We start from the raw sequence: 71,087 nt of genomic DNA on the forward strand, positions 1-71,087 counted from the left end.
GACCAGCACCGACACCGACATCCCGCTGTCCTCCATCCACAGCATCCCCTCCGAGCACTCGGAGGCTGGATTCACCTCAGAGAAAACCATCAGCCCGGTAAGATGAACGAACCGCCGCTGAGTAAACAGAGGGGTGGAAATAAATGTATTCTCAGGGTGAGGTTGAAAGATGAATAAATTATTCACTGAATATGAATTGGATGTTAATTTGGCATCCTCTGTTCAGAGGTACACTGAAATGGAAATCAATATATTGCTAAGTCATTTACCAAATGAAACAAATGCAGGTGCATCGAGCAAACTCAGTAAGTTTCCAGGAAGCAGCAGGAGAACGAGTTAATGCAACACCGCTGGAGCTCCTGGTGTAGCTGGTCTGATGAGCGTGTTTTCTCCACCGGATCCAAACTGAACCACTGGTGGCAAACAAGCTCCACGAACACATCCATGAATTTTACACAGTGCTGCTTTGATGCATGAAATTTTGCCTGATCGATTGGGACAGTATCCAGTGTTGGGTTTGCAGTCACCGTCATGCTGCTTTGGAAGTTCCTTTGTTCTCACGCACTGCAGTAAATAATTTGTCCCTCTGCTTGCAGACCAGGAACAGATGGATGCGCTCGATGCGCGCTTCTATTGTTGCTAAGTTGTCGCCGGCTTTGCATTGAGGGTGTGTTTTCTTTGAGAGCGGAGGAAGGTAAATCAATAAATGGGAATAATGGAGCGCTTCAAAAAGCCACGGTGCTCGGCTCAGGACTTGGCTCTCATGGCAACAGATACAGCTGTTGGTGAATGCAGGCAGAGGAGCCTTGATGTCTTTGTGAAGACAAATTGAATCAAGCTGTTCAGAAGAGATAGAGCCGAACCCAGAATCACCCAAATTAATTAGCAGCTGGAAAACAAAAGACAAGATTGCATCAAAACGGTGGCTTCAAATTAATGTGGTATTTATTAAACGGCTGTAACACATTCAGGACAGTATTTTACTGCTGCCTGAATCTTTATTAATGGATGTTTGAAAGCACATTCACACAGACGTCATTCATGTGAAGCTTCATCTGAAGACAGTCTGTATTAGATGGATTTTATTGACTTCACTCTGTGACTTACTGTTCAAATTATCTGAACCTGCCTCATTACAGTCTGAGGCACAAATTATCCTGTTGAAATGTCTTCTATTGTAAAATATCTGCAGATCTAATCAATTCTAGTTAATTACACACTCATTTTTCTTTATTCTTTTTAATTGTATTTTCATAATGAATCCATCTGTCACTCTTCTATACCATTTTACAGCTTTATAGAATATAAATAAGTAGAAGTCTAAATCTCTCTTTTAAGTACAGCATAGTATTAATATATCATTGAACGAGTCACGCTTAATGAATAAACCTGCAATTTGAATAAAAGAACCTGAAAATTCAGCATATTCTGCCTCAGTTCACTGGGTGCTTTACATTAGTCCATATAGCTGGAAGTAGGTTGGTTCATTTGTGGTCAGGATAACTTGTAAAATCCAGAAATTACCTTAGACCTGTACACACATTCGCAATCACGTGATTTGATGCACCAGATCATGCAAACCAGCTGCTACAGCACTGTGCACTGGAGATTAATAGAAAAAACCCACCTCAAACTTGAAATTAAATAATCAAGTGGACACTTTTAGTTTGACTTTCAGGACATTCAAATCCAAATCAGGATTAGGAATTACATTGTTGTGGATAATGCAGGAACTTTATATTTTGTCTGATAACCAAATAAAGTAACTGTTCCAACCAAAAAGGCATTATCTCCACAAAACACTTGTTTTTTTTTAGGTGTGACTTTTGTTCCTCCAAAGCTTTGCTCTGCTTCTCTACAGTTCCAGATTTCTTTGAAGACACCCTCCCGCCTCCTGCTCAGGCCTACCTGAAGGTCTGCTCGGCCGTGTCTGAAGCCAGCCTCAACGACGTGAAACCCAGCAGCCCGCCCAAAATACTGGCCTCCCCGCCACTGGATGGCGGGCCGCCTTCGTCCGGGACCACGGTGCAGCGCAGGACGCGTCCTGCACACCGAGGAGATCGTAAGCCTCCATCAAATTACTCCCCAAAGCTCCCTCCCTTTTGATGGCTAATTAACTTTGGATCTTGGCAAAATTCCATTTGACCTTTTGTGCATTTTTGCACTTTCGAACAAACGCAACCATTATACTGACACTTCTTTATTGTTTATTCTTCATCCAATAACAGACCAAGTGGCAGGATAACCGCATGTCCACCAAGCAGGTGACCATCACGGTGACCCAGAGCATCCACCAGGTGGACAAGAACGGGAAGGTGAAGAAGTCTCTCACCACCTACGAGGTGATGAAGCCCGTGGAAGGCCCTCAAGCAGGTGGCCACTCAAACACGTGAGGTCAGGCGAGGCCGCAACGAGCCCAGAAACGTGCTTTTTGGTGAACACACACCGAAAGGTGGAAGCACAGGAGAGAGACTGGAGGTGGGATCATGTTTAACGTATTGTGTTTGACACTGTGTGAGTTTTACTGTACTTTGACACAGTGGGAGACAAAGACATGCAGCATCAGAGGGAAAAGAAAAATCATGTGGTAAACGCAGACAAATCGACTCGGTTCATATATATTTGTGTAAATCTCTTAATATAAAACTATATTCTAGTCTTAGTATTTGGCATCGATACACGACCTGTCGTATCTGCTGGAACAATCCATATGGCTCTCAGGAAAGCTGATTTGATGGCGATTGCACTTTTTGCAGTGAAGACCCGGACCGGAGCTTGTGATGATGACACTGTCCAACTGCTTTGTGTTGTTTTGTAGAATACAGTGTTCTCTTTTCTATCTGGTGACGTGTGTTTTCTAATGACATAAATTAAACCAAACGGTTGCGGTCCTCATTTTAAGTTCCTTCATATGAACGAACACGCAGGAAGTATACACAGCAGTCCCGTCCTTCAGCTGATCTGGAGTCAGCTCGGCGCCGTCAGTGTGTGGATGTGGTTTCGTTGGTCGTAGTGAATCTGTCCCGACCGAAACGACGGCTCTTCCTTCTGCATCCACTCCTCCACGCTGAAATCTGGGAGAAGAAGCTGATTTCTCTTTGGGCTGACTCGGGAGAATCTGCAGAGAGGAAGAGCACTTTGAAAACACACTGAGGGGACACCAGATGTTTCCTAAATACTTAAGATGCACTGCATTTGAACAGAATTATCTTAAAGTATTTCACAAGATCCGATCTTTCCCCCACTTTTATCAGTAGATCAAAATTATCACAGTAAAACTTCAGAAATAATTTAAAATTATTGCCTTTTGGATGACTTCATAAAAATGTGGCATTTATTTGTAATTGAAGGCTATATGAACTAGAAAAGAAAAGTTTTATTGTCAATAAGTGTCATTTCATGAAATTACAGGTGCTGCTGTCTTTTTGCATCAATACAAAAAAGTGGATCACAATGCGACCTTGTCTCATTTTCCCTGCTTCGATTCAACCTTGCTACTGTCGAGCTTAAGAATCAATTTCTTTTTCCGACAGATGAGTCGTGGATTGTAGCCCAGAGAATCTCTTGCTCACTAAAATCGCTGTGCTCTTTATTTCTTTGAAGGGTTTGAGTGTTTCTGTATGGAGTAATTCCTACCTGAGCCATGAGTTGTGTTCCTCGTGTCTGTGAGTCCAACTGGCCCCTGATGGAGTCTGGGGACGTGTATCTGGCTCTGAACACTTTGGTTGGCCCCATCAGTTCCCTCCAGTGTCGTATGGCGTCCTCCCTTGCTAAGATGTACGCCCGCATCGGCCCCACTGCGGAGGAAGTCATGAATTCGAGTTATATTTGGCTCTACAGACGAACGACGGTCGCTCTGCCTGACTGGTTGTTACACATGTTTGATTTCGAACATTGGATGCTTTCATTCAAATCTAATCTATCCGCTCCACAGCCGCCGTGGAGGAACGCTCCGGCTATTAATATGCATCCAGCAGATGCAGCTATCTGTCGGTTTATCAGATTTCAGCTCGACAATGCAAACTGAAGCGCCTTCAAGCTCGACTGGCTCCCGGTGCTTCCAGTTACAGAGCGTCGGCCAGAGATAAGGAGCTGGAGCAACAACCGAGTCCCTCGTGTTACCAGAGACAAATGACAATGTGAGTACAAACACCGTTTCCTGGCCTGTGGGGGCGTGAGGCACGAGAAGTGGCAACATGCCTGATTCTCAACGATTGCTCGGAGGATGTCGTGGTAAACAGGGCAGCGCGCTCATAATTGAAACCTCTGCTGTGAGGTTTGAGACACTGATTTATTGGGGACTTGCTGAGCATGAAAGAGCATCAGCGTCGACATTTCTGTGTCGGCCCAGCAGGTTATTTAGTCGGCATGCAGAATGGCATTCATCCAAACACATAACAGTTAATCACATGCAAATGAAGCAGGAGTGTCATGATTCCTGACGTCAGGGCGTCGGCTTACCTTGACATGAATTCAACAAGCCGTTGATAGAAGAATCGCTCTGAGGATTAAGAACATTAACACCTTTTAAACCTTAGCCTTTTCTTTTATTTTTGACAGGCTGATCTTCACTCTCCGACACAAGAGGGGAATTTAATTTCTTTATCTTTAATAGGAGATTAGGTTTCTTTATCGGTGTGTACACCCAGAGGTAACACCATCAAGGATGATTAAATTGTTTCATCCCACACATATTAAAGCAGTCTCTCCTAAAGACTCATTTGTTTGACCACATGAAGGTCAAAAAGGCCAAAAAGGGGCTTTGTTCATTTCACTATAGATGTGTACACACCTGAATGTTCGGCGTAAAACCTCTCCGAGTCACGTTTTCTCCAGACCAGATCTCTGCATCGAACAATCACAAAGTTGTTCTCCAGAATTTTTTGATGAAGAGCCTGAGAGGGAAAAGAAACACTATCAGGTTTGAGCATGTGTTATTTTACAATTATAGAAACATTTCTAAGCATGTCTGAATTGTTTGTATTTCTAAATCATGTATGGTGTTGTTAAAGTCTCCTCCAAAACAGGTAAATAAAAGATTGGGTAATTCAATGAAAACTAAGTATTGTACAAAGTTCCGGGTCACGGCAACAAAATGTGGCAAGTAACCCTTAAAAGTAGATGTCAAATGTGATTGGATCATTGTACTCTGCTGCAGAGCATTTCTGGAAGTAATGTTTTCTTGGTTTTATATGAAGGAACAGAAGCATTTCTTGCAGATGTGCCCCAAACTTTCACTGTAGCTATATTGAATATAAATTATGTTTACAAGATTTCACTGCATTGCTCTCTAGAATACGTGCATGGAAGAGATAACATTAAAAGACTGTTTTTTTCCCTCAAAACCTGTAAATAAGTGTAGCAAACCTCCATCATGAGAGGATGAGCCACAGCATCTGGCTTGATGACCGCCAGGGTGAGCTGCAGCACTTTGGACAGACGAGCAGCTGTCAGTAACATCTTCAATGTTCTGAATGAATGTAAATAACAGAAAAAACATCAAGTGAGTCAAACGAGCTGCTGTGTACATTAACACGGTCGCTTCAAACAGTTTAGCTACTAGAAGACACAGGCCGTGAACTTTTCTGGCATTAAATCTACTCGTATGTTTTATTTCCAAAATGAATATGTTTTCAAAGTATGATTAGTACGTGGCGGATGACACTAACCTCTGCCGTGGCTGGTTTCCAGAACACCTGTCAGTTTAAAACGGAAAGCGAAGCAACTGCCGCCGCCATTCTGGATCAAATCGAAAACCTTATTTTGCCTAAAATCAGCCTTCTTTATATGGTCTGCAGCTGCGACTACAATGTGGACCTTTTCAAATTATCTTAAACGAAATACTAGCAGAAATGTATTAAAATGTACGATAGAATGACATCTCGGTCCAGTCAGTCCGATGATTTAAATGATCCCCCTGAAACAGATCCACAACATCCGTTCCACCCGGCGACTCGAGTAAATAAATCTCAAAACTAAGTCTGTCCGATTCTTTCGTGGTGAATAAAATATTAGAAAATCTCTCCTGCTAGTTTTGCACCCTTTTGATTAATAATCCATTATTTATCCCACAATAGACACTAAAAAAAAGAAGCGAACAATAATCATAAATATTTGAAACAACAACAATAGTATAACAGCGACAGTATTTACTTAAATGTTGTTAGTGATTAAATTGAAAGTTATTGCTCACATGAAATACATGAAGAATGTATATTGCTCACAGAACAGTATTGGACATCAGGAAGTGCAATGTCTCAAACATGTTTTTTGTGGAGAAAATAAAGAATAGCTTGTCGTTGTTGACTTACTCTAATGGTACCAGGTAGTTTCTTTGTGTTTCTTTTAGAAATTTGATAACATTTTGAAATTAAACTTGTAAACAAGTACTTTTCCTCCAACATTAATACCTTGTATAAATTTCTTTTAAAATAATAAAAACCCTCCAAAACGTATAAAACACCATTATACAAGACAAATATACAATGATGATATGTCAATTTGTACGTTGTCAAATAATATTTGTAATTTTTCTGTAGAATGAGCTAACTGGATGTTTTCTTACTCAATACTCAGTTCCCATAGTATCTACATGTTGGGCTTTTTGTCTGTTTCTCAGTCTTTTAATCAGAAAATAACTTCAAGGGAAAATAACACAGAATAAAAACTCATCATTATTCAATCAACGAAGCAAACTAACAATTCATCCACTAACAAAACCAAGGGTTGAAGGGTCACAGAGAGATGAAGCCGATTTCAGCAGCACAGTCGGCGATGTGGAGAGATCGCCAGTCCACACCGTGAGACAATCACATTACTCCTCCTGCCAATCTATCATCAACAAATAACCTAACAAACCACACATGTCTCTGCATTGTGACAGGAAGCATTGTTCAAGACAAGTTAGCACATCTTTAGTAGTACATTTGAGTAATATTTGAAAAGTCACATGTAATATCTTTTAATCGTAGACTATTAAGAGGAGACATGATGTTGCGGTTAGCAGCTGACAGCCACACAGCAGCTTGAAGCAGGGAGCGGAGCGAGAGAGAGAGAGAGATTTTTGCCTGTGGAATTTCATCACTGCAGGAGATCAGACGTACAGTATGAGTTACAAACACTGAGCACATTCCGGCAATGCAAAATGACCACACCCTTGAAGTGTGTGTGTGTGTGTGTGTGTGTGTGTGTGTGTGTGTGTGTGTGGTGTGTGTGTGTGTGTGTGTGTGTGTGTGTGTGTGTGTGTGTGTAGTTTGACATTCAGACAGAATAGGAGGGAAGAAGGGGGGGTTGGGGTGGATTGCCCACATAGGTTTCTTCCACCTGCCGATGTCATGTGACTTGGGGTGACACCACAGCTGTTACCTCCCATGAGGCTCGGCGCAGAGAGGACAAGAGGAGGTGCTGGGCAGCCTTCGTGCCAACGTACACAGAAAACTTGTGACTTATAATTTTGCTTTGATTCTAACATAATCTCAGCCTGTCTTTAAAATTCAGTTTCTGACATTTCTGATATTTATTAACGGAATGATGCACTTCAGGTTTTTATTTTGTGCTTTCATCACTTGCTTCACTGTAAACAAACTGTAGCAACAGAGTGATGGGGATAAGCATATGTCAGAGGGACCGTTGGTGACCACAGTTGCTCATTGTGTGATTCAACAGTTTACCATTGTCTTTATACCCAGACAGCGGGTGGGGGTAAAAACTGCATGACTGAGGATCTCACTCATAGTTTCACAGATATCCTACATGGTTTAGTCATGCCAGGCAGAGAGCCGTGATAGCATTAAACAAAAAGGGCCAATAGCTGTTACTTTATGTCATACTCAGTAGTTATGGGCACACTATACTGTTTAAAGGACAGCAAGGAGAGAACATCAGGAAAAGATTTCAGAAATTTTATTCTCACATTAAGTGAAGTCAGAGGGTCCTTTCACAATTTACAGGCTAAGATATTTGTAAATGGAATGAAAAAAAATGTTACCACATCCTACACTGTGCAAAGTACTACTGTTACTGTAGGAATTTACCGTAAATAACCTGTCTAGTTCTGGTTTTGCAAATCAAATCATGAACTGGATGCAGTGACTGCAAAGCACCATCTTTATAACAAATACAAGTGTGCCTCATCATAATCTTATGTTTTCCAGGAATTGTACACATACATGACATCTCTCAACATATTAATCTGATTTAATTAATGCCAGCAACAGGATGAAGACTGAAAATGGCCAGAAATGAGATTTCATTTACTGTGATGGACCAGCAACCTGTCCAGAGAAAAACCTGCATTTACCCTTCATCATCGTCTTCATCAGCTGTGATTGGCTGCAGCACTTGTGAGCCAAAGTTGTAACTATGATGGGTGGATACTACTGCGTCTCCAGACCATTCATTTAGATTTTATTTCTTTATATTATGAGACTTGCAAACTTTCACCTGTTGCCTTTTCTTTTAACTGATCTCCAATGCCACATTGCTGCATGAAAATGAATTTAACTACCTTAACTTCTAAATACAACAAACGTTTGTTACTCCTGTATTTACAGCTGTTTCTTTTGGTGAGTTATAGGTGAGTGTTCTGTGGTGTAAAACAACATGTATGATTATGAAAGAATGTTTTCATGCATGAGGCTGGTCGTGGTAAGAAGCTCAACCAGCATAAACTCTACATGCTGTTATGAAACCTGAAAAATGGGAGTACACACACACACAAACACATACGCAAAGGTGAAAATAAACAAGAAAAGGACCTGTCAACTGCATATGAAATATTTTTGTTGATTTCTTTCATGACTGCAGACACATTGGGCTGAAGAGGATCACTGACTCCAACTGAAATCATCCGCAGCTGGCAGGCTGATTCAGCTCACCCTTTGCTCTCTGAAAACTGCATCTCTGTTTTATCTGTGCGTGACTGCTGCTGCTGCTGCTGCTGCTGTTGCTGCTGCTGCCGCTGCTTATGCCGCTCGCGCTCCTGCAGTTGTCGTTCCCCTTTTGGTGGCAGCTGACTGACTCACGACCCCCACAGGCGCTTGGGTGTCCAGAAACTGCTCATTCTTTAAACAGGAGCCACGGTAAAAGGATGAAGCCCAAACAGCAAAGACACGTCTGAATCTGAGTTTGTTAATATGATTGTCAAATTTTTACTAAAATGTCAGCACACAGTGTGAGACGCATGATAATGTGATTTATTCAAACATCAGGCAGCCATGAACTACTCAACATATTATATAGTATGGTATAGTACATATATATATAGTATATATTATGTTTGTTTTCTATGATGTGATTCCTCACAGTTCGTCACAGCTATTTCAGAGCTCACAGGCTCTGGTGTAACACCTGCAACTCTTTTGCATCCTAATTGTTTTACCGGGTGAGAAAAGTCATGGAAGTGTTTCCTCCTTTAACACTTTTAAGGAGAAGATTGTCACTGTGATCGCAGACTGTACTTCACTCCTAAATCCAATGGCCTCCGAGCATCCGTCCGAACCCTGCCGCCCTCTCGGTCAGTCGCACGCAGGCGTTCCCTTCACCTCTCCGTCACCTGTTCTCTCTTTTAGCCTAAATGCTGCTGACCCTTGGCCTTTCTGCTGCGCTGCCTCGCCACACGGGACTGGGCTCCCTCCAACAGCTGTGTCAACCTCAGTCCTGGCAACTGGCGTGCCCAGGGAAGGACGAAGAGGGGCATTAATATCAGCCCACATTATGAGTCAGCAGCGGGATACGGCCTTGTCTTTGTTCGGATTAAGCTGCTCACTTTTACTTCTTGTTTTATGCCTGCTTATGATGTGAGAGTCTCATTCATTTTTGAATTTTCTGTGAGATATTATCCATGAAAGCAATCCCAGTGTTTAGCTGCAACTGTCCTGACTTATAAAGCGATCTGAAAGGTTAACCGTTCACCTCCTGCGAGGAGTTTCCTGTGAGAAGAGGAGTTAATCTGGGAGGTTGTCCTATCCGGTGCCTGAGCAGGACCCGCTCTGCCGTCAGCTGGCCGTTTATTTATACCGACAGAGATCCCTGCTGTCCGCTGCCGGAGAAACCGCTCTGAGTTTACACCCTCTAAACCCTTACCTGTTGTCCCGAGGGAAATTATCTCCTCCTGCCAAGAGAAGTGTGTTGTGACCTCCCCAGAAGCAGTGGGACATTGGCAACAGGGCAGATGGGTATGACAGAGGGGAACAAAGTGATTAGCAAACGGGGGCCCCGGTATGTGAACGCTGGTTAAAAATAACTTCACTGGCCCAATTTTTTAGACGGCATGCTGCTCGGCCGCTTAACTCCTGTGCCGTGTCTCTCCGTTTTGGCTCCGATCTTATCTCGAATCGCGTTTTAAGATCGTTTTTGGAAGGGACTAATCCGAGTTTGTGAACGCTCATCAGACCGATCAGAGGAAGTCAAATTACTAAACGGGCCGACAGATAAAGAGAATCGCTGGGCTCTTCGTCATGACACATGATGAAGGAGAAACAGATGATTAGATGAGAGTCTTTAACCCATCTGTGTGTTGGCAAATCCTTGGCCCATGTGTGAGTATGTAACAGTGATCAGCTGTCCCGCCCGAGAGGAACAACGGGATTATGGCTTGGTCCCTGACCATTGTGTCCAGCGTGAGCGGTCGAGAATCCACTCAACGACAAAAGTCATCTGATACTCACATCACCCAGATATATTTGGCCAGGCCTTGACACATAGCTGACATTAGTGGAAATGTTGCATTTGTGATACACCCTGGCCCCGGGCCATGGGAAATATTGAACAACTGTCGAATTTAGACAACATCCTGTGGTGGATAAAAAAACAGGAGCCTACAAAGATGCAGCAGAGCTGCTATTTGTGGACAGTGAGTGTCTCGAAAATAGCGAGAGCGTTGGGTTTCAATATAAGCCCCCCTCACTGAGCTCGAGCTTTCTGTGAATGAGGCCCGGGTTCCTATCACACCCAACCCCGGCGCTGATTTTAGAACACAGGTGTTGACCTTAGTGGAGCGGCTTGTGCTTGCAGCAGAGGAAAATGAACCCCTGAGCTCGGACCGTTTTCCTCTACCGCATTGGTAATCACTTGTATGGTCACACAGATGCTTCGGACCATCATACCTGAAAAACTCACTTCATTTCTGTATAATCGCTGAAAGAATACCCACCAACTGTGCTGATGAGTCTTTCTGTTTGTTTGACTTCATGAAATTACAGCGTTTCCCTCCATTTGTAGTGCTTTTTACATATCATTATTCTCTCAAAAGTGTCTTATCCCACATTGACTGCTGTTCCCTGAGTGTCCCGGTGGTCGCCTTGTGTCCACAGGAGAATTTACTGCTTGTTTTTATAGTGCCAGAAGAACCTTTTCACAGTACTCAAGTATCACCGGCTGTGCTTCATGAAGTTTATGTTACAATTTATGAAAGCAGAAGTAGTAGTCGACGCGGCACATCTCGTCTAAATCATCTAAATCATCATGTCATCGCATTAAAAGGCCCGAAGATGTAAAAGCCGTCTTAGAGCGTGAATGTCATTTTTGCTTTCGCTGTAAGCGATACGAAGGAGCTGGAAAAGCGAAGCGGGATGAAACTCAACCTTCAGCTGTGACTCGTGGCCTGTTGTAACTGCTGTTCTGAGCGTAACCCCAAAAACCCAGTAAAACACGCCCAGCGCGCAGTTGCTTCCTCGTTCACTCTCTTTCTCTTTCTTCTTCTTCTTTTTTTTTTTTTCCTCCAAAAAGGAACCATTGACATTCAGTGTAAAGGAGAGGAAGGGTGGCGAGGAGGGAGGAATCATGGCCGGGGGGGTTGAACAGAGGAACTGCAGGGGTGTAGGGTGTCTCAAGCCCAGTGTGAACAGCTGAGAGGTGTGATTTCACAGGCTGGCTCCCCCCTGTCAGGGCCCTGATTGGGCCGGACAGGAGGTGCAGGAGAGGCCCGGGCTTCTAAAGGACACCAACAGGTGGGAGGCCGCAGCGGAGGGGGGCCCTCCTGGCGGGATAGAAAAGGCCGATCTGCAAAGCCGGCTCTGGACACAATCCACAGGCCAGATACAGAGGAGGAGGGTTGATCACAGGAGAGCCGGGGTGAGGAGAGGAGCAGGGTGAGGCTGGACAGGGTTTCACACAGTGATCAGGTATATGGATTAAGAGTCAGGTTGGTTCGGATTCTGTACAAGTATACTCGTTCCGGTTTTTCTATTTATGGGTCATTTTAACAGAAATCTAGATTTAGACTCTTCAAATCTGGTGCTTTGTCTCCGTTAAGATTAAATCTGCAGCACAGTCTGAGTCAAATCTAACATCTAGCCAGCAGTTCTTAGTGTTTTCTTTAGGTGGCAGGGCCCGACGCTTGTGTCAGGTGAGGGGAAGCTGAGGTGTGACGCAGGAAAGAATCAGGAAATTTAGTGCCCTGACATGTGTCTCTCAGAGGAGTCGTTACCGTTTGACCCGAGTAGAGGGGCCAGTCCTTGTAAAGGCCATTTGGTTTGTACCTGGAGGACACAGAAGTGGTCAGATTTGTCAGGGAAGTCCCTCACAGGCCCACAGTGACTGTGGAGGAGAGGCGGACTGCGGCCTCCATCTCAACCCAAGCTGCTCGGACAAAGAGAGGCAGAGAAGAGATCAATGAGGTGAGTGGAAAATATTTCACCGTCATGCCCTGAATTGATACTTGTGTTAACTCGTTCTGAGAAGTTTTCAAATGACAATTTCCCGTCACAGTAAGGTACTCAGAAAGACTTTGCTGCAGCGTGATGTTGAGTGAATGAACCAGGCTGTGACCTTCATCTGCTGGAAGCCGGCAATTCGCCTCACCCTCCAAAGTTATTTAAACACAGATCAGCATCATCCCATTGGCATTACCCATCAAAGAGCTGAGCAGACTGGCATCTGGCGCTTTCCTCCATCAACAATATCACTGTTTTTCTGTCACCATTTTGAAAAAAAAAAACAAAAAAAAAACTGTCCTTCTCTAGAACAAAATATGAGTTACGACTGTTCTCGCAGACTTCAATGCCCCGTCCTGTCAAACCAAGGTTGTTTTAATCTTCTGACTTTTTAGTACATCTGGAGCGGACGACCGAGGCTGCTGTCACGTGTGTCTTTGGCCGCTTATCCTCTGTCACAGTTCGCCATTGTTGAGCTGGTTGTTCCCGCTTCTCCTCGTGCGAGGCTGTGAAAGGGCGCTTTGTGTCGGAAGAGCACTCCATCCAGTTGTTGCCCCTTGTGAGGACATGCTTCCTTATATCCCCATATTATACACCACTTATGGAATGTAAGGAAGTGTGTGGTTTCAAGGGGATCCCAGCATCAAGCACACTGAGAAGACACTTGTTTTTTTTTTTTAACTCTGTTTTAACTTTTTTAACTCTGTCATGTATTTAACTTGTATTTTTTTCTCTCGCAGCACTGCCAGAGTGTGCCTTGTGTGTTTTATGAGTTGGGGGGGGAGGTTGTCAGAGTTCATGTGTGTGTGTGTGCGTGTGTGTGTGTGTGTGTGTGTGTGTGTGTGTGGCAGCACAACAGGTGAAGGGTCCGTTCCCTCTCCTTCGGCCCCAGGCACGTGTACAGTTAGCATAGCTTCCAGGGCTTCCACTGATCGGGTCTCAGGGACTTCTTGAAAAATTCCTGCCCTGCCCCAACGGCTGACAGTCAAGGAGGATTGACAGACCACAGCTGTCACCCATTATAGCACCCGCAGAACTCTCAAAAAAGGGAGAGGGGGAGGGAGGACAGAGACGTGTATCTGTCACCGAGGGTGAAAGTTCACCCCAGTAGGCCTGCTTTGGAAGGAAATAGGGAGATGTCAGTGACTGCCAGGCTTCCCAAACCTCTAAAATAGGAACAGTCTGCTCAGTAACATGAAAACACTTGCCTGTATGTTGTCTCACAGCCTGCCCCATTAATATTATTCCTTTTTGTCTTTGTTTCTTCAGGTAAGACCGAAGAGGATCGGACTGCTTGCAGACAGACGACGTCCACCGTCTCTTTCTTCATCTCTAATTTCCCCCTCTGTTTCATCTTCTTCATCCCTCCGTGTACCTTATCCTCTCTCCCCCTCCTCACTGCATGCCCTCTCCTGCTCTCGCTCTCTCTCTCTCGCTCTGTCTCTCGCAGCTGAAGCAACACGCCTTGCTGTGGCTGGTCAACGGACCAAGTCAGGTGTTTCTGTGAGTTTGGTCCCCTTCAACCAGCTACTGCGTCGTGAATTCAGTCAGCAGACACCAGCGTGGACTCAAAGACGTGCTTGTTGACAGACGCGTCGTGGTGTGTTGCTGCTCACTCGCTGGACGTAGTTTGGTAATAGAGACAGACTATATTTCACAGACTTTACACGGAACGCTTCAGAATTTTGATGGTGTTGCATTGTATGTTTAAAAAGCAAATAAAGCATTACTGACATCGCTGGATTTATATACTTGTTTATCCCCTGTTTACTCTTCAAAAGCAAAGTAAATCATTTTTGATGCATAGATTTTGTACCAAAATGTGTACAATCTTTTTTTTATAAGAAAACAACAACAACAAAAATATACCACAAAATGGCATTTGTTCAGGTGTGCAAAACTGATTTGTTTATTCATTTCTATTTTTTTTAAATAAAGACCTTGTGTGCAATTAAAAACTTCAGTCTCAATAAATTGAGTGGAAATTATTTGATTTTTCTGACTTTACTAAGTAATGGCTCATTTTCCTTTCTTTTTTTGGAAGGGGGGTCATCTAAGAAAGAAAGAAAGACTAAAGGTTGTGTAAAAGTCATAAATCTCCTCCTGACCTTATATTTGTAGCCTACACTTTCATGATGTCTGATACAAAACAAATAATGTGCACGTGAGTGTGGGTGATGATATGTGGACAAAATGATTTATCATAAATAAATGTTTCAGTTAACTACCTCGTATAACCCATAAAGTCCTGTTTCATAAACTCACAATCAAATTACAGTGGCGTTCTGGCTGGAAGGAGGAAATCCATTAAGGTTTAAGATGCTCTATTCATTCAGAGGCTGACAGTAAACTCTGGAGAAATCAGTACCACGGAGAGCACCCATTACACTTACAGCAAATTACCTTTTGTGTAATGTTGAACATTTTGTATTGTGGTGAATGTTACAGATATTTCTGTAGCCAGCAAAATTCCATTACCTGACAATCCAAAATAAAAATGACAAAGATCAGTGAACTCATGCTCTTCCACTCTGTCAGCTGCTTGATAAAATCAACACATTGTTGCCTTGTTTCAAAGGCAATCTAAATTGTTGGTGTTTTACATTTTGGTGCACACAAAACACACAGTGCTTCATTGACCTCAAACCAACCATAACCCCACTACTTATAAAGCTACAGCTTCTAGCAAATACAACTCCTTTTATTTTTTTCTAAAGAAGGTTACAGTTTTAGAACTCAAATCCATTTAAGATTTACAGCATCAAATAATTCTATTCTTTAACAAGGTGAAAAGCCCATTGAGCTATAAATGCTCTCTTCCAAGAGGGACATGCAGCATCAGGCAGTTACAATGATGAAAATCAACAAATACTGTATATTCATACATCGATACTTTCGAAAAGCCAAATGGTTCTGGACACAACAGCTTAAAATAAAAGTGAGGCTGCAAAAGAGTTCAAGCAAAATGAAAATATCTGGCTAAAAATGTGTGATTAAGACATTTCTTTCACCTTAGTGTTGAGACTCAATGTTTGACAAAGATAAAAGTACAATATATAGGATTTTGCAAATCCGAGGTGCAATAAAGATAGTGAAAAAATACAATGCTGCACACATAAGGATAAAAGTGGGAAATACACAGACAGAGAGCAAAATTATGAGACATCAACTCTATGAGAAAGGTTAAAAGAAACAGAGAGCTATCCTACCAAGCTTCCAAGTGAAGCTAAATGTTGTGGTTCTGGTCTTGGTCCTGATTCAATATCGGATTAGGTGGTCTTGACAACAACACTAATTTAAATATCTTCTCAATCCCCTTGTGACTGAAGACAGGTTTGTCAGAACATGAAGTGTGTTTGGAGGCGGACACTGAGCGGGGCTGTACTGTAAGCCTTCCCTCTCTCCACCAGGAGGCGCTGTTTACCCTTGTCTGCACTGAATCGCGCCGCAGAAGAAGACGGAGCGAAGCGGCGGCGTAAACATGGCCGACAGTGGAGTGACAGGTGAGTTTCAGACTCTGCTACAACTGTGTTTCATATCCTTTCACCTCTTTATCTCTTCATCCTGCTGTGTGGGCATCTTAAAGACGCAATAGTGTCCATATAGCCTGTGTTATGTGGCTTTTTAGTTTCCGGTTCGTGTTGAAGTAACTGTCTAAAACGCTAAAGGTGCTAACGTTAGCCTTACTAGCGTCTCCGTCGTGCACGATATTGCATCAGCTTTTATAATAACTTCCTAAAATAATGTAGTGGCTAAATATATGTGTTATTTAGCGTCACTGCTACTGGAAGTTATTTGAGGAGTTAAGTTTCGTGTTTGGTGTCAGTAGCTTTCAACACATTGTGCCACGTCCAGCTAACAGCTTCTATAAACTCGTGGCTCCTCTTGTATCTATCTTATCACATATGCGTGCTTTATGCTATTAAACAATACAGCTGTTTTCTTACAGATGGAACCGAGAAAAAAGAGGATATTGAACGTGCAAAGGTGGGAAAGTTCTCTTACATGATTGCTGTTTGTATGCTTGTGTGTGTCTTCTTTGACTCTCTGTTATTGCCGCTGAACAGAGTGAAGGCAAAGAGCTGACCAAAGAAGAGAAGCAACGCCTGAGGAAAGAGAAGAAACAGCAGAAGAAAAACAAGGAGAAGAAAGAGGACAAAGCTCCAAAGGATGGAGAGAAGGAAAAGAAGCCGGTCAGTTCAGCTGCTCCAGCATCTCAGCTTTCAACACAGCCTGCAACACAGAAAGGTGCGACTCATCCAGAGAGGACTGAGGTTTGTTTGTTGTGGACAAGATTATATGTTCAACTAAAAACTAATGTCTTTTTCAGCTCCTCCAGCAGTGCCTGCTCCTGCACCAGTTTCCGTGCCTGCCCCTGAGGCTGCAGCAGCCCCTGCTGACAAGCCTGCAAAGAGTAAAGCAGAGCTTAAAGCCGAGAGGAGAGCCCGGCAAGAGGCCGACAGGGCTACGAAGCAGGGCAAGAAGGGCGACGCGGGACAGCAAGCTCCCACAAGCAAACCTAAAGCGCCGCCCAGTGAACTGCAGCCAGGTATAGTACACTCAGGAGGGTTCAGCCCCAGTTTTTTTTTAGTGTGCAATCTACATTTATGAAATATCCAAATTGAGCTTTTCCCCGACTATCTGCCGAGCTCACAGCCAGTTTTGACAGAACAGCCACACTCATCCATTGCCTTCCGCATTAAGCCTAAAGAAAGCATGCAAACACACATGTGCCACACCTGTTATTCATATTGCCTAACTTTTGTTTATCGGACAGATTGTTAAAAAAAAAAAAAACAAGATTCAGATTGCGGGATTCCATTATGACGGCCGATATATCGAGTATCCCTTGTGATATCTGCCTTCTGAAATAACATCAAACATAAATGAAGACAAAGCATAATAGGCTGCATATGAAATATGTCTTGTCTTCTAGGTTCCTGTCATTGGCTCTGTTCACTGCAGGCAAATGCAACTTAAGTGTGATTTTTTTTTTTTTCTTATCACAAGTGACCCATATCTGATCTGTTTTGTGTCCGTGTGAACGTTGCAATTCTTACTTGTTCACATCAGACCCAGGCCTCACTCGTATGTGGTACCAAGTCAGATGCATATCTGATATTTTTCAAAGCAACCGCGGTTTGAATACTTAAGTCGTATGTATGCGACGTCCATGTCATTGATGTGGGATCTGTTCCCGAGGAAACTGTGCTTGCTTTTTACTCAGTCTCCTTTTTCTGTCCCTCATGTTTTTCTCAAAATTATGACAGCTGTTATTGCACAACCACTTGAAAATTGATATTCATGCACTGACCTGTGCGGCATGTATTTTTACTCCTGTGACCAATAATAGAGCAGATAAACAGCCGAAACGTCCTCCCGAGGAGGTGGGACTTAGTAGCAATTCCATCAATCAGTGATTAACAATATGAATGAATGACATGAAATCAAACCACCCAGCCCCGTTGGATGGCTGCAGCTTTTGGTGAAATTGAAGAATCATGAAGTGGCCCTCCCTAGAAATTTACCACCAGGGATACTCAGGCTTCTTTCTGCGCATACGTTCACTGTCTGGTCGCATCACGTTCACGCTGCACTCTGATAGAGGCCGCCTTTTAAATGTAGTGTGAATAATCATGCAAAAAATTCAGCAACTCAGCTAAAAATTAGATTTAAGCATCAAGACCTGCTGTGTGAACATAGCCATGTTGGACCACTTTAGGTGTTGTGGAAGCAGTGTATAAGGCAGATGGCTCATCGTTGTGCTGTGGAGAAAGTAACGTGCTTTTTGTATTTTAAGTGGTGAAGAGGCTCCCAGAGCACGTTCAAGTGGACAACCCAGATGTTTTGAAGAAATTGGCCAAGAAATTGGAAAGACAACAGGTGAGTTATGCTATTTGGTCTCAGAGAAAAAAAAACAGTACTTCTAGGATTCTTTCAAGACAGACTTTGCATCATTTCTAGGATTATTGCTCTTGTGCCTAATTCGAAAGTTATTTGATCTAATTTGGTACATTGGAAATTAACTATTGGAATATTTGCTTGATGTAACTTTATTCAGTGAATGAACCCAACAGCCAGATTCCTTTTTTTGTCTCTCTCTGCTTGTTTGAATGCCATTTGCTCGACTTACATTCTGTAAATGGTTACAAACAGACATTGAGACCTCTGTTACACCTGATGTTTCATGCGGTAACAGCAAGTGTTCGTGCATGGGATTGAACTTAACATTTCTTTCAGACACCAGTGCACCCCACTTTTCAAAAGGTATATGTAATTCAGGTCAGGCTTTATGTTGAGTGTGTTACGGTCACTTTTTCCAACTAACATGTTTGTAATCCAAAATCATCACACTTGGTCAGAGTCAATGGGGAGTGGAAAATTCCTTCTCCTGAAGACAGAGCTCCTGTTCATTGTGACCGTATTGCTGTGTTTTCCACCTACATCGATGAGTTGTTTGCCAGTGTGCTGTGCTTTGAAGTTAGTTTGGAGAAGAAACAGAAACACAAGTTTGTGAATTGTTTCTTTATTCTCTGAGGTGATTCTTGTATGATAATATCCTTTTCTTGATATAGAAATTTGGTTAATTTAGACTGTTTGCTTCTTCTGCTCTTTACCCATTGTACTTTTTTTTTTTTTTTTTTTTAATTGATTTTATTTATGTTTTTAGTATCACTTAGCCCAGCTTTAATCTTCCTGCTGTTGGACGTTCTGTGTTTCAGATCCCGCTCCGCTCAGACTATGGCTACAAAGTCAGCCTGTTTTCTCACCTCCACCAGTATAGGTCGCAAAGCTCCTCTAACTCAGCAACTCAGGTACGCTGGTTACAAACTGAAGCGGTGTGAATGTGCGTTTCTTTAATTCCATTGTTTAATTTGTGCATGTTTTGTCGTATGCAGCATTCCTTCCACGGTGATTCATCCTGCTAATCGTTCGACTGGGTCTCCAGTATTCGCAGGGCATCGTAGCGGTTCCAATGCTCGCTCTGTAGCCTTGCTGCTCCTTCAAACAGGTACTACGACACAGAGCTTTGACCATGGGTGTTGTTTGGGTATCTCTGCTGCGTTTTCCTCTGCTGTGAATCAGATGATAGAACGAGAAACGTTCTGCTCATTTCACTAGCGCTCTGTGATCAGTTCGAACTGTCAGCAGCCTCATAGACAAGATTAATGCTGTAATCCTCACTTTACCATCAGTCTTTTCACATGAGCGTCAGATAAGAATGGGGTTGAAAGATAGATGTTGTTGACGTGGACAAATATAGGTGGAACAAAAATAAAATGGTTTTTATTTAATTTCAGGTAATAAGAGGGACTATCACTACGCCTCCAAATGAAGAGCTATCGAGCGACTTGGTCAACAGAGTGGAAACCTTATATCAGGTAAAGAGCCAGTGGCCGGTGCAGCCTCACTGTATATTTACCTGCTACATCTTAACTACCTCCGCTTACTTTAAAAGCAGTTTTCCTAATTCAAACAATGATAATGAAACGGTAAAGCCCTTGTTTGAAGTGTACAACTTTATGCTTTGTTCTTTCAGTTTTTTAATCAATGTCTGCCCTCTGTCAGCGAGCATGGGTAATGCAATCAAGTACATCAAGAAGGAGATCTCAATATTCCAAGTCAGTGCAAAGAAGAAGAGGTTGGTGTCTCATTCAGAAACAGATATGAAATCAGGACACATTCACTTGTGGCAGATTTCTGACAGCGAACTGGAAACATTCTGGGAAAGTTATTCATTTAAAGTTTCCACGACTGAAGAGCTCTTCATCCCGGACTCTGTTTAGGCAAAGAGCAAGCTGCTGAAGATGTATCGAGTGCTACATTGATGAGAAAATCATTCTCAGCCGCTAAAGCATTGCCAAGTCCTCCATAGAGAAGATCAGCGAGTGGAGACGTCATTCTAGTTACGGATGGTAAGGCACTGAAAGCCGACCTGCGGATGAAGATCTTTATTTTCTGTGCTTAGTCTCATTTCTAAAAGCAGCGGTTCCTTGTTGCTGAGCGTTTTAAACAAATATTTCCAGACAATGTTCTGTCTCAATACTTTCACTTCCTGTTTTTTTTTTTGTCTGTCCCTTCTCAACCATCTCCTCCCTCAACACCGTTTTCCCAGATGTTACCCCATCTAATTTTCATTTCTCCTTCCATCCTCTATCAGCTCGGCGTTGGTCAACCACATTCTGTGCGAGGCCTTTGAAAAAAGCAGGAAGTTCCGCTGTGATCGTGGTGGACAGCAGACCTCGGCTGGAGGGCAGAGAGGCCCTGAGGCGTCTGGTCCAGGAGGGCATCAGCTGCACTTACGTTTCTCATCTCAGCCGGCTCTCTCTTACGTCCTTCCAGAGGTATTAATGACGTGACTTGACAGTAGACAGAGCACAGTGATTGCCAAGATTGAGGTTTGATCACATTGTGGCTTTGTGTTTAAGGGTTTCAAAGGTGTTCCTCGGTGCTCATGCCCTGCTGGCCAATGGCTACGTCATGTCTCGAGTGGCACTTCGCAGATCGCTCTGGTGGCTAAAGCCTTTAACGGTCCTGTACTTGTGGGTTGGCGAGACCTACAAGTTCTGCGATCGGGTGCAACGTATTCCTTCGTCTCCAATGAACTTGGTACGAGAAAAGCAGCCCCTTTCCACTCGCGACACTGTGAGAACACGTGGGTTATTTTCATTTCTTCATCCCCAGATGACCCCGACGACCTTATCGTGACCCGCAAAGGGAAGACGCAGCTGGAGGACTGGCAGCAAGTGCCGTCTCTGGGCCTGCTCAACCTGGTGTACGACGTAACGCCGCCCGACTTCGTGGACCTAGTCATCACAGACCTGGGCATGATCCCGTGCACATCGGTTCCCGTGGTGCTGCGAGTCAAAAACGTGGACCAGTAAAACGACCTCGACCCGAGTCAACAGGCTGCTTCTCTCTTCGTGCGCATGAACACTTTGCACACGACAAAAAATATCGTGCTTTTAGCATGCAATAAATATATATCCAAAATGACGTACGCTTTCTAAATGGCTTCCATGTGTTGTTTTTAATGGTGGAACTGAGTAATTACATTCATTTCCCAGTCTGATGTGAGGAGAAGGGCAGTTTTAAACTTTTTATTAATGGTAAAAGGCAAGATGTAAGGGGTTAGACATTAATGTACGTGCCTTTTCCGAACATTTAACTGCCGGTAGTAAAAGAAAAGCAAACCCCCTGCGCCAGTCGTCAGCCTCAGCATGTAGTTTTAAACCATCCAGAAAGCGTTTCCTAATTGCAGCTGAAGAGCAGTAGAGGAATTTTGTGGCGATCATAAAGACTCAGGACACGTTTATAATCAAGTTGAACACAAAGCGAAACTTGGAGTCAAATATGAAAAGATTCTTTTTTATGCTTGCTGTTTAACACTAAAATATACATTAAGTTATTACTGTGATACTGTCACGCTTGTATCTGGCACCATGTTTACCATGCAGTTGCTGAGAGATGCTTTACATAAATTCAGACTTTTGAACATTTTGCATGACATGCTGCACTTTATAATATACTGATGTTAAGTAATACAGTACATACAGTGTTTTCAAATCTTTATTAGAAGCTATAAAGTCATGAAAATTCAACATAAAAACAAGCTGACCGGTAACAGCAATATATTCAGCACTTGTGACCAACAAACGAGAAACAACACAAAATTGTGATTTTCTAAATGTTGGGATCGAGCTGTACAGCATCGCACGTTTCGTCTTCAACAAAATCCAGGTGAAATATCAAAATAACTGAAAATGGAACTCAAAGGCATGCTTTCATTAACGTGTCCCTGATCATCTATCTGAAAAATGGGGGGGTGGGGGGTAAAGTAGTTATTGCCACCAAAAAACAAACCCTGCAGTCATGTTATTAAAATTACAATGCAGTACAGACACCAAAGCTCAGTGCAGCATGAGATAATGGCTTCGGTATGAAAAGTGACTTGACCATTGCAGTCTGTACAGCATATTTTCAACGTGCAATAAACTGCTTTTCAACTGTGCCTCAGGACGTCAAACGACTAATCACGTAAACTTGTACACATTCGATGCGTTTGGCCGTAAAGGCCCCAGCAAGGCTAAAATATTCCCTTCATCCAGTGTTTTAAATTTGTTTTGTCAGCTTTGCTTCAAAATGCAGTCAGTGATCATTTCTAATAAAAAAAAAAACTTGGATCAAATCTCTCTAAAATTGCATCAATACTGTTGAATAAATTCAGTTTATAAAAAGCATACTCCCTTAAACCGCAGCTGCCCCGTGAAAAGGTGTGTAATCTTTTAAATACTGCGGGAGAAGCCCGGAGTGCTGTGGACTCCACATTTTCACATTCAGAAGAGTCTCTTTCATCGAGTGTCCAGCTCGGCCTCAGAGCGGCTTGGCTTTCCGTCTTTGGGTGACCCACAGAAACGCTGCGAGGACGACGGTGACAACCGCCAGACGCCAAAACACCTGCACAGCCGGGAACTCTCCCTGCTCCACAAAGAAGATTCAAGGTTAACCGTGAAGGAGAACGACAGGCGCAGACTGAACAACCTGCTGATCCAACCTCTCGAAGACACTTGTATCCGTAGTAGTTTCCGGCACAGCGGCACTGGAAGAAGCCGGGACCGTAGGGGGAACAGAGGGAGTTCTCCGGGCAGAGCATGGCTGTGGATTCACAATCAACAGTATGAATAGACGCCACATATTGTGAGGCAACTAGGAAATCAACCGAAGGAGAACTTACACAGCTGGCCGGTCTGGTCGCACATAGTTTTTTGACCTTCACACAAACACGGTTTCCCTTATTGACCCCAACACTTTCCCAAGATGCGTTGCCACCAGGACAATCAAGGTCTGGTGGCAGAATCCTAAAGATAAACCAAAAAAAAAAAAAATCTAAATGAAGGAATAAACACCAGGGCACTAAAGGGTTGATTTTCATAGTCAACCACTTACATGTAATTGAGCTCAGTGTAGCCTTGAAATGCTGTGTCGCTCATGTTGACAATGTGATTGAGTGAAAGGTCTCTGTCACAGAAACGTGCACAGTTAACAGAAATACTTCTAACTATAGACAGTATCGCACAGTAGGAACTGGAACATTATTTCTGCCTCTCAGGAGAAAGTAAAGACTTCAAGTTGTGTTCTGTTTGGAAGATGAAAGTGCTTTTTCAGTTCAACAGTTAAAAAAAAAAACGTCCTTATCTTGTTGCCAAAAATGCTCTTATCAACATGAGGATCAGTCTGAGGAGTCACCCGCATGTGTGTTGTGCATTTTTCTAAGTGCAGCTGGAACAGAGCCCACAATGTTTACTCTACTAAAGTAAATGCATGGACTGGAGTCTCTTATCCAGATGTGTCAAACATAAGGCCTGTGGGCCAAAACTGGCCTGCAAGACGGTGAAATCCCTTTCTGCTGTAGACAGTCTGATCGAAATATATGAGAGATGTAACAACAGTACTTACATTATTATGGCAGTTGATGCTTCTTTGAGATCATCCACAAAAGTTAGGGCACAATTGGAGAGATCTAATCTGCAAAAATACATAAAACACAAATCAGTATTAAATAATGCACAGGTGATTTCTCCTAAATAGTAGTACATGAGATTTTTTTCTTTTAATCTTCAAACAAAGTGCATATAAACCAACCTTTATGCATATTCATGGTCACGTAATTTTGAGAGGAGATTGAATGCAATAGACAAATCTACACTGAAGCCATAACGATTACGACAGGCCCTGAACGCCGCGCCATGTGTATTTACCCGATGATGCGTTCACGATCACTTGTGTTGTTCTTTCTCCAGCAGCAACGTCCGTCAATGTGTCCAGCGGATTGCCAGCAAAAATGACCCACCTCGGAGCTGTTTAGCATCGTCCCACCACACAATGTGCATACCTGTAATGAGACAAATAAACAACAACAACAACAAATGTGTTGACACATCCAGCGGCCAAAACATGTTGTTAATCCGGTCAATAACATTCAGCGCTACGTGTTTCTATTCACGACTGCAGCTATTACCAAATCGCCAACCTACCTGCGGCTCGCTCAATTCATAACTCGAGTTACAACATATATTTATGGTTGAAATGAGCATAGCAAGTTTCCACGAGCCATAAACAGCTTTCATTTTCAATGTCCGGAGTCATGTGATCGTCCTGTAGCTTCACGTGACATGCAGCAGCAGGGGCTTTGCGCTGAAATTACGCAGGAAATCTGAATTTAACTCAACACTATCTGAATGGTGTATTAATTTATTATTTCAAGTTTTTTATGCATAAAAAACGTTAGTTTATTCCAATATTTCATTTTCAAATGCAATTCACTATCACATCAAACGTTTAATGATGTGAACATCTACAAAAAAAACTCAACAGTCAAACAGCCATTTCAATTGATGTGTTTATTCAATTTCAGTTTTCATCGAAATTATAAAAAGTGGATATTTTTAATGTAATGAAAAATTGACTGCGCGTTCTCTGTTACTTTGGTCTACACCAAAAGTAACAGAACTTCTAGGGGGATACATTTTAGAGATTCAATAAAATAGTGAAACTGTTTGTTATTTGTCCTCAAAATATAGTCATATATGTTAAAACTCCTCTGTCGATGATAACTCATATATAGATATTTTTGTACTGGTCCACAAGGCGTAGCTTTTGAATGTAAGATGAGTCGAACTCCCCCCTGCTGGTGTATAGATGGTTCGGCCCAGCAGGATTGTTGCAATGCCTCCTGATGGTCCAGTAGGTACACTGATCACAGGATGGCTTGACGCTTGTGACACCGCTGGCTTTTTTCCGTTTTTATTGCGTTTTTATTTCAGTGTATCCTCTGCCACGGCTTTTCTTTGACAAATGTAACAGACAGAGAGGGGAAAAAACAGCAACACCACAACAAGTGTAACTGTACCTTCACGTATTTCGAAAGGTTTTTGTCCGCGGCTGTAAGCGTCGTACTCAGGCTCGAACCAACTGCACATTTTTTTTTATATCCAGAAACTTCATGATCCGAGCTGCTTGTACGTGTGGAAACTCGTTTTCCACCTCTTACCTGCTACCTAAACTGCGTGGAAAGGGTCGTTTTTAACGCTAACGGTGGAGGTGTAATTGCTTAACACTTGCAACATGGCTGCTACGGGAACGGTAGAGGGAAAAGTTTAACACTGACGTGGGAGAAGTTTAATGCCGCTGCGAGTTGCTACACGAGTTGTTCTCCAATTAATAGAGTCGCGAGCAGCCGCCGGTAGTCTGGCACCGCTATCCCCGGACTTTGAGGGCAGTGGATGAACCGTGAGAGAAGCCGCCGCCTCCTCCTCCTCCTCCTCCGCAGGCACTGCAGTGGACTTTGTGGGGAAACTGTCTTCATCTCCATCGCAGGCTGTGCTGGCGTTAAAGGACTACTGTCGTCTGGCTGCAGGCAAGCTTTCCGCCTAAAATGCATTTCTCCATCCCCGAAACGGAGGTCCGCTCAGGAGACAACGGTTCGACCTATGTGGTGAGCATCATGATGTGTTTTTGTTTGACTCAGCCCCAATGCTAATGCTCGCACAGGTCGAGCTGCTGTCAATGCAGCTCGACTTTCAGTCCTTAACTGTTTGGAAATGTTTGATTTGCATCTAATTATACAGAACAGCTGTTTAAAGACATTCAAACACGCTGCAATCTGAACTGGAATAATATGTATTTGTATAACGTATAGACAAGACCAGTAAACTTGATCAGGGACATCAAAACAAAGTAGTAAAGCTATTGATGACTCAGATGTGGCCTTCAACAGTATTGACCACTATTTCTGTCATTGGACTGTTATCTGCTTGATGTGATAGCGCTGAGTTACTGTATAATGTCTGAGGTTGGAAGTGGCCTTGTCTCTGATTCCTCTCATTAGCCACAACAGAGTCTCTTTTGTTTTGCAGGTTTCAGTCAGCACTTAAATTCTCCCTGAGATTTGAGCTTTGCCACCATGATATTGCAATCCTCCATGTTACTGAGAGGAGAAAAAAAAGCAGCCAGCACTCCTTCAACAATGTCACCAGCACATTGTGACGATCCATAGTTTTTTCCTTTTGTGCTTCAGTGGTAAAATCTTGTCTGTTTTGCATTGCCTTTAATTGCTTCTATTGTTTTTGAAAGATGGTAGGCTTATATTGTGTTGGCAGTGATTGTCCATGAAGGTTGGTCAAGGACAGCTGCAGTGAAGCATCACCGCCACATTTTTTTTTTTCCACAAGAGTTTGCAGAAGTTTCTGTTTTTGAATACCGAACTGGGTTACATTATTGTGATTTCTGTCATATGTTGTAGTTATTTTCTCACTTTAATTTGGGTGGATAATTTCGATAACCACAACAAACTCCTGTTGCTAGGAAACAGTGTGAGTTGCTTTATTTACTTTTTGTTCATCAAGCATTGAAAAACATGACGAGAAGTCTTTTTTTGAATGTGACTTGCATTAAGATAATATTCTTCTTGGTTAATTAAGTATGGAGGGATTTGAGACATCATACTTTGAAATTTCAGCGGCCACATCTGACTTGCACATGGCGTGACACTGGCTGCTCTGTGTCTGAGTGTCACACACCTGCGAATGACTATTTTCCATCTTGACTCCATGTGCTCCAAAGAGGAGGGGGAAAAAAAAAAAACTTGGATTAAGCTCATTGATTTTTCTTTTTTTGCTATTTGCTACTCTCACTACATGGATCCTGCTTTGGATTAAAAACATACTTTGCTTTGAGAATTTTCAAGCAGTATGTTTAAAAGTTGATATCAGTTATTTCCCACTTTGATTTGCTCTTCCAACACCTGCTCTCATCTGAAAGTCAGTTTATGTCTAAGCTGAGCATTTAAGTGCCGTCTCTGACCGGTTTTTACCTGGAAGAGCCTGTGTTTAGCCAATCCTCCGGTGGGAATTTCAGCTGCGGCTTTTCACCTCTCAGCTGGCAGGCCTGTGTCAGTCATTGTGACCTTCCTGTAACCAGCCCCACAGGAAGGGACTTTGCTTGATTATAATGCTGAGACAAGAGCTGTGTACCTTGGAACCAGTAAGCCACAGAATCTGCCGACTTTGCACAGGGCTTTTTTAGAATTACAAGGGCTGCAGTTTTCAAATTGACTGTGCAAGCTTGAGGAGAATGAACATTTTTCCTTTTTTTTTTCTTCAAGTTTTAAGCCCTTGTACTTCCTGTTTTCTTGTCAACTTACCCCCTTTGTCTTTCCCTCACGTGATATGACGGTATATTTTTAAGTGTTTGTGGGTGTTTGAAAGAGGAAAAAAAGCTTTGCTGCTGTAATACATGGTGACTCATTCACTGAAGATCAGGAACAGGTTCAGACTTACATATTAAGTAAATCATCTGCTTCCATTTGTAGTTTTTCAGTTCGTGGAAGTCATGCAGCAGGCCGCCCTCAGGCTCTGAGCAGTATGTGTGAATTTAAAAACACAAAGTAGATAGATTCATTTATATTCATATTAGCAGCCGCCTTTGATATCTGGTTATTATTAATAAAAGGAGTTTGAGTATGTGCGTCACAGTTGCAGCAGTGATGGGAGTATTCCAGAATTATTTTCTTGGTACTTGAAAGTATTCCTCAGTGTGCAGATGAGCTATATTTTTCCCCAAGTCAACATCTATCAAAAACACCAGAACCAGTTGTGGGGAAGAAAAGAATTAACAAACAGCAGAGTGTTGGTGCAGCTGTCAGTGAAGCAGTGAGTGTTTTGGTGTTTCCTGGCTGAAAACCCCACAGTGCAAACTTCAGTCGGCGCAGTTTATTTCCTGTTGGAGGAGGCAGGATACCAAGGGAGCTCATAGAACCAATGGTTTCTGCCTCAAACTGCCACAATTACAGACGCAGTGCACTCCCTCTGCGCTCACACAAAGTCTACTCCGTATAATAGAAGGCACAAAGAAGTGTCAGGCGCTTAACTTTTTCCTGTTGAGTGCACCACGGATCCCTCCAAGCCGGCCACTCCTTTCGCACAGTTTATGGCGTCTCCACACACCAGGTGTGCACACATACTGAGGCAAAGTCTGACTCCGGTCAGCAGTGCAACCTCAGTCCCTTTGACCTCTCCGGTCATCGTGGGTGGACAACCTTCCAATACACACCTTTTACCACTGGTTTCATAACAATGATCAACAGACTGAACTCAGATTTGCAAATAAATGGGCCAGGAGACATGGCTGCAGTCTGCTGCTTTTATTATGTGGTGATATTTAGGTTAAAAATTACAGACCATGATTCTGATAAACTTATCCAGTAAAATGACTCAGAGAATGTTTGATCTGTTTCACAGCGGTAACATGTCAGATGACATTTTTGTCCCCAGTTGTTTCGCCTTTCAGTCATTTGGACACAAGCTTCATCACATCAAAAATTTCTATGGTGACTTATATTTAGAAGGATCAATGTGAAGTCATATATTTGACTGCTATAAAACTTTACAGAAGCATATGAATATGAAGGTAATATGCTAAGAAACATGTACATTTTCTTAAGTTCATTTCTCAGAACAAACAGTTGTTATCAGAGCCACAGCATTCTGCACACTCATTCTTCCTTCCTGCATGGATCCTGCAGACATACACATCTTGTGGTTCATTTGTTGACCTTCCCTCCTTTCGCATTCCTCTGGATGTTTTGGTTTGTACATTTTTGTTGTTGTTGTCATCCTTCGTGTGTGTGTGTGTACATGCGCGTGCTTCTGTGATGCGTTGGGGTTGTTTTTTTTTTTGTTTTTTTTTTGCATACTTCTAGCTGTTACCTACATGTGAAATGTTCACAGACAGGTGGAAACTAATGGTTCTTTGCAAATACAGAAGCTGACTTTCAGTTCCAGTGAGTAAATAGTGTGCAGATAAAAGTTAAATGTAGATCAGATGTAAAGTGTCAATGTTTCTATTTGATTAGAGTTTCTTTAATGTTCGTTTTTAATCAGTTGAGCCTGAAATCGGAAGAATTTACCAGTTCTCGTCTTCTTCAAACTAAAGCTTCTTTTGATTGTTTATATAATTTCCTATCAGACTTACTGAAGTGTCTAGCAGTATGTACTTTCTTCAACTGCCTCCGAATGTGAAGACTAACAGATATTTAGACTCCTGAATCCGAGTGGTGGGTTTGTGCGGGAGTATCTACTGAAAGCTCCTGTCAAAACAAACAGAGTGTATCTCAGTGGAAGGATTAAAGGTTCTCGTTGTGATACTTGCTGCCTGTATTTCCTAACAGCACAAAAATTCAAGAAAGCAAAGTTTTGATAGGAAAATGCGCAGCGGGGCCTGCTTTCCGTTTAGGGAGCCAGTGGGGCTTGATTGAATCCAACTTTCACTTCATTGTTTTGTCTGCCCAATGCAATCAAAAATGAGGAGACGCAGAGCAGCGAGATGAGACGGAGCGGATGGAGAAGAGGGAGCGAGGGAGCTCAGCTGCGATAGTTAATGTTCAAAGTAGACATTACTGATTGGAGGCAGCCAGTATCAAAACTAACCAAACCGACTCTGCAAGTTGGACTGTTTTATTGTGTAAATCCTCATAAAAGACAGCAGCTGACGAGAATATCATTTGTTTTTCGGTGATGATTATTTTTACATGTATGAGCACGTTCAGCTTTAGGATTTTTAGCTGAGTCTCATAACCGTCTGCGACACGTCAGACCTTCACATGCATTCTCATCACGTTGTAATTCGTTCTCGCCCTTTTCCTGCAGGCCTACAACATCCACGTCAACGGCGTGCTCCACTGTCGGGTACGCTACAGTCAACTCCTGGGTCTCCATGAGCAGGTAAGGCTCAAACAGCATGGAATATGCCCTTCTGCACGTCCGTCACGCGCCGCGACCGCGATTCTCTGATGCTGTTTAAATGCCGCCGCATCCACCCAGAGTGACCTTTAGCTCAGCTCCGTGTCCTCAGCCTCACATCGCTTTGAATCAGGGCCGCACCGGCTCGCTGTCCCGTGCTCCCATGCAGCTATTGCCTGTAAATAGGCAGCGATGTGGAGGAGGCTGGAGGGGTTGTGTGAGGAGAAAGGAATGTTCTTGGCCTTCTTTCGACTTCACCTGCTCAGAAACTGAAATTAAACTGAAAGAAACGTCTTTGGAAAGTGCTCACTTGCCCTGGTCTGAATTGCCTTTTTTGTAATGAAGCTTTATTCACAGTTAAGATCTTTATTTAGAGCTTAGATTAAGAAATTTTTTTTTTTTAGCATCTGTTTGTTTGGACTCGCATTTAAAACAAACACCCAAGTGTCTCGATTGAGTTGTTGGGTTTCTAGCTGACTTGTTGTGGGCTCTTCGTGCTCTGAAATGTACATGACAGCAAGTCTCATAGAAATGCCCAGTTTCCTGCTTCCCAACATGAATAAATAAACAAGAACGGCCCAAACTTTGCAATCTCCATCTTCAAGTCTGTATAATCCAGTCTGACAGCTGCCGTTGCCTGGCAACAGGGTGTGGGAAAAGACACACTTCAAATCAAGAATCGACCCAATGATGCTTATTGTGGCGGCGTGCACATGACCCTAAAACACTCCAGTAACTGTGTGTGTCACACACACGATCCTCAATTATCCCAGAAAAATCTCCAGTGGTAATTGGTTTTCTCGTTTCAGGAAGATTTGTTTTGCCTTTTCCGTGCCTCTAATATATTCACAGCCTGTCGTCGACCAACAGTAAAAACAAGGCAATTTGTGTAGGGACGTGGTGGGATTGAGCTCTCATTTATTTCTGGTTTAGAGGAAGATTTTGTAACCTCGGCTCGGCGTGTAGAGCCGTGAGAGCTGATTTGTATGTATAACTGCCGCTGCCTCTGGCGCACTGAAAATACCACAGGGCAATATGTCGAGGTGAAAATCACCTCTCTCCCCTCTAGCACCCTCCGCGGCGTATCATCGCCGTGCCATATGTGCTTCATAATGAGAGACGGCGTGCCGGTGAATTCCTCACCACGAGCGCTACGTGCAGCCCGATCTCGCAGCGACACGCAGGTCAAAAATTTTATTCTAGACTTGTGAGGTCCGGGTTTAAGACTCCCACGGTTCGAAGCTACCAGTATTGAGACGATCGAAAATGGAAAATAAATGAGTCAAGAAGCTGGAAGACAAAGTAAACTTGGACTGACTAGACATGCAGGTTTCCAGATGTTTGTGCACGAGCGCACACGGAAACTTCGCCAGCTGCCGTTGAAACGAGGCTTAAAATAAATGTGTGATTCATCTCGAACAGTCTGAAAGTACCTCTTAGAAAAATGAACCCGCAGCTTTTTAATTGAAGAGACTGTCTGCTGAAGGTAATGAGTTTCACTGTATATCCTTTAAACTGAGTTTCAAAGTTGTTATGACTTCTGGGGAATAAAGAAGTGAGTTTTGTACAGCAAGGCTTTTTCAGTATTTTGCACCTTGTGGTTTAAACCAACAGATAAAGAAAGAGTATGGCAGCAATGTGGTTCCTGCCTTCCCCCCAAAGAAGATCTTCACGCTGACCCCTGCTGAAGTGGAACAGAGAAGAGAACAGCTGGAGAAATACATGCAGGCTGGTGAGTTATTCCTGCTCACGGCTCGTCTTTCCTTCTACCTTTTCTTTGGATTCGTATGCAAACTGACAGGGTGGTTGATTTTGTCAGTCTTTCAACTTGACGGTGTTCGTCTTCGTGTTGCTTTCCTCCGAACTTTAAACATGCCGGGCAGGACTGATTTTCAAGCCATGAAACGTAGGAGGGAAGAACAAAAAAAAAAGAAGAAGAAAAAACGGCCCTTCGTAGCTGTTTTCCAAACTCTGACTTTTCAGCACAAATAGAATTTCTTTGAAAAGCTTCTCCACCGCAGTCACAAGCATGAACTGGCCTTGTGGGAGTCACGCTCCAGCCTCTTGGAGTGTGTCACGGCGGAGCTGATGATCTGAGCAGAGCGAGATGAGACACAGACATTAAACCGTACTGGCACACCTGATCAACGGAGGAATAAAAACAGACTCGGGGTCTCGGACCTGGCAGCACTTTATAAAGCTTTACGACTTTGAATTCTCTGATGATGAGGTGCTACCTCTGGGCATCCATTCTTCTGACTGAACGGAACACCCAACGCCAAAAAGGATGGCTCACGTTTTTGTATATACACTAAAGGAAACGTGCCGTATTATTTAAATTTAAACATGCCTCATGACCCTTATAAAGGCTTCTGTTACGAGTCCAGGAAAGCCGATTGTCGTTTTAAGCATGTTCGAGAAATTCTGTGAACAGGTCGAGGGTGAATATTCCCACATGCGCGCATGAATAAGTGAAAGTGGCAGCAATGCCGAGGGTTTGTTTTAATCCTTTCAAGCACTGGCAGTTACAGCGGAACAAGGACGCGTTGTTTGAGCGCATATTTGCTCATAGTCTGGGAGCATACGCACACAGGGTGTTCTTGGCTTCAGGTCCTCTCGGTTACATCATGGCTTTTTGCATAGTTATGGAAAATGAATCGCCACAAACACAATCTGCTCTGACGCAGATGGCTCTGAACTTTCTGTCAAACAACCGGTTAATTTGTGAAAAGGACAATGGCTGACAAGACACACATGCACGCTCAATAAACACCTTAAGTATGAAACAAAACCAAAATGGAGTTACTCCTCTTGATTTTTTTTTTTTTTTAATGAAACTGATGTTGTCAGTTGCTTTTAATTGAGTTGATGCCCTTCTGATAAAGCTTCGTTTTATATTCTTCGCGCCTCTCTTTCGTAAAGTGCCAGGTTAATTGCCTCGCCGACTGGCTCCAAAGGTTCCGCTGACTTTATCAGTTCTAAATCCAGTGGCGTGATGCGCAAAAAAACCAAGTACAAAAATATGGTTCCGCCTGACGACATTGGTCTGACCTTAACCACCACGAAAACATGGCCAACTAATTGGCTTTTAGTAAAAAAAAAAAAACCCCAACGTATCTCAGCTTGAGTTCTTACTGCTCCGCGGCGAAGCAGGAGAGCGAGATGAATAATTTATCAGTGGTGTTGCTGGGTAGCGTTTTCTCATTGGCCTCCTGTCCTCCTTCCCCCAGTTCGTCAGGATCCCTTGCTCGGAGCCAGCGAGATGTTCAACAGCTTCTTGAGGAAAGCGCAGCAGGTGGGTAGTCGATCCGATTTCTGCTTTTCGACCCAAACCGGTGACGTGATCATTTCTGCTCCGCCTTTAATTACTGTTGGAAGTGTGTTGCGGTGATGCAGTGCTGTTCTTCCTGTTTGTGATGTGACACAGTGTTATTTGACTCGCGCAGAACACTCATTAAATGTGTGAGATCAAGTTTGGCCCGCAGGCAGAACATGGAGGAATAATCGTATCAGATCTAAAAAGCTGAGGGGTAAGCGGTCTGTTGCTAAACATAGGTACATTTGTCCCTGCTGTGTGGGTGCCGGGTCTTTATGAAGCATTATCCCATGTAAAATAGGAAGAAATGAGCCGCCCGATGATTCATCTTGATGAGATGCGGCCTGAAAGCGAGGCTGTCCTGTGCCGTAGTGGAAGATGTCGAAACAACAGAAATTTCCTTCCAATTGATGGTTTGTTGACGGCTCGTTCCGAGCCGGCTGCAGGGTTGAATCACTGCAGCTCAAGCTGTGACCTGCGGCCCCGGGAGGCCTTAAATCACCTCCTTGGACAGATTCATCTGTGTGAAGCCACTTCGCAGCCATCCGGCCTCCCCTCCTCTGCGCTCACGTTAACTCATTAGTGTACATGTGCTCCGTCGTTATCCCTCCCCCCAAACATACTGAGAACACAGCAGGTGCAGAGTAGGAGACACTCACACACGCACACATGCACACACACCCCGCTGCTCTCATTTCATCTCTACCTGTAATGACAGTGCTGTTCAGAGAAACCCCACCCCCACCCCGCTGTGGGCTGCAGGGAAGATGAGGAGCGATTTAGCAGAGACTCAGTTCAAATATCTCTCTTCTTCTTTTCTTCAACATCTCTTCAGACATTTTTCACTTTTGAAATATTCTTTTATTTTGGTGCTTCTCTCTGCTTATCTCGCTTTCATTGTCTTGTTCAGTTAAGAAATGAAAAGAAGCAGTAATAGCTGTGCTAAACTGAAAAAGGAAAGCTCTTGTTTTGTTTTGTTTTTTCTTTTTTGTATATTTGAGTCTGAGCTGACAGACGGACAATGAGCGAACGTGAAGGTTTGACATAATAACATCCAGGCTTTCCAAAATGCCTTCAACAGAGACGATATGAAGTGTGTCTCCGTATCCTGTAAAACAAACCTCACCAGTTTCCACAATGTTTAGAGTTCGCAATCAGCCAGTTTTCTTCTGTGGGAGCTCCTGTTTACCTTGTTACATGCTGTTAAGTGCCGGGTGCAGATTCATTCTGTCCCAGTCGCTCTGCCCCGTCCGCGTTACGGATGGAAACGGTTATAGAAGAAGTTTTTTTGACATTTCACTGAATTTTACACCAGAAAGTATAATTAGAATTGGCTTTATGTTTGGATTGTATTAACTTTCAGTAATAATTCCAAAACATTTTGCAAAAACGTAGACTTTTTTATGACTTCTGCTTGGCGCCACAAGAAATGAAAACTTTAAATTGCATTATTTGGGTGTTTAACTCAAGCAGATGTAGATTTCACATTTTTTACAATTACTTTTGAAGTCCCATTTTTCTTTGGCAATAATTAAGGCAATAATTTGTATTTTTAGGTGTCTTGTAAACTCAGTGACGGGATGGTTTCCATCTCAGCTCAGTTCAACCATCTCATCCTTCCCTCCTCCTCCTCCTCCTCCTCCTCCTCGGCTTTTGTTATCGACTGAAAGAATGAAAACACTTGCCCATGAAGCCGAATAAAATCCCGCGGCGTTTCGTGTCACTCCCACAGGAGACCCAGCAGATTCCCACAGAAGAGGTCGCTCTCGACATCTGCCTCTCCAACGGTCAGAAGGTCACAGTCAACATTCTGACTTCGGATCAGACGGAGGACGTCCTTGAAGTAAGTGCCCCGGCATGCTGACGCAGAGCGCACGAGCACGGCGTTTTCAGCCGTCCTCCAACGCCGCAGCCCGGAGATATGTACGGTCTGATTAACAGTCCCCTATACGAAAGGCTGTGCAGCGTGTGGATCATTCACTCTGTGAGTGTTGAGGCATTTGAAAGGTCTCAGACAGTGCTCTGCTCTACTGTTACTGATCTTCAAGGTTTCCGGGATTGTTTACCTGGAGACATTTGATGTCTGCTTTTCATAAGCGAGCTGACAGACGCATGGGGACTGGCTTCAGGCAGGCAATATTTCTGCAGACTCTCCCGTGAGCTCCCAAACACCGAATGCCATAAATCAAATTAAGTTGTGTTTATTTATACAGACCCTCCCCACCAGGGCAATTCTTAAAGGATTTTATGAAGTCTGGGCTTTCTCAGCCTCGCTAAATAAAAACCGCGGTGTACAAACAAAACGGTCTGATGAAAGGGAAACATCTTGATCGATCGCAGGACGCTAAAAAGTGTTGTGGAATTGCTTAGTAAAAAAAGCATCCTGGATCAAATCGAAACCAGTCGTCATCGTGAGGCAGTGTTTGGAGGATAGACCTGTGTGTGTGCATGTTAAAAACATCAGATGTTGATTTATAGTTTTCTCACCTGTCAGTATTGTAGCTGCGGTCGTGTTTTTACTGACAATTGACATGTTGCTCAGAATTTGCTCATAAAAGAGACGTCCTGTTTGCTCAGGATATTTATGAAGTTTTATTGCTGTCTGTGTTTGATTCAGGATGCCAACTACCAATAAGGGAAAAGCACACTATTCTAAATGCATTTTAATTAGCTTCATTTTAAAATTTTTAACTATTTATTCTCCTTTTTTAATTTCCTTCTTTTAAATCTTGTTTATTTCTCTGATTTCAGTGAAATTTTATGTATTTCTTTGCATTTAGTAGCTACTTTGAATTGCTTTGTGTATGAATGACACAATACAAATAAACTTGCCTTGTAAAGGTTTTACTCGTTAACCTCCCGCTACTGGTCACAGTTTACAGTACAGTTTTCTTTCATGTTGGATGAATCGGTACACTTTTAAACTGCTATGTAGAATTTACAGCAAAACTTTATCAGAGAAATCAATCGATGATTTCATTCAGGCTTGTTTTCTGTGTTTTTCATTTTGACAAAGTGTTACTGGAAATTATAAATATCGGAATTTTAGTCCTTATAGTTTGCCCTCTACATGTCTTAACATATCCTGAAACAGTAAATCTTGTCACGTATATGCAGAAGGTTCAGAAGGTATTTATATAATCTTGACTTTTATCGTTTTAATCTTTCATTTTCAGCAGCCAAGTTAATTGCTAACCTCTTTCACTCTTTTTTTTTTTTCAGGCAGTTGCAACAAAGCTCGACCTCCCAGACGACCTCGTGGGTTACTTCAGTCTCTTCCTGGTTCGTGAAGGTGTTGATGGAAGCTTGACCTGTAAGTCCCAAGAAAAAACAAAACAAAACAATAACAACACCGTATTCCGGGGTCATGGTGAGAGTTTGGACTCGCGGATTTGCAGGGATATCCTGTCTGTTGCTATTGGAAAGTGGCCTCTGTTCATTATCCAGAACAAACTGCAACACAAACCAAAGCAAACAGCATAAAGTACGACTTTTGTCCTCCAATGATTGCTGACTATTTATATCCACAGTGAAATGCATTATCTGATGCAATTACTGTCTTTAAATGTTCTGCGCCCGTCCGCAGTGAAAGCTAAAAACAATCAGATAAGCAGTGTTTACCAAACTAAGATGTAACACACTGGGCTGTTTGATAGAGAAGTTCATATTTATTTACCTCCATTTATCACATCAGCCCTGGCCCCATGCTCTGGAGACACATAAATCAACTAAATGACTGCCTTCTCTTCCAAACTGGGAAATGGAAGAAGATGTGATTAGATTAGATTTTGATTATATCGGATCATGGATTTCATTTTCTTTGAATTAAAGTTTTGTGGTATTCACAATGTGTGGTTTGGACTTTGGTTTATCCATTGTAAGTAATCATAACTTTTGTTTGGCCAAAAAATGTCAGAATTAAAGGGAATTGTTCTGTCAGTATAAAAACAGACTGTATATGCAGTTTTTGTGGCAGTGTGAAACATAATTCTCACAGGGAAAAGGCTGTTACTTTGCTTTCCCAAACAATCATACTGTTATGTGTGTCATGTCCTTATCTCGTGATACTTTACCGCGCCAACAATTTATGGCATACAGCTGTAATCGTAACCCATTTACACCTATCTTGTAACTGCTGGGAGGTTATGCAAGGCGGCGTTATTATCATTACGCCATGAAACTAAAACACGGTACGACCTTCCGAGCACAGACGAGATTCACAAGTGTGTCACACGTTTTCGACACGAGATTATGAATACTGTGGGGGAAAAAAACGGCAGAAGTAGTCACTGGTTGGAGTTTGTGTGAGATCATTGGCCAACAACACCTGCAGAGACGCAGGTGAGCAGCTTGTCAAACTACCTCAGATCCCAGATATTCTCACTTCCTGCCTCACACCTGCCAGACGGAGCTCATTCCAGGCTGTAAATAGTACCAGGTGAACAGGGAGGACTGTGTAAACGTTGCAGACATGTTCTTCATTTTGCTCCCAAAACCTGAGCGGTATGAAAAGAGAGCGGTTATGCGCCGAATACGGCTCAGTTGTCGGAATCTGCGGCAGTTCACGGGCTGCAGTTCAAACAAAACTGATGCTCGGAGGACTGCAAGCTCCAAAAAATCTAATTCCTCCCTGACAGGCTGTAAGTTTCCCAGACGTCCACCAGTAAATCAATATCTGCTGTAAAATATGGAAATACGTGTCAAGAAAGATCCGTTTATGGTTTGAAATAGGATTGTTGTTTTACACAAACATTTTAATTTGCTAGAAGATGCCCTAAAACCATTTTATACATTGGTTTTGGTTCTCTGTGCAGAGACACGGCGCTCTGCCTGCCACGCATGTGTGTCCAGGAGTAAACACAGGGATGGCCAATTAAAGCACAGAGCAATCTTCTGCAATCTCGAGCTTGATTATTGATGCCTGAACACAGAGCAGACCGCAGCAGCCTGGCCCTGAGTCCTGCCTCAGCCTCCTCAGGGAACCGGCGGCAATAAAGCAGCTGCGGATCATGGACTCGAATACACAACAGGCTGTTATCTGGTTGTTTTTTTTTTTTTTTTTTTTTTTTTTGGTAACATTTTAACGCGTACAGATAGAATTTTACCCTGCTGGGACTTATCCAGATGTTTGTCTTTCCATCCCTTGTTGTTTGTTGTTAACATTATTATCCATGTCCTTGGGACTTGAGATGTGCACTTGTGCGTAACTCTTTCTCCGTTGTGTGTGTGTGTGTGTGTGTGTCTCTCTCACTTTCAGTTGTGCGGAAGCTGCAGGAGTTTGAGCTGCCTTATGTATCCATTACCAGCTTGCGGAGCTCTGAATTTCACATAGTCTTACGGAAAAGGTACCCACCACTTTTCACCTTACCTGAAGCTGATCACGTCTCTCCGTGTGGAATTACCCCTCGGCTCCCTTGTTATTTTACAGGATTTCTTATACGAGACGATTTGCGTCAGACGTATTCATGTGGTTGATGGTTGCTGTCAAGGGCTTCATTTTATCCTCTTTGTCCTGGTGATGCACTCATTTCTGACTGGTCAGAGGAGCGGTAGGGTTAGCCGTGATCGCTCATTCAACGTCAACGCTCACCACTAAACAGGCGGCGTTGTTCGGCCGCGATGACCCTTATCGAGACCAGATAGCGCGTGCGTCTGACGTTGACGGGTTACAGGACAGTCTGAATGTCCTCCAGGCTAACAGACGGGGCAAGTTGTTCATGCTGGAAGGGCAGCTCTGATGAAATAAATAACACTTGGTATTTAGACACCAACTCTCCCCGTTCAGTCAAAGTTTGCGACTTTCCCTCCCGTCAGCAATACATTTCCCTCCTTCCTCATTTCTTGGGTTTCTTTTGTCACCCGGCCTCCCGCCGACTCTGGAGGTACACAGGATGTTTACTTTCTTTCTGCCTGAAGGAAAGTCTCAGTCCTCCTGACCTAGTTTCACTGCGGCGCGTCGAGGAGTGAGGGAAGAATGAATGTTGATCTAACAAGTGAAGGTGGGGGGAAAACAGACCCCCAGTGTGTGAGATCCAGGGGAAGACGAGGTCAGGGTGAACGGGGGAAAAAAAGCTCCTTTGGCAAAACGAAAATGGTAAAAAATAGAGGTAAACCGTCTCAGTCTGTTGAAAAGATTGATTAAACACAATATGAAATGTTTTTTTTAGAGATATTCAGAGCATTTGTGGATGTATTAGATTGATCTCAGTAGTTCAAGCACAAAATAGAAAAAACCCTCACAGACGTGGTTTCACGACACACATGCTCTGATTCCTCTTCACCCTCGTCGCCCGTTTCGAATTGCCCATGTAGCCGAGGAGCAGGCTCCACATCTCCTCGGACAACTTCTCCTTCCACAAACGGCTTGAGAGTCAAACAAACTACACACTAAATTTCACTCCTGCACTGAAGAATGAAGGCAGACGAACGATGAGAAATTCACTGTGACACACAGGATGATTAAATAAATAAATACGTGGACTTTTGCATTGCAGCTGAGGTGTGAAAAGGGTATTATTTAAAGTATCACATCCATCATTGAGGTCCATCAGCTACTATTTTCTATTCTATGCATCATGATTACTGTGGATGTTCCAGACGAACCGATTCAGCAAAAATTGTAATCAGAATTGGTCGACTACTCTAAAAATGAGACTTGCACTGAAAACGGCTAAATTCAAGCATTATTCAGCATTTTGAATATTGTCTTGTAGTTTAGTCCAGGCAGTTTTACGCCACACCTGCTGCACCCTGTGTGTAACTGGAGTTGTACCAGGATCAATCAGACCAACTTGTGTACAGTGTGCTCACAAACCCTGCTGCTGCTGTGTGTGTGTGTAAAGTTGTGTTTTTCTCCTCTGGCGCACACACACAGCCAGCAGCAGTACCTTCAGTGCAGCCTGGGTGTTGACTGTGGAGCTGAGCGTCATTAAACTCACATCATCATTATCTGAACAACCCCCAACTCCACGCAAAGCCTTCTTCTTCAGATGAATGTTTCAACTCGTCTCTCCTGCCTCTCCCTTTGAAGTCGCTCTCATTTAACGGGCTCGATGAACAGTTTGTCCCAAGTTTGTTTGTATTTGGCCGGAATACGTTTCCGTGAAACTCTGGTTGTGTGTTCACGGAAGAAAAAACTCTTGTTGTTCCGTCGCGCAGTCACTTTTCATTTCTCTGAGACAAGGAGTGGATTTATATTTTTGTTCAGGCAGTTTTATTTCATCATGTCAATATGCAGAGCACAGATGTTGTTTTTTAGTTAAGTAAGTCACCCACACACACACACACACACTCACACACACGCGCAGTTTGTGGAGTCATAGAAGACAAAATACCAACTTGCCAACTGTTAGTCATCCTTGTGCATTCATGCATTGTTTAGTTTTGAACAAGTCTCTCAAATGGAACTGTGCAGCTGTGTTGTGATTTACGATCAAGTCCGTGTTTCTGAATGTCCTCTGTGTGTCTCCAGCTATTGGGACATGTCGTATGACGCCGACGTGATGGACAACAGAGTTGGCCTGAACTTGCTTTATACTCAGGTAAGACATTTCCCGCTTGCTTAACTTTGGCTGCTGCGGCTTCTGTCTCAAAAAACACCTTTGAAATTATATTTCCCCTGAGCTGCGCGCCGGAGCAGGAAACTCACATTACAGCTGGCTGTTTGTTCGCGTCTGCGGCGCTTTGATTGAGGCTGTCTGGCGTCGCACTTCACATCAGGAAAACCAAAGCGAGCAGCTGCTTCATCCTCCCGCTGCCGAACGCTTTCTGCCCTTCCCCTGGGTCCCGCAGCGATCTGATAGCGGTATCAGGTTGTTTTGACTTTGCGACACCTTGAACGGTGTTCCTCTTTAATCCTATTATTAGCAGAATTACAGCGACGGCCTGTAACGACCTGCTGTTTGAGGCGTTTCTATGGCTGCTGTTGCAGCTCACGGTGCATTTTTGTGAAATTTAAAACGCCGATCGGCGGCGTTTACGGAAAGTCCTTCAGGTGTGATTTCTCCATCCAAATGAAACTTTATTTTGCTCCACCTGTGTGGAAAATAACACCTGACTCTGCGCTCTTGCTTCACCAGACGGTGTCGGACATCGAGCGGGGCTGGATACTCGTCAACAAAGACCAGCACAGGCAGCTCAAGTCACTGCAGGAGAAAGGCTCCAAGAAAGAAGTGAGTTACATTTTTTGTTATAGACCTTCAGGCTGGTATTTGTGTGTCACTGTAATTAATCTGAAATGTCTTCATCCAAGCATAAATCTATAAACTACTGGAAATGCAGCACTTTTGCATCCTGTCATGCAATTAGCCTACTTTTCCCCCCAATATGTGAATTTTTAATCGCATCAATCCAGGAGAGGATTCAAACTTATTCCCTAAAGGGACTAGACACGAGCTTTTTTTGGCATTTAAGAAATGTTGCCTAATGCCACTTTGCTCCAGTTTATCCATCTAGGTCAGACGCTCAAATATTACGGCTACATCAAGTTCGATCCCTGCATCACGGACTTCCCCGAGAAGGGCTGCCAGGTCATCGTCAGCGCCGGCAACAACGAGCTCAACTTCCACGTCAAGCTGCCCAACGAGCAGATGAAGGAGGGGAGCTTCAAGGTCACGCGCATGAGGTGCTGGCGAGTCACGTCCTCGGTAAGCGGCGGGGGAGTGTGTGTGTGTGTGTGTGTGTGTGAGACGGCGGCCCGCTCACCTTCAGGCGTACCTTTTTGTTACTAAAGCTAATTATGTCAGCGGGGGGACATTAAGCCGTCAATAAGCTTCAAAGTGGCTCCACGTTCAAACGTCCGCTCGCCGGTGCCGCCAAACAAAAACGCAACGGCTCCACAAGTTTCTAGCGCTCGGCGAAAGTGCTGACCTCTGCCTCATCCGTCTTCATCAGCCCAATTACCCAAACAACCAGGCCACACACACACACACACACTCACGGCGCTCTATTGATCTGGTGGAGTAACACTCAGAGGAGGAATCTATATCTGAACTGATGGTCGTTTCCTGGAGAGCTGTGAATCTGAGGGCACCTTCACTTCATGTGTCTCCCTCAAACAAGTTGAAAATAAAAGACGCAGACGAAATAACATGAATGAGGGCATATTGGTTAATTGGTGACGATAGGAATTGCCTGCAGGTGTGTGTGTGTGTGTCTGTTTGCCCTGTGATGGACTGGCGATCTGTCGGGGTTTCACTCCGGGATCGGCTCCTCGGCCCCGCAATTAAATGAAGCGACGTGGAAGATGGATGGATGTGTAACGTGATCCGAGTCACACTGCTGAAATCACACACAGCTGCCCAGTAAACATTTACCAGCCCAGTGTCAGATTACTGCTGAACCCTGTTAAAAACACCATTTCACACACACACACACACACACACACACACAGTTCCAGCAGCTTCACACTTCAGTGTTTAAACGTGTTCTTCATTATTCCGTTTGGAGAAGAAGTGAGTGCAAACTGCAGGGGAAAGAAGTCTGTATATTTACACTCACATCTGTGTGACGTTAACGGTGTCAGTAAAGGTTTTATTCTGCTCAAGGTCCATATGTTGAACACATGAGGTTACAGTTTCCACCGGCGCCGAGTAACTCCATCGATCAACCTGAGAATGCCGGCTGTGGGCTCAGCAGATCCGCGATTGATCGATCGGGATAACACTCCGCAGACTCAGGCTGGTTAAACAACGCAGTAAAAGTTAGGGGAAAAAAAATATTTTCTATTTATTTTCCTCATAATGGTGGAGAGAAAAAAAAAAACTCAGTCTGATCATAAAAATAGAAGCGATCACACAGGAAGAACAAAAACTGCTGTGACGTCAAACAAGTGGAAAAAGAGCAGAATGAGGAAGAAGAAAGAGGAGTGTGCAGCGCTGAGTGCCACCCATCCTGAGAAAACAGCCGCTCTATAAAGTCTGACAAAGGCCACCATCATAAACGCTGGGCTGAGGGTCAGAGGAGGGAGATAAGCTCCGTCTGATGCAGCCTCTTACATACTGATAAACGCTACATTATGAAACTGAATGCCACCAATCTGTTTTTTAAATTCAAATCACGAAAGCTAGCTCAATACATTTTCTTCTTAGTAAATTTAATAACTAAAATTCCTTCTCATATCCAATATGTGGGATCCTGAATCGGCGTCTGTCTGCTGGAATGCCTGTCAGGTGTCTGAAAGCGAGGCGGCTCCTCTGGCGAACGCTTCCAGACGCGAGACCTCATTTAAATGGAGATGGGCTCGACGGTTCGCCTCGGCGTGGCGCCGGTCATTAGCCGAGTATCACAGCAGCTTTTACCATTCGCCAGGAGATAATTTGCCGGCAGACGTGGCCGCGTGGCAGCAGATCTGAAGACGGAGAGCGTCTCGGCCTGTTTGATTACAGCCGGAGCCCCTCCGCCGCCCGGCGGGGTGATTAATTCCTGAGCTCATTCTGGGAGGTCAAAGTCATTTTAATGAGCCCTTTCCTGTCCAACCAGATATTCAAAACATCTCCTTCAGTGCTACACAGCCCCCCCCCCCCCCCCCCCACCCCCCCCACCCCCCCCTCCAATCTGGAGCTCAGATTGCATCCGGAAGGAAACGTATCAGCAGTTAGTGTATGTTTATATATGTCAGATCTTTTTGTGTCTGTGTTTTGTCTGCTTGTATGTGTGTGTGTGTGTGTGGTTAAGATGAGTTTGTTTTCTGATCCAGTAGAAATGGTGAAGGGCGGAGTCACTCCTCCCAGACAGCTGCTAACGACACGTCTGTGTTAATCAGTGGTTCTTTATCGTTTTACAGTCTGCACCAGTGTTCTGCTCCGCCTAAGTACAGAGTTAAACGTGTAGTACTGAGGGATTAACAGGGCTTTGAGCTGTGGCGGAGGTGTCAAACATAAGGCCCGTGGGCCAGAAGTGACCCACCACAGGCTCCAATCTTCAACTGTCATAAATACAACATTCATAAAAACAGCTTTTTTTCATCTGTACTAATTTTCATTCAAACAGCACCAAACGTGAGTGCTGTTTTTGTGTTTTTATTCTAAATGATGTGCTTTAAAAATAAATGTCACTTTCCATGTCTTCCTAGAGGAAGCTTGCAAAACCTCCAGTGACGTTATCTTATGATCTGGCCGCTCAAATTAACCTCCAGTTATACAGAAGAAAAGTAAGCACACCTCCCCGTCGCTGATTGACCAGACCTCGGTGTTTATTTCTGCAGCAAGTCCCGGTGGCCAACGGTACGACCAACCCCTGCAGCTCGGCCAAGTGCGAGGTCAAGCTGGAGCTGGCCTTCGAGTATCTCATGAGCAAAGACCGCCTCCAGTGGGTCACCATCACCAGCCAGCAGGTGAGAGGAGGCCCGGTTCGCCGTGACAGGTTTAGAAAGCACAGCTCTCCTTCTGTGATTAGAAGAATTCTTCTTAAGATATTCCACATAAGCCACTTTTCCTCACTGGATTATCTCCGATATGCCTCAAAGCTGCAAACAGGCCTGTTTTTCCCCGGTTAATGAAAAGCATGGCCTTTGGTGGTTTTCTAAAGCACTTCATTGTGCTCATTAATCCAAGTTTTGTTTAATCAATGAAAAAAAAAAAAAAGAATGCTCTTTCTAAACTTGGAGCGGAGCTGATTGGACTGACGGCTCTTTGTGATCTCAGGCTATAATGATGAGCATCTGCCTCCAGTCCATGGTGGATGAATTAATGGTGAAGAAGTCGGGCGGCAGCATAAAGAAGGTTGGTGTTTGGGGGGAAACCACATTATTGCACCTTGAAATGTGATGATTTTTTTTTTTTGTTTTTTTGTTTTTCCAGAGATTGATCTGGATTGTGGTAAATGGAGGAATTTTTCAAATCCAGGAATTTCTCTTTCTGTTTCAGATGCTGAGGAAACGACACAACGGCTCCATTCAGCGGCCAGACAGCCAGCAAACTGTGAAATCTCCCCCTCTACTGGTGAGACCCGCGATGCCGTTGTCACAGTTTTTATCTTAGACACGCGTTCCTCTTTGACGCAGGTTAATGTGGACTATTTTTGGCTGCAGGACTCTCCAGACCCAAACCGTGAACAGATCGTCAAACTCTCAGTGAGTACTCTTCACTTTCACCAACATCCTATGAATTTCTGGAGAAAGTATTTCCTGAATGTAAAGTTATGAGACAGCATGATATATTTGCATCATTGACTGATTTATTTCACTTGAATTTGTAAATACATGGCAAATACCGATGCTAAATGTGAGATTTTTCCACATGAGTGGCTTGAAAGTGAAAATCTGAGTTGAACGTTGTCATCTGAATCTTCCCGTTGATCCTTTGCTCCGGCAGACCAAGCTGAGCTCGGTGTCTCTCAGAGGGATCAGCGCCTCCAACTCGGCCAACGACATCAGCGCCAACGATTTCCACGGCAACTACGCTTTCGAGGGCATCGGGGACGACGACCTGTAACCCTCGGCCGACCTCCTCCTCCTCCCCCTCTTCATTCCACTGTCAATGAACGGGACGACAAAAGATTTCAAGCTGAGCTGAGCCAAGCCGAGCGGTGCACAGGGGCGTCCGGTTCTGCAAGATTGTAGCTTCCTCCAGGAGAAATCGCTGCCTTAAGCACCCATTTACTCTCCGGTAGTGTCCAGTTTTTCCTTTCAGACCGCGAAGGCTCGTCTCCGTGTGCGTCCTTAGCGTCCGTCTTGCCATTTAAAGCGTGTTTTTATGGAACTTTGGGGAAACGGCGTGAAGAGAAAAGATGGATTTCTGTCTCTCTCATTGGCCGCATGTTGTTTTTTTTTTTTTTTCAACCACAGAGCCAAACGTTCCGTTCGACCTGGCACTAGTGATAATTCAGCAGGTTAGTCTCGTGTCGAAGTTGATCTCAGAGCTGTAGATTATTCAGAGCTTCGCCTGTAGAGACGATCAGCTTTCTGTCTCGGCCGCAAACCAAAACGCGCCAGCTGTCCTTTACGTTTCAGCGCTCCCCGCGCGCCGCGCCAGCAGATGTTCGAGCAGGCGGGTCAGAGGCACAGCAACTCGCGCTGCCTTCAGGAGCAGCCCGATGCCTTAACCTGTTTGCTCTCCGCGGCGCCGTCGGGCCGTTTAGGGTCCCGGCGTCGACTAGAATCTTGCAGAACGTGGCGGGAGGCCGATGTGGCCGAGCTGCTTGCACTTGCTGAACCCATCGTTTTGCACAGTATTACAGGTGGAGACGGACATTCGAGAGGAAGCGACTTCAAACGCGCTGCGGAGACTTTTTCCCTGTAAATCCATCTGAGTTTTTGAACCAGTTTTTTTTTTTTTCTTTTGTTGTTTTTTAGAGGTTTATCATAAATGCCAAATTATAGTTTACTAAAGCATTTTGCACAAAGTAAAACATAAAAATTACGACAATGTCACTTTTATATTCTGTACATTCAGTTAAGTATTCTGAACATTTACTAATATCTTTTTATCATCATAGCTTGTTGTAATCGAATAGATCAAATGTAATCGAAGCTGTAAGGAACAACGTCTCAACGGACCAACATTTATCATGTTTACATCATGTTTAGGGGACTTCTTAGTTGAAAATGGAACGTGTTTACAAATTCTGCACCTGATTTTTCTTTCCTTTGATGAGCGACGATGGAGAGATGGATGTTTTGGACTCGTGCCAGCCATCTCAGAGGATTCAGCTGATCGAGGTGCTGCAGTGTTGGAGAGCGAAGCGAACATATCCCGGTCTTAGGAGAGCCGCCATTCCTCTTAACTCTGCCGTTAGCTCCTTCTCACGTTAGGCCGCCACCCAGCAAAAAAAAAAAAAAAAAAAGCCTCTAAATATAAATCAGTGCCAACCGATCAATAGCTGCAAACATGTTCTCGATACTAAATGTCTTGTTCTGTCACTGCTGTGATTCTTAGAAGTGAACGTGGACACCACCACCAGCTGCTTCTTTTTTAATGTTCTCTGTTCCTGACATGGCCAGGCCCATAAAGCTGCGAGTTTCAGGATGTTCTCACGTGTGTAGGTGCCAAATTAGAAGTGCTTTTTTTTTTTTCTTCTTCTTCTTCTTCTTCAGCCTCGTCTTCTCCCGGCACATGGCAGATTGTTGCGTCAGCGTCGTATTGAACCGATTCCTTCAGAATTTCAGCTACTTTTCATTTAGATTTTAGTGGTTAAAGGTCAGCGGCAGCCGTCTGCTCTGTTTGTCACGCCGCTACAATAAAGTCTGGTATCCAACCGGCGTGTGGTCGTGGTTCATTGTCTGAAACGATCTGATTTCAACCAGTCGAGTCTCGTTAGACGAGCCGGTGAAAAAGCCCGTCAGACCGGAGGAAGGGTTTGTTGATGAGAGCTTGGCAGCATGGCGGGCTTCAGGTGAGGAAGATTTCTGTTCAGGAGGTAATCTCGGCGAGGCTGGGAGTGACTCAGCTGCCTCGGGGAAACTTTGATCTCCTGATTAAGTCTCCAGAAACTAAACTGTTATTGCAGCAAAAAACCACATCAACCACTAAGGAACCAGAGAGACGCTGCAGGGAGACGCCCAGCAACAGATTGGAGGGGAAACATCAGTGAAGAGCAGATTATTAGGTATTAAAACAGACATGTCCATTCTTCTCACATGACGCTGGCTGTAATTAATATATGTAATAAGATTTCTTCTCAGTCTCTGGTTTTTCAAGTCAATTGGCTTTTAAATTAACTGCTCATTCATGGCCATTAAATCCCGATATGTCGGTCCAGCCGAGCAGTTTTAACTTGACCGAGCCTCCTCCAGTGCCGGGCTGGGCTCCTCTGGTCCTGGAGGGCTGCAGTCCTGCAGGGTGTCTCCACCTCCACACACCCGATCCCAGTGATTGGCTCGTTATCAGGCTTTCTGCAGGGATTCATCAGACGCTCATTGAATTCAGGTGTGTTGGAAACATGCCGGACCGGCTCCAGTGGTAAATGGAGTGAAGTCATATTCAGTTTTTTTGATTCTGTTTGGTGAACAAGGAGCTTGACGACTCATCACTTTGAAGAAAATACACAAAAGGTGAGGTTGTGTAAAAAGTATCGTGTTTGGTGCTTGTTTGGACTGAAGCAGAGGAAAGAGGTCTCAGGGAGACAGAATATCTACTGAATCAAAGTTTTAGGATGCAACAGTTTTTTCCTTCTTTGTAACAATGAGAGAACATTTTGGTAACTTTCTGTTGAGTCCTCACTGCCCCCTGCTGGACATCTTTAGAAACGCAGCTATAGTGTTTAATTCGGTTAGTCAATCAGAGAAGTTTAGATGTAGCTTTACTGAGTTCTGCAACTCCTTTTATACAAGATATGAACCAACAGTGCAAAATAATGAATGTGAGGATGCAGTCCGTTATTTAGCAGCGATCAACTCATTTCCCTTGACGGCTTCATAACAGTAAATGCAACAGTGACATCGGATGAATGAAACAAATTACATGTGTTTATTTCAAAATCCTCACTTTTTAAGGCATTTTTATGAGACACTGCATAAAAGACACAAATGGCGACTTGCGAGATGCCGCTTCTAATCTATGAGTCTGACGCGCCGTCGTGTTAACAGCAAGTTGGCAACCTGGAAAAATATCTCACTTGCATATAATAGTCATTCACAAAGAGTAAATTTTTAAATCACAGTTCTTCTTTATCCCATGACAACGAAATGACACGCCACGCCACGCATTCAGAAAAAAAAAAGGAAAACAAAAGGCTTTTTCTACATTTTAGAATTTGCCCTTCTAGCAGTGTAATACAGCCACATTAGAGAAATCCGACGACCTTTACACACGCACATGCCGACTTAATAACGTCGCTTTTTTTTCCAAGGTGAAAATAAAAGAACACACATGGGTTAATCTTCTCGCGGTAAATGGTAACGGTATTCAAACGGAGGTGGAGAAAAAGTGGTTTTCCTTCATATCATTTGGAAATCAAGTTTTCTAACTTTTCTTTTAAATGCTGACACAAAATGCTGAAGTATAAATGGGACCTTAAATAACTGATATGTAGCAAAGCTGAAGTTTGGGGATGTTCTGTGTGACATGTTCATACTGGTTATAAATTATTTTGTTACATCGATTCTGTTATTTGTTAATTGTGCTTTTTTTTTTTAAGTCGGAATAGAACTTACCAAACGGTTCTACATGCAGTTTTATTGTTATAGTAACTGTTTTTCGTTTCAAAAAAGATACTTCATTAATCCTGAGGGGTTGGAAACTGTGACCATGGAGAAAAACATGTTCAGTGACAATGACGCAACCCAATAATCTGAATGAATTCTCTGCGAAGGCCATTCCAGGACGACGAAATAGCACTTAGATAGAGGAACATACATTATCGCGGCGATATGAAGGCATGTCCGTACCCAAGCTTGGACCCAGAAACAAACCACGAAGCTGCACTGTGTTGAATAAAGTCAGGTTTGAAGTCAAATTTCATGTTAGAACAACCCAAAGGCTCAATCCAAATGAAATTCTTTACACCTACAGGTAAATTAGAGCCACTATGTAGCCTCAGATGTGTGATTTTTGACTGCGGGAGGAAATGGGAGCGAGCTCATCCAGAGAACATGCAAACTCCACATCAAAACTTAAAAGAAGGGACTTTCTCACTGTGAGGCCAGAGTGTTAAACCCCACACCACCACACAGCGCCGAGAATACCATTCGGTTTTGATGAATGATCTCGGAAAGGATTTAAAACAACAGTGCAGAAATAATCCAGGCAAACATGTGCATCAGTTCCATGTGAGAAGAATTATTTGGTAGTGTACAGGTGTGTGTGGGAGCCAGAGAGGGAACCGTCCTCGACGACAGAGCATGGGCGAACACACAGGGAACAGTGAAAGGACTTCTGCAGTCCGGAGCCGACACGAAAACACAGGAGAAGACGAACAAAGTCGAAACAGACCTCCCACCCCCCCTTCCCTTCTTCCCAAAAGGCATCAAAGTATTCTAAAGAGGACTCTTTATCTATTGTGCGATATTCTACAAAGAAACGGAACGAATAGCAGCCTCGGAGGACGTTTGACAAGACACTGACCGACTGACACATACAGAGAGATATAAAGGCTCTGTAGAAATCGAACGACAACTTGCTGGTAGCTTAGGTTTGCTGAGTTATAATTTATGCGATCTCAAGTTTGTAGCAGGAGTGTATCGTCTGGCCTCCCTCGCGGGGCATGTACTGCATATCGACGCCCGCCTCCTTCCTGTTCGTCTGAGCGCCGGCCTCCATGCGCTTCCTGGGCGCCTCGGCCTCGCCGTGCCCGGTCATGGGGACCTTGACCCAGCCGTCGGTGGCCAGGCCGTGCTTCTTCTGGTGCCTCTTGTAGTTGTCCCAGTGGCCGGTGGTGTAGCCGCACTCCTGGCACTTGTAGGGCTTCTCGCCGGTGTGCCGCAGCATGTGCCGCTTCAGGTTCATGCTCTGGTTGCAGCTGTAGCTGCACACGGCGCACTGGAAGGGCTTGGCGCCCGAGTGCACGCGCTGGTGCCGCTTGAGGTTGGCCAGGTTGCCGCAGGCGTAGTCGCACAGGTGGCACTTGTAGGGCTTCTCGCCCGTGTGCACCCGGTGGTGGCGCTTGAGGTTGTCGAAGTGCGCCGAGGCGTAGTCGCACTGCGGGCACTTGTACGGCTTCTCGCCGCTGTGAGTCTTCATGTGCCGCGCCAGGTGGTTGGGGTAGTGCGTGAGGAAGGGGCAGGCGGCGCAGGTGTACACCTTGTCGCTGCGCTCGCCGGGGCTGTTGGGAGACGACGACGAGTCCTTCGTCAGCATCTCCAGGGTACACTTGGCACAGATCTGGGCCGAGGAGCCGTCCTCGTCCTCCAGGACGACGCCGCACAGCCGGCAGGTGAACGGAAAGAGCGAGGGCGGGAGAGCGGCGGCGGCGCTACCGCCGTCAGCTCCGCCCCCTCTGGGCGCTCTGCCGCCGCCGCCGCCACCCGCAGTCTCTAGTATGGGCGGCGGCGGCGGAGGCGGAGGTGGCGGCGGAGGGTGGTGACCGGGGGCTGGATTGGAGGCGGGGATGGGGGGCGGCGACGCCCCCTTTATGCCGTCAAAAGCTGAAAGGTAGTCGCTGTTCTGGGCTCCCAGGCTGAGGTTGGACGTCGCCCTCGCGACCTCTGAAAGGTCACAGGACAAGATGCCATGTTTTACTCGCACTTGGACTCAACACTGGTATCAGCGCGTCTCTAATCAAAACTGTTTGTTTTACACAACGACAATAATTCAGAACAAAAGTTAAGTAGTGAGAGAACGCTACCTTTGGCTGGCGCTCCGGACCCTTCCTCGTGAGGTCTCGCGTGCCTCTTCACGCCGGTCTGGCCACCGGCGGGCCGCGGCATCGGGTCGTGCACGGGCCCCGGGACGTGCATGCGCTGGTGCCTCTTGAGGTTGCCCAGAGAACTGCAGGCAAACGTGCAGCTGTCGCACTTGTAGGGCTTCTCCCCCGTGTGGATGCGCAAGTGTCTCTGCAGGTTGACCAGCTGGGCCGAGGCGTACGTGCACAGCGGGCAGTTGAAGGGCTTCTCGCCGTTGTGCGTCTTCATGTGGCGCTTGACGTGGTTGGCGTAGCGGGACGAGAAGCCGCACAGGTGGCAGGAGTGCAGTTTGGCCAGCTTGTCGTCGAGGGCCCGGGCCTTGTCGCTCATCGCGCCCCCCGCCCCGTCGCACTCCAGCTGCGGGCCGGGGCGAATCCCGCCGATGCTCCCGAACGGCGGGCAGAAGTCCGCGCTCTTGGCCTCCCGGGAGGCCTTGCAGCACCTCAGGCAGTACGGGCCCACCAGGTCGACGCCGGGGCCCAGCGGCTCGTCTCTCAGCTGCCCGCAGCCCCTGCAGGACAGGTAGGGGGGGAACGTGGGCTCGGACTGGGCCGACCGCGCCTCGTCGTCCCTCCCGTTGTCCGTGGCGCCGCGCGAGTTGTCTGTTTCACTTTCCATGCTGAGCTGGCTGTAGGCAGAACTGTCCTCATCACCCAGAGGATACACAGAGAAACCGATCTCAGCAGCTACTTCTGTGCGGGAGAAACAAACAAGGACATTTCCTTTGAATCTGAACACACTCAGGACATAGCTGCATGTAAACAAACAACACAACGTGCAGGTCGTGGCTAAACACAAGAAGCAAAATACTGCTATCCTCAAATTATTCCAATTCAGATATTTGTTTTTAACTATATTATACATGTGGAGGAAAATGGTTGAAATCATGTCAAAGGATTTTCAAGTCCGATCCTTCATCCAGTCACCTCTGACAGGATCTGGCAGATCAATGACTCTTAGACGGTACAGAAATGTCAAAAACTCTCAGAAAGGAGAGAAAAGCAGCTTTCTGTCAGTAAACTAGTCATTATGGGGTGTTTGGGACGTCTTCAGAAGGATCTCCAGCATGTCACACATCAGTACCATCAAACATACAGTGATAATCAACTGCCAGATATTATATTTGGAAAAAGGAATCCAGTCACCCCACAAGTAATACGGCTAATTTAGTTTTGAATCTCTTGTTTTGATTAGTGTTTGGTGGGTCTGACGCACAATGCCATACACACTCACATATAGGAGCTAAATTTGCCTCTTTAAATGTCAAAACTACATGAAGAAACGGATTTTCTGCACTGATCATTTCATACTCAGGGAAGTTCTATTTTGTGGAATCAGGGAGGATGAAAACTCAAATGATCGGCTATTCCTCTGTCTATCCACTGCTGGAGTTTGTCCTGGCGCTACAGCCGCTACACGACAGCAGTACGAGCCAAGAATGACTTTCATTTACCGGGTGTCGTCCAGCTTTTAAGCTGCCAACTTTGAAGATCCTGTTAGTTCAAAGTCAACATGCAACGTTTTTGGTTTTCAACTGAGTCTTCATCACATTTACTGCATCAGTTCATCAGTGACTCTGTGTGTGTGTGTGTGTGAACATGTGTTGCTTTGAAAGTTGTTCAAAAACCTATTCAAATTTCATTACAGCAAAGCCATAACATATGGATGCCACCTCACTGTTCAAAACAATGAATCTCCTGAGTTATGACAACGAGCGGTAATTTCATATTGCTTGCAGGTCATATTGAAATTCGTACTGTGGTACTGTTGTTCTTATGTGGTGTTAATATTATTCAGCTTCGATGAAACATGAACACGCAAAAAGCCAGACAATATAGTATCTCGAGCTCAGGAATCTTTCAAAAGTGTTGTGAGGACTACGAGGCGAACGAGGAGTGAATCAGTGGAGCGAACAGTCGGCTCTGCCTCTTTGATCGCTCAGCCCAGTCACACAAAACTTCAACATGCTTCCACAGCCATTTCTCCTCCCTTTAAAAAAAAAGAACGGTTTGAGCTACACTGCAACACTCTCAACTTCACGACGCCGTACAAAAAGACCAACTCGCACTGAAACACCTGAAGACAACATCCGAAACACTCAAAACTGTCTGGCAAACACGAAATTAGTAACAAATCCAAGCAGGTCCTGAAAGATGACAGAAACCCAAGCTGATCTCAGGACTGACAACTTTTCTTCAAAGAGAATCAAAATTTCTACAAAGAAAGTCTAACATTCGATACTCACAATGCCGCCATCAAGGCCAGGCGTCTTACGAGCTGTCTGGGTTTCAAGATATGTTTCCCACAGAGGGCACAAAGACGAGCTTTAGGAGCGTCCGGCTTCCGCTGGAGCGGTGAGAACGCGAACGAGCGAGGCAGAGAGAGAGGAAGAGCGGCTCCGCTCACAGACGCCGAGGTGCGGTGTGAGGAAGGCGAGAGCGCCGACTGGCCTTTTATCCGGCCCCGTGGAAACCCCTCGTGGATGATTACCAAGCCTAATGATAATGATGATGACTATAATGGTGAGGCTGCTGCTTCTGATGATGATGATGATAATGATGATGATGATGATGATGAGGGTAGATGATGATGATGATGATGATGATGATGATGATGATGAGGGGGGAACGATAATGGCGGTGGGGTAGTGGGAGCAGAGGCAGGCTGCAGATGATGATGATGATGATGATGATGATGATGATGATGATGAATAAATGCCCTCTTATAATGGTGTCCTTGATGATAATGGTCCTATTTTTATGACCCTTATATAATAATGGTGTCTCAGTTCCTTTCTCTACTTTTCCATTTTTCAGATCACTCTGTCTGACAAAGAGCCGTGCTGGGAAATATGAGCCGCTGCTTCCATCCCTCTCGCCGCTGCAGAGAGAGAGAGAGAGAGAGAGAGAGAGAGCGATCGAGGCGCTACACTTCACCACCGACTCTCTGAGAAAACCTGACACTTTTGGTAAAAAGAAAAAAAAAAACAAATCAAAGTAACAAACAGTCTTGGAAGTATTCGATGTAGGAAATGAAGTTTTGAACCTTTGCGGTAACGCCGTCATTTCACCGGAATAATGTTCAAACAGCGAGAGTGAATTCAGATGTGTATTACTGCTGTAATGACCGAGCTGTGTGAGCTTCCCGTTTCCTTTATTGCATAATCAATAAGCACATTTTGCCATATGTGGTCCCGGCCGCCCGCGTAGCGAAAGTTCGGCCCCAGTCCATTCGTTCACAAACAGGAAGGTAAACATGCAGCGGGAAGCAGAGGCACCAGAGGATGATGGATCCACTTTCCTCCCTGCTAACAAGTGATGGGGAGATATTAACCATCGCTCCTGCCTGGGCGGAAATCTGAGACATGGGTCTGACACTGACCCTATAACTGTGCATGTCAGTTTAACGAGCGGTTAAAAAAAGCAACGTTTTATATTCTAATTGGCTTCAAAATGTGTTAAAACAAGTCAACCTGGTCGTTTTATCTGAATTTCATGATAAAGATTAAACATTTTGATGATTCACTTTAGTGAATTTTGCCATTTATCAACAAAGCTGCTCTCCTCGGTTTAACATTTCAAATCTCTTTAAATTTTCTTGTTTCATGTTTGCACTCGAATTCACACCGCCTCCTTTAAATATCATATAAAAGCAGCTATTTTATTATTTATTATACATATATAGTTTTAGGATGCACACAATATGGGCCCTGTTTACAAGACGTTTCCAGTGAAACGCCACAGCAACAGAAAGTCTGCATAATCAGCTAAAATCGTCGGCCGTACAGAAAAGAAGCATCACTTCCAGCCTTTCTGTGATTTCTGCATAACAAGCAGTTTTTGAAATGTTGCAGTGAAAACGCAAAACTTTTCTGAAACCATGTGTTTTCATTTTTAACACTGTCACGGAAACAGGGCCTAAAGCCTCGGTCCACCCCGTTATCTTCAGTAAACTACATAACAGTATTGACTGGAAATTAAATAATAAAGGGTGTGTAATAATATAATAATTGAAATATTAGATTAGAAACAAAGGATTTAAATTTAGTTGTCGAGACTTATTTCGAGTAGGCGGTATAACTGTTCCATTTTCAGAATAAAACATTTTTACATAATTGTCAAAGTGATATTCTCAATAACTTCATCTGATGAGAAAAGGACTGAACATCTTTCTGAAAATATACTTTTCATATTCACGGTGCCATATTATTTAAGCGCTTTGTCTGCCTGTAACAGTTAAAAAAAGGTCTGAAGCTTGAACAAAATGACATCAATGCACATCCTGAGGCAGATGAAGACGGAGAACAACGCGCAGCAGCAATGTGTGAAAGTTTGAGGACAGGGAGGGATCCGGCTCCCCCGGTGGAGGAGCTGGGAAGTGTCAGGTTAGGCATGCACGAGAGAGTTCATCATCGACATGCACCGGACAGACATGCATGAGACACTGTCTCAACTGACTGACTGACTGTTCTCAACTGTAAAACGGCCGAGTCCCAGGAGAAACTGGACCGGGAGCCACGACACTCTGGAGGACAACACTGTTGCTCTCGTGCAGAAAAACTATTTAGTAGAAGAATTTACACAGAGTCTGAATGATTTCAGAAACTTGTGTTTTCCCTGTTTTTCACTGAGACTGAGCATTTTCCAAAAAAAAGCTGTGTTTTACAGAGCACCCAAAACAGAATGTAAATCTACCGTTTTTACACTAACAAGGCTTCAGTGTTCACTTAACCTGTGAAATATTCAATGTAAATTTATGTCAGTCGTAAGTGTTTACTAGAAAGTGGATGTCTTTTCTATTTGTACTAATGTTTTTCATATATATTTACGCGAAAAAAAAAATTCTGAACATGCCTCAGAAGCTATTATTTTCAGGTGTTGTTCTTTGCATTTATGATTATGAGTAGATTAAAGGCAAAACACCAACAACTTACTGGAAAAGGGCATATTGTTAAGTAAGGATCGACCAATTATCGGCCGATATTGGGCATTTTTCTAATAATCGGCATCGGCCTTTTTTTCCACCAATAGCCGATAAAATAAATTTATTGAAAAACATACTCTTTGGATCATATATACAGCCGTCTCTCTCGCTCTACCTGAAGTCACTACTCTGTGTAACAATTTACCACACACAGCTAAATTTTGACGCCAAAATGTTCATTTTCACTGCAAATGAATATCGGTTCGACACATCGGCTGTCGTAAGTACCAATAATCGGCATCGGCCCTAAAAAACGCATATCGGTCGATCCTTACTGTTAAGTATTTGAGCTACAAAATTAAATCGCTAGTCAAATTATCTCGAGAAAAACAACGTATGGGGGCATCAAGTGAAGGAACTTTGATTTCGTGGATCAAGTGTTGGGAATCTTGGCAGCGAGTTTTGTATCAGATGGATGGATGGATCAGATGGCAGTGATATAAATGCACTACGAGGACGACATCCAGACAGCTTAAGGAGGACGCTCGTAAAGTTGATCTGCTCTGTGAGTGTTTAACTGCCCGGCTACCACCGAGGCAGCGTCTCGCTCAGTACTCATTCCTCTGGACATGTCCACATTCAGACTGCCTACACACACAACAGCTCTCCTGCACAAGTCCTCTGGATTTTTTTTTATATTAAAATTAGACAACAATCCATGTAATTAGTCAGCGGTGTTTGTGTGCAGATTACATTAGATATGTCAGAGTGTAAACAAGATCAGCAACAAAGGTGGTTTCAGGTGGTAATCAGCTTCGATCGATTCATTCCATTAAAACAAAACAAGTTCCCCATTTGCCGAGAAATCACAAGTATCACAGGATCAACCAGGACCAAATCGGAGGGATTTTAACGGTCGCCAATCAGCAATCAAAAATTTGGATTACAAACCTGAGAACTTTTCCAGTCCTAGAATCTTGTGGTCATGATCAGAATCACCAAACTCAAGGTCGTGTCCTAGCAGGAAGTCTGTGTCTAAGGGAAGGTTTCCTGGAGTGTCACTGGTTATACCATCTTCAGAATCCACTACAGTCAAACAGAATCAAACATTTGACAGTTAATATCACTTTTTTTTCCTTTCTTTCTTTAAACTATTCAGAAATATTCATATTTAACTGAAATCGTCAGCGGGCCCCAGAATGCTCGTCCCTAAAGATTTGTGTGTCTGATTTGAAAACATTAACATGCAGCTTGGATTAACAAGTGTTTATATTAATGTCGATGAAGCCTCGGGCCGTCTGCGGAGTGCTATTGATGGCACTCCATCCTTTAGGTAATAAAAACAACCTTAATTTGCAGTTCTACTTTTCCTAAACAGAACAATGAGCTGCTAGCGTCGGACAGATGGAGCTCGTTCACCGCCGTTTACAGCTAATGACGCCTGAAATTGTAACTCGGCTCTTCAAGTCTGATGAAGTCCCCCCCACCCCAAAAAAAAAAAAAACTATCACACACAGCTGTCACTCTTTAGAAAACTACACTCGGGCCATATCAAGGACATCACATTCATCAGCTCTTCTTTGGTTAAAATCTCGAGTGCCAGCATCCTGCATCCTGCTACCATCTACTGGTCGTTTTAGGATTGCCACAGGACACAGGTTTCTGCTTCCCATGGTTAGATAGTAAAATTAATTCAAGAGAACACTAATAAATATGTACTAAAAGGAAGAAAAAGAAAAAAACACATGCTGGTTAAGTGAATAGAAATATTAGTTGGTAAGTCAGATATAGTAAAAGCTACTGTATGATGAATTTGACAGTTTTCTCTCAACAAAACAAAAACACATATGACTACCTTTGAAATTGTGGGAATTATAAAGATCACGATCAGCAGTCTTGTGAATCTCAGAGGCAATGTCTAGAATCCACATACCTAACTGTATTAAATGCAGATCGTGGCTTCAAACTGAACTGCAGTCACTAGTTTCAGCGCTGTTCGTGTGATTTGGTTCAGAAAGTCTGTTGTCCAGATGTGAGCGGAAACATGTCGCGAAGAACAAGGCTCTTCCTGACAGAGATTTATCCAGAGACGCTCCTGCCACATTTAGCTGAGAGTGTGTTTAAACTGAAGCGTGAGGAGTCGTTTCAGGCATGCGGCGCAGCTCGGTTAAGTGTTTCGATTAAGCGTGTGAATACGTACACTTTACTGGCTGTGGATTCTGCTGTTTTTTCCTTGGCATCTTCCAGTCCGCCGCTCTCTCTTCTGAAATGTCTTCTCGCAGACGACCATCAGCTCATTCTCATCTGTTGAGACGTTAGAAAACAGGCACGTACGTTTTAGCAGGTTGAACATAAAGTGACCCAGTGCTACAGCTCAGTTGTTAATCCAGTTATTACAGAAAAATAGCATTTTGAACACAATTTAAACATTCGTATTCGGGCCACATGGTGGCACTCCGTCCGGTTTCCTCCCACAGTCCAAAAGCAGGCCTGTGAGGTCAAGTGGTGACCCTAATGTGGCCCAAGGTGTGAATATGGACCACTGAAGTGCAGCACAGAGCACCACAGGAGATGCTTCCTTCCTGTGGAAAAACAAGTCTACAACTCCTCTTGTGTTTTCTGTTCATTTCATTCTTCTATGCTTATACTAATCATCATTACATTACGCTGTGCATACATTAATATCCAACATTCATTTATGTTGTCTTATTGACAGTTTAACTTCTATTTATTCTGTGTGTAGCAATGCAACAAATAGTTTCCCTCTGGAATTTATCAAGTATTTCTATTCTATATAAACTTACTGAGGACAGGCTTGTCAGAATTGTCTGCAGCCACTAAGCCTTTACAGATATGAAGGACAAGCCTGTAACATATACCTAAAGGCAAAAATGGTGCAGTAATCAAGTATGCATAATCAAAATATATCTCCAACAGACATGTTGCAATAAATATGCATGACAGATGTTGATAAAAGTAAGTGATACTGATTTGATTACAGCAGACAGTGGCTCTGATCAGACATCAATGAAAGAGGTTCATCAGCCACTAATTACTGCAGCACTGTCTCCAGCTGCTATTAAGGCCTGTTTGGAAATGAATGTGATTCCCTGCTTTACTGCAGTGTAATTAAGTCCAAACAACAGCAATCTGGATGCGTTTCCGTCCAAACACACAGTTTATTACACTCGACTGGCTGAAAACAGTCTTCCTGGCTGCTGGGCACCGTGGCAGGCACATGTGTGTCATCTGGATTAGACGGACTGTAAACAAAAGCCATTAGGCTGCTTTAGCGGCGCGGCTAAGGCGTTAGCTCCTGGATGAAGATTGCACTCAACTCCAGCGAGTCTTGGCGAAATGAGACCGGATCATGCCCGCGGGCAGGAAGCCATCGCCGTTAGACCGCAGGGATTGTGGGGGATGTTCGGTAGCGACGCCGGCCCGCCCTCGGCCGTGTGTCAAAGCATCAGCGCGTCGCGATGACTGACATCTTTCCTCTAAACACGTTAGACGCTCGGCTCGATTAGCTCCTCCGGTTAGCCCGTCGAGCTAACTCACCTACAAAACGGAAATATTCCTGCCGTCTTTTATGGCCTCTGCCGTCGGTGCGAACGCCATCCGGTGCGAAGCGTCTCCCCTCAAACGTCCGACGTCTGGAGATCCGCCATTTCTTCATGAGCAGCGGCGACAAAGAAAGGCAATTAATGGTATTTTTCATAACTTAATTGATTTTCAGATTCGCCTGTGATCCAGCAGCAAACAGAAACCGGAGCACTTCCGGCTCACAGCCTTCAAAATAAAAGTCTTCTCATTGGTAAAACAACACTTACCGTACTCCTTTTTTTCCTGCATGTCTGTCAATACCAAAGTACTCCACAATGTATCTCTTTGTTAATGCCAATTTATCTTTATGATATGTTTATTTGTTACAGAGGAAAAAGAAGGAAACATACAATACACAAAACAAAGACATTGCAAGAACATTTTCAGAACCGTAAAACAAAACTGTGAATGTGGAAGCCTCATCTCCTCTGATTGTCCCAGAGTTGTAGTTTATATTTAAAGGGGACCAGAGTTTGGCTATCTATACCTGGATACAGAATGAAGCAGTGATATGCAGAAAAGGAAACACAAGTTGTTAACAGAAGCAATGGGGGGGGAAAAGTCTGCTACTTATTAAAGTGATGGGTTTAATCTTTTTTTTTTTTTTTACAGGCCATCTATTAACCAGATCTACTTCAACAATGCTTTAAACTAAAGTGGATGGATTCACGAGCAACAGTATTGGTGTGATATATGTTATAGCATCTATAATTAATTAGTTCAAACTTTTCAATTGCTCAGATCCCAAATTCTTCAGGAGAAATGTTTTGACACAGTCCTTAACCAGCCATTTAGATCTTTCCACTTCCAGGCTTTCTAGGACACATTTGCACCACTTCTTTGACATGAAGTAAATAAAATAGGACCAGATAAGCACGTTTCACGCTTTCATTTTGTATGTAGTGGAGATGGTTGTGCTTTATCTTTGTTTTCAAAAGCAGTATCGTGTACAATGAGAGAATGTTGTTCAGAGAACACCTGGTCCAAAACCCAGCACTTATTTAGAGAAAAAAAAAGGTGTGGGGGGGGTGTTGGTAGCCTACTTCTTCTGCAACTTTGATGGCATCTCCTTTGACCAATCGCACTTCAACCAATTGAAGTACTAACTGAAGATTTCTTTCTTATGTCTGAATTCTTGCTTGTGTTGTACGTCGCTTTGGACAAAAGCGTCTGCTAAATGAAATTGCAGAATTGTATAAAGCTATGTTGCTTTATTCTGAAGGCCCGGTGCTCACACCGGAAATGCTCTCGCTGTTGGCGTGAAGACTCTTGACTGCCTTCCTCGGCGCTTCCGGTTACTAAAACAATTTCCTTTTTCAGTTTCTGAAGCTCTCTGGAGATGTAGTTTTTAAGTCTGTTGTCCCCGAAATGAACACATGACAAACTCCTGTCACTCTGTGTCTGTAAAACTGAGTTAAATCTCCATCCCATGAATTCCTGTCATGCACAATCCCCAGTGTTATACAAACACTGTGTGTTTGTCTGTTTGTACTTCTATACAATATTACAATTAGAATATAACCGCATTAAATACTGTGCTTCAACTGTGCTCATATCTGAAAATGTGTTCTATCTTTTTTTTTTTATCTCGAAATATCCAAAGAGACACACTTTAAATTGACTGGTGTGTGTGTGTGTGTGTGTGTGTGTGTGTGTGTGTGTGTGTGTGTGTGTGTGTGTGTGTGTGTGTGTGTGTGTGTGTTCTTGTATTTCTATCCTTGTTGGGGCCAAATGTCCCCACAAGGATAGCAAAACGTGGAACGACGTGCCTTGTGGGGACCTTTTTCCGGTCCTAAGTAGGAGAAACAGTGTTTTCTTGACCATGTTGTTGTTACTGAAAAAAGTAAAAGTGCAAAAACATTTCTTTAGGGTTAGGCTTTGTTGTGGTGTGGGTTAGGGTTAGGGTAAGGGTCAGGGTTCGGGGCTACACATGAATGGGCGTCAATGGAAGGTCCCCACAAGGATAGAAATACGAGACTGTGTGTGTGTGTGTGTGTGTGTGTGTGTGTGTGTGTTTCTGTAATTACTTAATTACTTAAGGAAATGTTAGAGACTAGCTTTAGTTTTCTGAAGCCTTCACCAGGTCTGTACAATTTTCACTTTAATGAGCAGATCAGGAGAACCTCAAAGGCTGAACAGTTCAGAGCTGAAGCTCGAGAGACTGAGATGGTTTGGGCTAAGACATACAAGGATTTTGCTGAAGGAGCTGCGTGCCAGGCAGGTGGAGAAGAGGAAAATCCATGGAGTGATGGAGGAAGCAGGTCAGCATAGTAACAGCAGAGGATGCAGGGCAGGAAGGCAGGAAGGCAGGTGATTTGCTGTGGTCACCCCAGAATGCAGATTTACATTAAATGTATGGCCCCACACCAAAAAAAAAAACAAAACAAAAAAACAACAACAACAACAACAAATAAAACCAATAAGTCTTTAAAAAAACTATTACATAATAAAAAAAAACTGTTCTGGACAGGTTGTCAGTCCATCAGGAAACATCATCTTTATCACGCTTAATTTCATAAGGACTTGATTTATTTTAAAGGACAAACTGGCAGGTTAATTGGTCACCCTAAATTACCCTTCGGTATGAATGTGTGAGTGAATGGTTGTCTGTCTGTATATGTCAGCCCTGCGACAGACTGGCGACCTGTCCAGGGTCTACCCAGCCTTCGCCCACAGCATGCTGGGATTGGCTCCAGCCACCGGCGACCCCAAAAGGGAGAAGCGGCAGAAAATGAATGAATGACAAACTGGCAGACTTTGAACAAACATGGAAACCTTTTATCACATTTCTGAAACGGTAACACCAATGGTTGGTCAATAAACTGAAAAAACTGATTCTAAACTGATGGCACCCAGGAAAGGGGGTAGGGTGCGCCTTTTTTTTTTTTTAATGAAGGTCTCATGTTTTTAAGATTTTAAGGGTCAGAGGTCTAGTCAAGACCAGAAGGGAGCAAGACCAAGTCAAGACAAAGACCAGAGCATCCCAATACCAAGTCCAGGACAAGACTTCAAGGGGTCTGAGTGAAGACCAAGACCTTGAAAATGTGATCTTGACTATACGCTATATAACATTATTAATAAGCTGTATTTCTATTTAGATTACTTAGATCTTAAAGATTCTGAAATGTTTAAAACGTTGGTTATGTTGTGTAATGAATGGAAATTCCATCGTGCTGTTTTGAAAACGTTCCTGTGTTTGGATGGAGAAAGCAGATGTGGCGCTCATATCTGGCAGCTGGACGTGAGAGCGCGCGCGAGGATGGACGGCAGTGTTTTTCAAGAGGCTGGCTGGGCATTTATGAATAGGAGATCCTGGAGAGTCTGCGTCATCCCATTGGCTCGCTCCTCCGCAGTGTGCCTCCCCTCAGGCCGCCGTGACGGGGGAAGGCTCTCCTCTCTCCTCCGCTCTCCTCCTCACCGCGGATCTCCTCCTCGCGCCTCCCGCAGGCACCGGGCAGGTCCTGACCTCCACAGCCACCCACCTCTGCAGCGTCTGTCGGTTCGGTCTGGTTTGTGTGCAGCAGTGAGGAGGAAGAGGAGGAGGAGGAGGAGGAGGAGGAGGAGGATTTCTGTGCTACTGTTTGGTCCTGGATGGGGAGGAGCCAGTGCGCGCTTCTACGCTGCAAAGAGAAGGCGCCGTGCGGACAAGGTAAGATCCCGTTTACGTAATGTGAATTATTGTGTGTTTTATCTGCAGCTCGAAACAGACTTCAGATGCACAATCAGGCTGCTTTGTGCGCTCTATTTTTTTCTTTTTCTTTTTTTAATTGCTCTGTCCGTCTGGGATACGTGGAGGAGGTGAAGGTGAATGCGTATTAACCATGCCACTCCCTGCGATGGCACACTGATGCCCCGAGCAGACCTCTCACAGCAACAGCACGATGTGACAATCACTGTAAATTACCCTCAGAGATACATGGCGGAGGATCCGCGTGGCCTCGCTGTTTGATTCCTATTTTCCATCTGTGATGTGCCTGCCATGTAATCCACGGGCCTGTGGTCGAGGTAAACACATGGATCAGTGCAGCAGACTTCAAAGACTCGCCTGCTTTCCTGCAACAATACAGGCAGAAGCGCGTGTCGTTTACAAGGTGACTGTCGAGCATCGCTGAGGCAGATTAAACGCCTCCAGAGGTCACCGACACTGCGCGTCACATGGCGGCCGCACAAAGTGGACGGACGTGTTGTTCGAAGGGGGGGGGGGGATGCCGGGGCGCAGGGCGCAGGGCGCAGGTTGCGCGTGCAGGCTGAGGTCACTCTCATGCCTCCAAAGCCCGCATTGCTGCTGTGGGCATCTGTCCAGCGCTCGGATGTGTATCATCAGGTTTCCCCTCCAAACATCCAGCTGGAAACTGACTCTTTTTTTTTTTTTTTTTTTTTTTTGCGCAGCAACAGCCTGGTAACAGGTGGCACACAATCATCGAAATGCTTCCATCCAAAGTGAGGCGCGCGCCGAAGAAATTCAGACAAAATGTTCCTTTTTTTTTTTTTTTTTTTGTAATATGATTATTTGGGTTTTTAAAGGAGAGGAAGCTGCATTAGGACAGAATCCGGATTGTGTAATAACCCCATCTGTCATTTCCATTTGATCTGTTATCATGATGCGGACTGTCACGGTCCTCTTACTTCTAACCCATGGTGGCAAACATGCGACCCGCGGGCCAAAACTGGCCTCACAGCCAATCCGTTCAGGCTTCGAAAAGAAGCATGAGTAGACTACTGAAGGAACCCTGCGAAGGATAATTTATAAAAACATGAAAATATGAAGGTTGCAAAGCTGAAAATGTTGTTTGTGGACATTTCACTGAAATCTGCATGAGGATACATGTTTAAAAATGAAGTATTGTTACCCTTACTCTCATTTTTTGAAAGTTAAATGTGTCACATTTTTTAAAGATATTTTAATAAACACATTCACGACATTTGACTTAAGATAAATTAAATATTTTTTTGATTAATTTGCAGTAATTTTATTTGATTGCAGATTTGACCATAAGTGTCCACTGAACTGAGGTTCTGTTTACACGACAATGTTTTTAAGGAAAAACTGAAAAGTTTCGTTGCGTTTTGGGTGTCTGTTTACATTATAACTTTGCTTGAAGCCACTGAAAATGCACCTTTTTGGAAACTGCTTCCAAGGCGGAACTTTTCAAAAACACTCCAACTCTGTCACTGTAGAAACGGGGGAGGAACACAACGTTTTTGATACGCTGCTACAGCTACATGCTGTGGTAAATTGTTTTTCTGCACACGCCTTTGCTCAAAGCCCAAGCTTGATGGTTAAACTGAGAGGCAGGAGTAGCTCATAGGGGCTCCAGCTCTGCTTTTGTTGTACCAATGCAAGAAACATTTACGACCAAATGGCAACAAGAAGCAATTGACTTAACACAAGGAGTATTAAAAAGATTTGTACTTCTGTGTATGAGGTTGCAGCATTCAAAAAAGCTCACCTGAAGCACTCGCTGCCTGCTTCGAGTCTAAAAAACAGTCATCAATTTCTTTGACCTTTACTGCCTTGTAAACTTGATGTCTCAGTTTGTAACACAGGCTTTGTTTAAAGTCTCAAAGCCGATGAGAGCTTATGTGAGATAACTCTACCAGTGTTTTACAGTTTCTTTAAGGCTTTTTCAAAGCTTCGGAGCTTTGTGAACACAGAGCAGGATACTGATCGTTACCTGACCTGTCGGGGTTCAAGTCGTATTCAGGAGCCATCAGCTGTGTGATGTAAACCAGCAGCTTCAGGTTATGAACGTGTTTCCCTAACCTCAGGACGACCTCTGTCCTCACGGCCACAAAATTAACTGAGTTACCCTCTTTTTTTTTAAAAAAATTTTGCTAGTTTTGCATTTTTCATCGAAAACTGCTCGAGTGTGTGTTGATTTTGTTGTCGGATTAAAGCTGGTGTGAGTCAGCATGTTGAATCATGTCATTAGACAAGAGTACAAGACTCCAGCCAGTGCAATTATGTAATGATGTCCAGCCACACCGTTGGCTCAAGGCTCAGGTTTCTCTTTGCCTGTTGGAAATGAATTAAAAATGAGTGTGTGCTGCCGTGAATTAAGGCCAAGGTGTGTGGCTGAAGCGTTTGTTTCTGTGTCCTGTGGCATTTTGACGGCACGAGGAAGGAGAGCCTGGTGTCACTTTGCTGCAGAGAAAGTGATGTTGTTAATAAACACATTTTGTTTCACATTAGATAAAATGTTTCTGCTGGATTATAAAGAGCAGAGAATCAATCTTTGCAGAATTTCATTTCACAAACAGAGGCAGGTTATTTTTCTTGTGAAAACTTCAGCGTATCGATGGACTGCCTCATGTGGGACTCCGTTCAACATGAGTTATTTTCTCCATTAGCCCTGTTATTCTCAGAGGAACACTGTTTTCCTAAATATGTCACTGCAGGTTATGATTCACTCTTCAGTTTTCTACTGTGCAAATACAAAATCCACAACTTTCTGAATACTTAGAGGTTCACTACAGATATTCAGGGTCTTTAAACTCTGATGTTTAGGTTGGATTTCCATGCAGAGGTTTGTTTTCTGGCACTGAGAAAAGTTCTTGGGGAGATTTTGTATTTATTCTTTAATTCTTTGTAATCCCTCAAAGTGCCTTAAGAATCTAAGTTCCTTGAAAGATTGTTTGAAAGACTTTTTGTAAGTACACTCACTCATTCACATTAAAACCTTCTCTTGTTCCTAATGCAAGTTAATCTGAGACTTACTCCACAATTAACCATGAATCCATATTTACACTAAAAGCTGTCCTCATATTACATGTTCTGAATCCCAGAAAGATCAGAAAATACAGAAACATTCTCAAGATGAAATGAATCATCATCTGAGGATGTACACATGGTATAAAAGGACATTAAATCTAAGAGGATCCTGCTTTTCTCCTCACAGTCCGACAAGCTTTAATGTTTACACTTAATTTTTAAGGACATTTTCTTTGCATCAAATGCTGGAGTTTATCTTCAATTGTTTTGCTGGTAGATGGGCCGTTTTGTTTTACGCAGCATTCTTGGGTTACAGTAACCGGAGCCTGGCACCGCCGTGTTTCTGGACCTGTGAGTGTGAATGACACTGGTAGCATTGTGTCTCACTGTAGTAGCGCTTCCTTACGTAACTAAGCTGGATGTGGCGGCTTCTACCTTTTTCCATTGCACACAATTTGTTATTGTGCATCAATTTTTTTTCCTTGATATTTGATGTCTGCAGCTGTGATGCTAAAAAGCAAATATTGGTGGACAGACATGAGTGTTCCTCTGTAGGGTTTGACATGAAAAGCCTTCAAAACAAGCCCTCAAGGATTTAGATTTTTAAGTTTTAAATAGTTTTCTATTCCTATTTGTATTTCCGTTACCACCCTCACATTATCAGATCAATGCAGAGCTCAAGATATATGTGTGGGTTTGTTTTTGTCCTCAGGGTTCTTCGATTTTCTCCTATATTCTTCAAAAGAAGTTGTTTGTGTTTGATTGGTGACTTGAAATCGCCTACAAGTGTGAATGTAAATATCTGTGACTCTGTGCGTCTCTTTGCATTTGATCACTGGCGACCTGTCCGGGCTGTACAGCGTCTTCACCCCCTCCCAGCCCCTGCAAGTCTTAAATTCTTTTTATTAAGCTGTATAAAAGATGGTTGGCTGGTTTTTACTGACTCCTCAACAGCAGCTCTCGTTCTGTTTGTATCATAGCCACTGATCACCGACGAGCAAACAGCATAATCTTTATCCAAGTGTGTGTGTGTATACTTCGCGATGTAGGGGAAATGTGTGTTTGCGTGCAGTTTCTGATGGTTGGATGATCTGATCAAAGCTCATTGTGAGGATTTAGAACAATTTAAAGATGCTCTGTGCAGACTTTCCCAAAGAGGAACGTTGTTTCGTCCTTCAGTACAAATCTTATTGTGTTTATATTTGGATGTGAATGATTTCCAGCTGGGATTTTTTTTTTATTTATTTTTTTTATCATTTACCTTTGAAAATGTTTTATTTCCTGTTGAAAGAATTGTTCGTACAATCTGACTGCATGTGTATGATCTCAGTCACTACTTTCCTATCTCTTTATCTTTGCTTCATTTCCTCACAGTGGCAATTTATCTACGTCGTTGGGCACCAAATTGTGTCGTCTAATTGCTTGGTTATCTTGTCTTGTCGAACAGATCTACAAGCCCTGGCTTGCAAACCACTGGGAGCTGTAATTTACCAGCACAGTAGTTTGTGTCTGTGTCTTTTTTTAAAACGCATGCGTGTGAATATTCATATGTGAGTGCATATGCGCACGTTCAACATGGAATGCAAAATGTCCCTGGTGTGCAAAATAATCTCTCAAGTGCGTTATGTGTGTGCTTTTGATGTCTTCATGTGTGGGAATTATTTCTATAAATAGCGAGACGGATGCTTCTGCTGTGGTCAGACCTTGTTGTGCAGGGATGCTCAGCAAATTTAAGAGGAGGGTTAGAGCGGCACTGATATATAAAGACGTTGCAAATGCTTTCTTCCAGACGTGTAATTGTAAGCATACAGGTTTTTCTTTTAGGTTTTTGAGGAAAGTTTTTTTTTTTTTTTCTGCTGAAAGAAAAGTGTGTTTTCAGACTCTTAAACAAACGCACCTGAACTCCAAATGCGTTCAACTCAGTTTTTGGAGAAGGTGCCCTTAAGTGAGCAGATAGTGCCAAAAGCCTGGAAGTCCTTTCAAGACCTGCAACTCTCCCGAATGAAAACATTTCTGACTGACATGCAAGCACTCGACAAAAAGGAAAAATAGAAAAAAAAAAAGGAAAAAGCTGTCTGCGTTCTGTCTTGTATTTCTAAATCCTTATTTTTCTTTTAGGGTGCGTTGGTAAAACATACAGTATTTTCAGCAAAACTACAGAGGACGAGGAAAAAAACTTGCATGTGAAATATAAACACTAATCATTATGTTTCGGTGCCAAGTTCTAAGTGGAAGAGAACGTCTTCTCCTCACTCTTAAATTATCTTATATAATGATGTGCTGCTGCAAGAGAAGACGCATGTCGATTTTAACATCTCCACATGACTGAAATATAAATACAACTCCAGCTCCCCGACTCCACACAAGACAGCAGGTTCGGCACTGCAGTGTTACATAAATCCAGACTCCCTGTGCGTCTCGGCTAAGAGTGATGAAGCATGGAGCCCCTCAACCTCGCATTGCCTTCTGAACACCGAAAAATGATTTGATGAAGAATAGAAATACAAGAAATGTCTTTGAAAGATGGTAGATTTGCCTTATCTTTCATTCCCAAGTTACTTAACTAATATTGTGGATTTTTGAACTGAATAATAATCTGTATTTATTATGACACTTCACGCCATTTGCCATGGTCTGATTTGACAAAGTGCCACGGAGACAGCTATTTTAATTGGTCTGGGGTTTTGTGAATCACCTCATGCTCTCTTTGCTCTCTGGGCCTGATTATGAAAGCCCGCCGCTGCCTAATGGAGGCAGAATGAGTTGTCTGTGCCGTCCATCACCCCCGCTCCTCCGCCTCGCCCTCCCCCGCCTCCCCATCTTTTCTGTCAAACCAGTCAGGACTCTTTCATCTCTCTGCTCTTTGTGTCTCACGGCTGTGACCTTATTGCTCATGTCTGAGCGTACGAGACGGCCGGCCCATGTAGCAGAGATCCAAACCTCTTCCTTTCAGCCCGGAATGTAAATGACTCTCTGGGGATTTCAGGCGAGGCTTCAGGAACAAAATGACACAGTTAAGTTTTGTAATTCCTGCTTTGAGAGACTGTTGAAGGTCATATTTTAAAATTAGTTTCCGTTATTTTGTCTGTCTCCTTGTTCAAAACTGGAACTTCTGTATGTACGGAGAGTTCTTTTGTAGGAAAACTGTTGAAAGATTTCTAATAGCGACAGGCAAAGGTTTGTCCATAACATGCATTAATGTGGAGTTAGAAATCTGCGTAACAGATTGGGTTTTTCAACATTAAGTATCTATTTGGATGCCAGGCTTAGCTGAATGAGGGAGATTTTCTACAAGAACCCTGTTGAAAATGACTCTGTTTCTTATACTTCTCAAAGATTAATATATTATGACATTTAATGTCTCTGCTTTCAGTTTTTTCTGTAGTTTGCAATGTGTGGGTTGAAAGAGCATCGGTATCTGAAACGTGGCAAGTGGGATGACAAAATGATTCTAAATTAATTTTGGAGTTATCTGATTGGTGTTTAAGTTGTGTCTCTAACATGTAAATTTTTTTTGAATATGCCTGTAGCTGAGGTTGAGGTTGTAACGTCCTTGTATTGTTACACGATTGATGTATTGTTCTGTGCTGTTTGTGGCAGAGCTTGTCTTTAAAGCTTAAAAATGGACAAAATTGAAAGAGAAATATCATCCATACTTTGTCTTGAAACAGATTAAGTGCTTTAAAATTATTTATTCAATCAGTTTACATTTTAATTTTTTGCTCTGACAAATTAGTTTAAGATCAGAAAACCAAAAGGCCACTATTTCCTTCCCTTTTGGTTTAAAAAAGAAAGAAACTTAAAG

At 43.6% G+C, this 71,087-nt stretch overlaps 3 protein-coding genes and 2 pseudogenes across 5 annotated transcripts; 2 read left to right on the forward strand and 3 right to left on the reverse strand.

Annotated features, from left to right (window-relative positions):
* Positions 1 to 2,956: 2,956 nt before the first annotated feature.
* LOC115402285 (nucleoside diphosphate kinase 6-like) lies at positions 2,957 to 5,460 on the reverse strand (annotated as a pseudogene).
* Positions 5,461 to 16,094: 10,634 nt separating this feature from the next.
* LOC115402202 (translation initiation factor eIF-2B subunit delta-like) lies at positions 16,095 to 21,683 on the forward strand (annotated as a pseudogene).
* A 524-nt stretch (positions 21,684 to 22,207) lies between these two features.
* LOC115402216 (all-trans retinoic acid-induced differentiation factor-like) lies at positions 22,208 to 24,795 on the reverse strand. Its single transcript, XM_030110724.1, is given in 8 exon segments — positions 22,208 to 23,132; positions 23,209 to 23,309; positions 23,389 to 23,434; positions 23,437 to 23,512; positions 23,601 to 23,672; positions 24,111 to 24,179; positions 24,413 to 24,546; positions 24,689 to 24,795. Coding segments are annotated over 8 exon segments (696 nt in total). The 5' UTR covers positions 24,782 to 24,795; the 3' UTR covers positions 22,208 to 23,027.
* A 597-nt stretch (positions 24,796 to 25,392) lies between these two features.
* LOC115402206 (sorting nexin-17) lies at positions 25,393 to 47,549 on the forward strand. Of its 2 annotated transcripts, XM_030110709.1 has the most exons (16): positions 25,393 to 25,943; positions 26,031 to 26,148; positions 30,359 to 30,433; positions 32,066 to 32,183; positions 33,682 to 33,746; positions 35,500 to 35,610; positions 36,990 to 37,080; positions 39,025 to 39,112; positions 41,239 to 41,308; positions 41,846 to 41,938; positions 42,209 to 42,412; positions 44,971 to 45,099; positions 45,410 to 45,487; positions 45,632 to 45,706; positions 45,796 to 45,837; positions 46,079 to 47,549. In XM_030110709.1, the coding sequence occupies exons 2-16, from the start codon at positions 26,089 to 26,091 to the stop codon at positions 46,196 to 46,198; spliced, it is 1,419 nt and encodes a 472-aa protein (XP_029966569.1). In that variant the 5' UTR covers positions 25,393 to 25,943; positions 26,031 to 26,088; the 3' UTR covers positions 46,199 to 47,549. The 2 variants fall into 2 exon arrangements, with proteins under 2 accessions (XP_029966569.1, XP_029966568.1); XM_030110708.1 differs by having other exon boundaries at positions 25,393 to 26,148.
* Positions 47,550 to 49,827: 2,278 nt separating this feature from the next.
* Positions 49,828 to 60,721, reverse strand: LOC115402194 (zinc finger protein 513-like). Of its 2 annotated transcripts, XM_030110688.1 has the most exons (5): positions 60,526 to 60,721; positions 59,168 to 59,271; positions 57,919 to 58,053; positions 51,987 to 52,736; positions 49,828 to 51,846 (listed from the first exon to the last, which is right to left on the reverse strand). In XM_030110688.1, exons 2-5 carry the CDS (start codon positions 59,205 to 59,207, stop codon positions 50,852 to 50,854), a joined length of 1,920 nt encoding a protein of 639 aa, XP_029966548.1. In that variant the 5' UTR covers positions 59,208 to 59,271; positions 60,526 to 60,721; the 3' UTR covers positions 49,828 to 50,851. The 2 variants fall into 2 exon arrangements, with proteins under 2 accessions (XP_029966548.1, XP_029966549.1); XM_030110689.1 differs by lacking the exon at positions 57,919 to 58,053.
* Positions 60,722 to 71,087: the final 10,366 nt, after the last annotated feature.

Source organism: Salarias fasciatus, chromosome 15, assembly GCF_902148845.1.
Source record: "Salarias fasciatus chromosome 15, fSalaFa1.1, whole genome shotgun sequence".
Classification (NCBI taxonomy): Eukaryota; Metazoa; Chordata; class Actinopteri; order Blenniiformes; family Blenniidae; genus Salarias; species Salarias fasciatus.

Coding starts and splice junctions, on each gene's coding strand:
- LOC115402206 (XM_030110708.1), top strand. CDS start 26,089: ATGCATTTCTCCATCCCCGAAACGGAGGTCCGCTCAGGAGACAACGGT. Junction 35,611..36,989: donor AGACGGAGGACGTCCTTGAA/GTAAGTGCCCCG, acceptor TTTTTTTTTCAG/GCAGTTGCAACAAAGCTCGA. Junction 45,707..45,795: donor TGAAATCTCCCCCTCTACTG/GTGAGACCCGCG, acceptor TTTTGGCTGCAG/GACTCTCCAGACCCAAACCG.
- LOC115402194 (XM_030110688.1), bottom strand. CDS start 59,207: ATGCCAAGGAAAAAACAGCAGAATCCACAGCCAGTAAAGT. Junction 58,054..59,167: donor GAATCCACAGCCAGTAAAGT/GTACGTATTCAC, acceptor GTTTGACTGTAG/TGGATTCTGAAGATGGTATA. Junction 51,847..51,986: donor GTCCGGAGCGCCAGCCAAAG/GTAGCGTTCTCT, acceptor GTGACCTTTCAG/AGGTCGCGAGGGCGACGTCC.